We start from the raw sequence: 72,089 nt of genomic DNA on the forward strand, positions 1-72,089 counted from the left end.
TCAATGTGAAAACAGTTAATGATCTTTTTAACACTGTTAATTTTCATTTAATTATTGGCTTTTTAAAAGAAAATGACTTAATGAATGAATTTTGAATAATATGTTCTGTACATATCTGTATTTTAATTATTGGTAGATTTGATTAGTAACTTAGATTGTTAGCGGCTGTACCCTCAAAGGGGATTGAAGTATTGTAAAATTATTGTCCTCCTGAGAGGGTACGTAAGTCCAAAAACATTTCAAGTAAATTTAAGTATACCAGGTGTTTTAATCGTAGTAATTTTGTCATTTTAATGTCTGGCTAATTCTCGGTATAAACGCCAACAGCTGAAGGGATGGTGTAAATCCAGCTAGGGTCCATGCAGGTAGCAAAAGTAATGTAAGTCCCCATGGGCCTTAGTATGGTGATCTACCTTCAGTTGTTGGCGATCTATAGCCCGTATTATATATTGCATTGTTTTCTTTAATTGAAATATTTTAACTTTGCGCTAGTTTTATATTTATAACTGTGATTCTCTAGTCTTTTTACTGTCCATCGTCGACAGGTTTTAATTTTCAAAATGTTTCTACTTTTTATTGTATGGCTTGCTTTCGTCACGATATGGCTGTAATATTGCCGATGTGACGTTAAATATTAACTCACGGACTCACTCTTGTTCACCCCCAGTGATGACGGATGAATAGTACAACCGGAAACGTTGAGACGCTGGGTTGTGCAGTACCATGTTGCACTGTAGATTACGGAGACACATCCACAAGCATGCAGCTTTGTCAGAAACACTGCGTTCAGTGATGAAGGTGTCATTGAACATTTGTCCGTCCAAACTTCTATGATGGTTAAATGTCAGAATGCCGCATGACTGTAAACCTGAGCTGTAAGTCATGGTGATGGTGAGAACAATCTGAACAAATCCCAACACAGCCATGCCCTTGCTTCTCGAGTCTGGGAATACTTCCGCGTAATTAGAGAGCGGGGTGATAGTCTGTATTAATCGATGTTATTACGTAAGAATTGACCACGCGCTGGGTTACGTTTTAAACAAGTTAAATGGCTCTGTTCACAAACCGATCACTGCTTCAGTTATGGCGTGATTATCACTAAGGAGAAACCTCCTTGTCATAACAATGTAACAGATATGTTTTATGTTGTAACAAGTTTCACTTAATGAACGGATGTCTGACAATTAGGCGCACTGCTTGGCATCAATATTGGCAAATCTTAATTATTAAATCTTTTTGTTGCAGTCTTTCAAGCTGCCGGAGTACTTGCTATGGTGCCGCCATTGTGGTCTGCATTAAGTAGATAAGAGGGTTGATGACGATGTACTTCCTGGTAACGTCTTCATCGTGACAAACACATGCACCACAATAAACAAGTAACAAAGTCAGTTTGTGTAATATATAGAGGGTCATTTTCAGCTGTGAAAGCTATCCAGGAAAATACATTCTGAAAATGAACACCCGTAAGAAACTACGAAAAACATGCAGAAGTAATGATTTATTTTAACACGTAAAAATATGCAAATCATTACTCGGAGAAGGAGATGGGCTGAGAAATAGTTCATGCAAGAGTCAGATTGTTACATGGTAACGAAAGAGTGCCCAATCAGTCATTTACCTGAGCTACACCAGTGTAATGGTTACACCAGTGTAATGGTTTACAAGTATGATGTCACAACGCTAAACCCCTGTCACAGTGGCATTAGACCTTGCTTGACTCGAGTAAAGCTGACTCATCACACTGTAGGCAGTTTCTATCTATTTATGTTAGAGAGTTATAAACAGAACCCGCTTCCTTGGGATACCAATTTTCGCTCGTTTGATACCAAATCATTAACTCGTTTGATAAAAATGGTATTCCACGGAAGGTCGTTTAGTATCTTCTATCTATCACATTACACAGTATCTAATTGTGTAAATCTTTTGAGATGGGCTTCTTCACTAAGAATGAAGCACTTACTGCGTTTGTTTACATTAGAATCTTTATTATTACAAGCATTACAGAAATGAACACCTCATTGACAGTGATGCACAAGTCTATATTCTAAGCAGGGAATGTCTTAAATTGATTCACGTAAGGAAACAGAATCAATGAAAGGTGAAAGTGTAATGAAGAAACAAATGAAAATCGACTACACTGGCATATACAAAAATAATAAACTTCTTGTTACTCCGTCGAGACAGTTTGGTTCAGTCAGTAAGTTGTTGGGATATGGCTGTAAATGACAAATGGTTCCATAATTGAATACTCATATAACAAAACATGGCAGCTCAATAATATTGTCTCAGTCGATCAAACGAGCCTTAGGGTCTCATGCATTGAAGTGACAATACATAATCTCTTACGTCAAGTTGTAAGACCAAATAAATCTAGCTGGACGTATAGAAACCCTCGATGATACAGTTCTAACAGTGCTTATGTATGACAATAAATTTCAGTGTCGACTATATGCTGAAAGAAATTCCATTGGATGTTAATGGCAAAATATATATTAACATTGAAGGAATATGAACTGATCGCTGAAACTGAAAAGTATATGTTTCGATTATTATTTCTACAAGAGTTGCTGTAGGTATTGTGTCAATCCAGCGGGGAAAGCTACTGTTTGTTTCCACGTATGTATATCTTCCCTTTGCTTCCTATCACTGTATGGATTTTATAGATGCCGTATTGCTGAAACACAGCCGATATGAGTTTAAGTTTTAACTTTCTCAATTCTTGTTCTGGTGAGGAGATGTTTGCGAAGGGCTAACATTCCCGAACATAACCATCATAATATACCTGTACCATCAATTTGGCCTTTGGTTTACTTCTATGTTTAAGCTCAATTAATGTCGTGAATTTATCAAATATCACAACTTGTCTTGTCGATTAAGGATATTTGATGATTATATTTTTAGCATGTCAGAAATTTGACAAAAAGTGACCAAAATGATTTCCATGGGTGTTCAGTGGTTTTCCAAATTAATTGAAATACTCAATTATTGGTCGCAGTGACCAAATGACCAAGCAATCGATCACATTTTCTTATAATCAAACTCGAACAATTTTGGAGCAACTGTTTTAGTGTTTGAAACACTTGACGATGGAACATATCTTAGAATTTGTCAGGGCCTGAAAACGTGTTTAATTGTCAGAAAAATCAGTTTACTAACTGTAAAGTCAAGACTGAATATTTCTTGACGACTCTGGGAACTTTATGTTTATGTCCTCACTTTAAAATAGCAAGGTGCATTATTTTACATTGCGTGTTAAATTTGCAAATGCAATTTGCGCAGTTTCTACATAAAGCAAAAGACAACAGAGAACTATGTTATACTTATGTGCAATAACAACCTAAACACATACATTGGAAAACTGACCATAAACATACTTCTTTAATTATTGCTCGTTGGTAATGAAATAATTATCAATTGTAAGATTTCGAACACTAATTACCAGCATGTCAGAAATTTGAAATTCATGATGACGAGGTCAATATCTATCGTATCAGGAAATTTGACATTAATTATTTGTATATCCTGATTATGGATATTTGATCTACACTTGTTTGATGATGTCAGTACCAGTCTCTAGGGTATCAGAACATTTCACAAAAATGTTTACCTTCATGAAGGCTTAATGTTATTGCCAAATGTATCAAACTCAAAATAATATTTGTATTGTATATTTTTTTACTTATTTATAGTTTATCTGCACTCGTTTGATGACTGTGAAGTCAATGTAAAGGGAGACGGCCTCTTGCAGAGGTAACCTTCTGGGAACATCGAACAGACTGTCGTCATCGTCGGATATCTGAAAAAGACACAAAAAAAAATTCAATTTCATTAAAGTGACTGGTCAGCTGTAAAATGAGGCCATACTTTCTCATTACACTGACACTACCAGCACAAATGTATACCTTGAGTATACCTTGAGCACATTTACATCTTTAATTGTTTTCTCAGCGTGAAGGTGGGTAGCACAGTGGTTAAAGCGTTCATTCTTCACTCTGAAGACCTAGGTTCGTTTCCCCACACGAGAACATTGTGTGAAGCCCACTTCCAATGTCCCAAGCTGTTGCTTAAAATCGGCGTGAAAGCAGACTAACTCACTCACTCAGCGCAATTACTATAATCAGAAGGCTATTGAACAATCTATATTTTCAAGACTCACACACTACACCACACCCCCAACCCCCAAACACACACACACACACCCAAACTCACTCACTCACTCAACAGTGGTGTAGTAGCATAGTGGTTATGTGTCATGCCATTATAAAGGTTCTGAGGTTCACCACCGTGATTTAGATTCAGTCCTCCTCATTGACTAAGTTCCTAAACAGATGCTGCAGCACACCTCATTTGCATGTTTGTAGTGTCACATATCCTGCCAGAACCTACCAGAAACTGAGTCTCAGTCATCTTGATTGAGAGGACTGACGTCACTTTTGGTGTGAGCACGGGGTTGAAAAACCTCACTTCAGCTCCCCATGTGAAGGACGCCCCTGCAGTATTGTAGATGATGGTATAGGGCGACCACCGAACAGTCAGATAAAACACAGCCTTATCGTCATCCTTGGCCAACAGAAACATTACAGGGCTGAAAAAGATGCATTTACCAGATATGAAACCATAACTCAAACGTTCTCTTCAATTTGTTTTAGTCTTAGATGAGGTATTGGTTTGTTCGGTCAGCATCGGTCTATGCAACTGAGATATAACAGTCATCAACCAAGTCAGCTGGCCTGATCCTGTTTGTCACCTCTCACAACAAGTATGCTTGCTGAAGGACGACTCTGTGGTGGCTGACTTGAAATGGATGACTTTTTCCCATTAAGGTCACACACTCACATGATTAGAAACATCCACAGGCATTAAAAAACACACTTATTAAAATGTTGACTATTGTACACTTCACAAACACATACCTGTTGACTCCATCTGCGGCTGCCTCCACGACAATCTCCGCACCACTAGACAGGGGAGCAGGAAGAGACGTCCTGAATGCTGGCACCTGTTGTAAAGAAAACAGTGAGCAGGTGTGTGTTACATAACAACTAGACAGGGGAGCAGGAAGAGGCGTCCTGAATGCTGGCACCTCTTGTAAAGAAGACAGTGAGCAGGTGTGTGTTACATAACAACTAGACAGGGGAGCAGGAAGAGACGTCCTGAATGCTGGCACCTGTTGTAAAGAAGACAGTGAGCAGGTGTGTGTTACATAACAACTACACAGGGGTGCAGGAAGAGACGTCCTGAATCCTCTCACCTGTTGTAAAGAAGACAGTGAGCAGGTGTGTGTTAAATAACAACTGGACAGGGAAGCAGGGAGAGGCGTCCTGAATACTCGCACCTGTTGTAAAGAAGACAATGAGCAGGTGTGTGTTACATACCAACTAGACAGGGGAGCAGGCAGAGACGCCCTGAATACTCGCACCTGTTGTAAAGAAGACAGTGAGCAGGTGTGTGTTACATAACAAGTAGACAGGGAAGCAGGGGCAGACGTCCTGAATACTTGCACCTGTTGTAAAGAAGACAGTGAGCAGGTGTGTGTTACATACCTACACAGGGGAGCAGGGAGAGAGGTCCTGAATACTCGCACCTCTTGTAAAGAAGACAGTGGGCAGGTGTGTGTTACATAACAACTACACAGGGGTGCAGGAAGAGACGTCCTGAATACTGGCACCTGTTGTAAAGAAGACAGTGAGCAGGTGTGTGTTACATAACAACTACACAGGGGAGCAGGGAGAGAGGTCCTGAATACTCGCACCTGTTGTAAAGAAGACATTGAGCAGGTGTGTGTTACATACCAACTAGACAGGGGAGCAGGCAGAGACGTCCTGAATACTGGCACCTGTTGTAAAGAAGACAGTGAGCAGGTGTGTGTTAAATAACAACTGGACAGGGAAGCAGGGAGAGGCGTCCTGAATACTCGCACCTGTTGTAAAGAAGACAGTGAGCAGGTGTGTGTTACACAACAACTAGACAGAGGAACAGGGAGAGACGTCCTGAATGCTGGCACCTGTTGGAAAGAAGACAGTGAGCAGGTGTGTGTTGCATAACAACTGGACAGGAGAGCAGGAAGAGGCGTCCTGAATACTCGTATCTGTTGTAAAGAAGACAGTGAGCAGGTGTGTGTTACATAACAACTAGGCGGGTTAGCAGGGAGAGACGTCCTGAATACTCGCACCTGTTGTAAAGAAGACAGTGAGCAGGTGTGTGTTACATAACAACTAGACAGAGGAACAGGGAGAGACGTCCTGAATGCTGGCACCTGTTGGAAAGAAGACAGTGAGCAGGTGTGTGTTGCATAACAACTGGACAGGGGAGCAGGAAGAGGCGTCCTGAATACTCGTATCTGTTGTAAAGAAGACAGTGAGCAGGTGTGTGTTACATAACAACTAGGCGGTTTAGCAGGGAGAGACGTCCTGAATACTCGCACCTGTTGTAAAGAAGACAGTGAGCAGGTGTGTGTTACATAACAACTAGACAGGGGAGCAGGGAGAGACGTCCTGAATACTCGCACCTCTTGTAAAGAAGACAGTGAGCAGGTGTGTGTTACATAACAACTAGACAGAGGAACAGGGAGAGACGTCCTGAATACTCGCACCTGTTGTAAAGAAGACAGTGAGCAGGTGTGTGTTACATAACAACTAGACAGGGGAGCAGGGAGAGGCGTCCTGAATACTGGCACCTGTTGCAATTAAGACAGTGGGCAGGTGCGTGTTACATAACAACTAGACAGGGATGAGGTACTGAATTATCACACCTGTTTTAAAGAAGACACGTGTTGAATAGCGACTTGGTAATATCATCACCCGATCCCCTTAGTCGCCTCTAAAGACAAACATGGGTTGCTGAAGACCAAATCTAACTCTGATCTTCACTTGTATTATTAACAGTAAAACGTGAAGTGATGTATGTATGGAAATATGTGTATAGACAACTGGTAGGTTTCCAGACATGTATCACTGTACCGGGTCAATCCAGAGGGTCTGCATGCACCGTCCTATGTCAAATGGTACGTTGTCATGGAAACATTTGCCTGATGTGGTCGGTAGATAGGTGAATCCGTTGGAGCAGCTGACATCCTCGTGGGTCTGGTTCCTCATCACCGAGAGGGCATTCAGGATCCGGAAGTCGCTGCAGGCAACTAAACACAACACAGATTCCACATCAGTCTTGTCATGAATTCTTGTTGGTAATTCTGACCTGTCAATACAGTGCTGAAACAATAGTACTAAATAATATTTTGCTGCACAGTGAGATCTTTTACAGCCTGATTTCACAGTTACCTTATCGTTTCAACTTGGAATCAACCGGTTACACGAGGGATGACATTATTTCTGGTTTGGAATGAAAGCACATTTCTAATGCTGTGTCATTTTACAGGATGACCCACCCCTAAAGCTTGCATGGAAGAAAAGTTCTGGTAAATATTAAATATTCTACACTGGCCTCTCTGTTATTTAAAACTGACGAGCATATGATGCTTACCGACATAGCAACATTTGATACAGTAATCATATTCCTGTTGCGCCCAAGGTACGCAACTCCCAGTGAATTAGAAGACTTGGCCAACCGTGCTTCAGTTATACATAGTGGATTTGTTCGGTCCAATACATATTGACAAAGCAGTTTACGTGATGTGGGGGGTAATTAACGATAAATAAATCCATAATGGTTATAAATAATAAACAATAACAACAGAAATGTGTAGTCTATAACTGTTTTTATTGATAATTAGGTTGGGTCTATTGGGTCTTGAATTAATAAAACTGTAGATGTTGTAGCAAGATATTAATACAGTCAACAACGGCCCTAACGAACTCAAAGGGTTAATTTCGTTATAACCATGGTTCGTTTTACGCCTTTGTTATATCTGTCAGTTCAGAGCGTTCGTATTAAACGTAGTTCACTGAACAAAGAGTTAAAGACGTTGTTGGTTTGAACGTGTGACTGATGACACTATTATGTTGTGAAAGACACACAAACATTTTTGACAGGGGACACAGTTTCAATTGATGGATATGGCCAAGCCACTGTTACTTCCAGTGAAGGCGAGGGGAGGTACATCTGTTTCCATAGACGGAATTGGCGGTATTATTCAATGTGACAACATGTTTTATCATCAAATACTGGTTTCCAGAGGAGATATCGCTTGTAGAAGATCAAGCCACTACAATTAAGACATTAAGAGACTTTGGCATCTGTCGCATCAAGAAAACACGTCGAGGCTACCGTGGCGGACGTTGTCAACAACGGGAGGTTTCACGTCTCTCTTCAATGAAACTAAAACACTTAATTGGATCATGTACATACAAGGTACATACTTTGAAGTTTAGCACTATCAACTCAAGATCAGCTAAAACCTATGATTCCTCGACTGATAAGGCTCAGTCATTGTGTGATCTAATTGTAGACAATAACCTTGATGTTCTGGCAGTCAAGGAAACATGGTTACGTAAGGATGACACAGATAAGATTGCCATTGGCAAAATGACTCCTCCTGGATTCAAGTGCATTCAGGTGCCAAGGAATACCAAGAGAGGAGGAGGCGTGGCCATTGTATATAGAAAAACTCTACAGTGTTCAAGGATAAAACTCACAAATTGGGAGTCGTCCTGTGAAGTTCTAGCAGTGACACTCTCTGTAGATAATCAATCCATAACCCTGATTGTGGTTTACCGTCCACCTGGGCAAGAAGCAACTTTCATTCAATCTTTACCTTTGCTGCTTGACAGCATTGTGACACTTCCTGGAAAGTTACTCATGTGCGGTGACTTCAATCTTCATGTTGATATGCCACAGAGGAGAGACGTTGTAAGGTTCAATAATCTTCTTCAATCTCACGGTTTGCACCAGCATGTAAAAGAGCCCACCCACAGCAAAGGACATATTCTGGATCTAGTTATTACTAGAGACAATGAACTTGACATCACCGATGTCACACTGGACCAGTTAAGTGGGATCACTTTGCCGTTCTGTTCAACACGAACATCATTGCCCCCAGGCGAGAAATACAAGAATTAGTGTTCAGAAGATGGAAAACTATCAATATGCCTAGCTTCAAACAAGATCTCGACAATGCCCTGGTACATCATGGGAACAGATCCGCTGATGAAAGTGTTGATCTGTACAATGAGGCATTGAAGGAAACTTTGGATAAGCATGCACCACAGGTATCAAAGAAAGTTACAATACACCAAAATGCCGCTTGGTACAATGACAACATACGCAATGAAAAACAGAAACGCAGAAAACTAGAACGACAAATGAGACGGACTGGACTTTCCATTCACAAACAGCTTTTCAATATCCAAAGGAATATGGTTACCTGTTTGATAGAGAAAACCAAGAGATGCTATTTTGTTGAGCAGTTAAATGGAGCTTCTAATGTTAAAGAGGTTTATCGACTTTCAAACAAGCTCTTGTTCAAGAAAAAAAGATAAAGTTCTACCAACCTTTGATGCACTGGATGAACTCGCAAACAAGTTTGCAAAGTACTTCAAAGAGAAAATTCAAGTTATAAGGACATGTTTGGAAAATCTCCAGTCTGATACCTCGCCTGCATACAGCGAAGATATAGACTGTTGTGATTTTTCCCCACTGGCCTTTTTCGGTGATACAACTGAAAAAAGAAGTGGGTGAGATAATTAAGATGAGTCCGGGTAAATCATGTTCCCTAGACCCCGTGCCAACATGGTTCCTTAAGGAGTGCCTTGACTCTGTTGCTCCTATCCTGATGCACACAATAAACACATCTTTCTCAGAAGGATCAATGCCACTGTCAATGAAGGAAGCTCTTGTCAGTCCTCTCATAAAGAAGAGCCAGCTTGACTCTGAGATAATGAAGAACTACAGGCCAGTATCTAACCTGTCGTATTTCTCAAAACTCATGTAGCGTGTTGTTGCATCAAGACTCAAAGAGCACATGGAATCAAACTGCTTGTTTGAAGTTATGCAATCTGCATATCGGCAAGGGCACAGCACCGAGACGGCGCTAGTTCGTGTGAAAATGACTTATTGTGTGCTGTTGATTCTACAGGAGGAGCCATCCTAGTCTTACTGGACCTATCCGCTGCGTTTGACACGGTAGACCACGGCATCTTAATCTCCATTCTTGAACGTAGGATCAGGGTCACTGGTCTAGCGTTAAAGTGGATCAGATCGTACTTATCAAACCGACATCAGTCAGTGTGTATTAATGGAACAATCTCGGAGAAGGAAGAACTTCAATTTGGAGTGCCTCAAGGGTCAGTCCTCGGTCCGATTTTGTTTGTCATTTATACATCACCACTTGGAGACATAGCCCGATCACACAACCTTGCTTTCCACTTGTACGCAGACGATACCCAACTCTACCTAGGTTTCAAGCCTCTGCAGTCGTCATGCGATGCAGCATGTTCGGCAATTCAAAGTTGTATTGCTGATATCCAAAAAATGGATGACCAGACATTTCCTGAAGCTGAATCAAGACAAAACAGAACTGCTCATTCTCTGTTCAAGTTCAGCACGACAAAGGTTGTCTTCAATAAGACTCGAAATTAATGAGTGTATCATTGAACCCACTGATCATGCTCGCAATCTTGGGGTGATATTTGACAGCACTATTAGCCTTGAAAAGCACGTCAATAAAATGTGCAAGAATGCCTACTATTTCATCCGCAACATAGGCTTAATCAGGAAGTACATCAACCAGCAAACTGCTGCAACATTGATGCAAGCGTATGTAGTATCTCGGTTGGACTATTGCAATGCTCTGCTGCATGGGGTTCCAGAATATCTTCTGAGCAAGTTACAGAGAGTCCAGAACTCAGCTGCCCGAGTTGTGACACGCACAAAGAAGACAGAACATATAACACCTGTTCTGATCACATTGCACCGGTTACCCATCCGACGACAACGTATCCATTACAAAATCTCCTAGGAGATATCGTTTCGGTAAGGTTTGAGCTAATTACTGATTGGTTAATATTTTTTGACTACTTTCATCTACCTCAGCTGTAAACAAAGTCATTGCTGCAATTAAGTCATTTTGACAGGGGACACAGTTTCAATTGATGATATGGCCAAGCCACTGTTACTTCTAATGAAGGCGAGGGGAGGTACATCTGTTTCATAGACGGAATTGATTGGACAGTGGAAGTGATGGAAACTCGGTTAGCATTAATTGTCCCAGCCACCTTGACAACATTAGGTGAGCTGACGTCATCATCTACAACATCAACATATACCTATACCACAACATCGTCTACAAGTACAACGTCTCATGCTAACATCAATATAAACTCAAGATGTTGACAAGTATATACAGATGCAAGCAAACAAAAACACCGCTCGAAAAACTCTCCGTGACACGGATCTGGTGGCCCAGTTTCTCGTCACGCTTGGCGAAACACGCCCTATTCACGGCCTTCCCCCCATGGAACTCATGCAACAACTATCTCTGCAAATTTATCATTTCTACCAAAAGGCTCGGTGGTAATGAATTGACTTGAAAGTGAACAGTGATGGCCGGGAATTCCTAGAACTTACTGAGAGGGTCTCCAAAACACGCCTGGGGGATCAAGCCGATCCGGGTTGTCAGTCCAAAAATGTGGACTCGGTCAAGTTGTTTAAGCCTAACAAGCGCTTGCGTCTGGTTGGCTATAGATACCCCGAGTCTCCATTTTATGTGTCCTGCACCACTGTAAAAAACCCAACTGTTGACTCGGTGTGGTTCAAACGACAACCAGTTGGCATCCATAAACTGGAGTCGTTCATGAAGCGTATGTCAACAGCAGCTGGTCTGTCAAATAACAGAAATCTTACGAATCACAGTGCCCGAAAGCACAACAATGTTCCGCCATAACTATTCTCACATCAGTGATGCACAGCACAGCGAGATATCCTCCATTCTCTCAAACTCAAATTCTTCAGTTTCAGGCCAGCTGGCCTCATGTTGTAGCGAAGCAAGGAGGGATGTAAACAAAGCCCCGGCACCCCGACTGTTGCTTGTCCATGACATATGCCTCCAACACTACTTGTGTTTCTAGCAAGAGAAACCACCTCCAGTCAGTATTTGGCTCCAGGTACATGCAGGGGGGTCTTTCACCGTAAATATCAACAACTTTTCCTCTGACAAGCGTCGTAGACCTGTCATTGAAAGTGACACTGACTCCGAGTGAAGTGTTGCTACCGACATGCTTGGTTTCGGACTGACTTGTGGGGGAGATTTGAAATGTTTGGAAGTTTCTTCTTTGAGAAGTGATAGATAGACCACTAGCACCCCAAGCAGGACCACCTTCCTGGGGATCAAGGGGACTTACGATGCTTCTGCTTCCTGCAAGATTCCCACGAGGATTTACGCCATCAGTTTGGCCACTCGTGGTTGTATGCAAGACTAACCAGTTTAAAAATATTAAACTTCAATCAAGCAATTAAATCACTAGTCGATGTTATATATTTCCATTACATGATGTCACTGTCACTGGGACACAGAGCATTTAAATATTCTACAACTCTCCACTGACGCAGAGAACATTATAGACATGTTTGGTGCCTTTTCCTAGGTATATAAGAGGAGCTCACTCTTGAATCTCATCTCACATTACGTCTCAAATAATACTATGATTTCTTGGACAATTTTAATAATACTATGTCCGTCTCTATTGACATAATCACCGTTTTTGTATTATACCAAGGCCATGGGTTCTGTCTTGGAACTTTAAGGACCTCTCCAGTAGACAGCCTGTAAGTGGGGGTGAATGAATCTCCCTTGAACAAAGCCATATTACACTTTCACTACTGTATATCACTAAATTACGTTCAAATCAGATAAATCCGGCATACAGTTGTGTTTATAAAAAACTATTTCCTAATCTGCCAAGCTCGGTTCCACCACATGCAATCAGAATTCACAACTCTGCGCTTTCATATGACCTTACCAACTTTTGTCTTCCCCACCCTGGCAGATGGTGACACCAGAGGTTGACCTTACCAACTTCTGTCTTCCCCACCCTGGCAGATGGTGACACCAGAGGTTGACCTTACCGACTTTTGTCTTCCCCACCCTGGCAGATGGTGACACCAGAGGTTGACCTCACCGACTTTTGTCTTCCCCAACTGGCAGATGGTGACACCACAGGTTGACCTCACCGACTTTTGTCTTCCCCACCTGGTAGATGGTGACAACAGAGGTTGACCTCACCGACTTTTGTCTTCCCCACCCTTGCAGATGGTGACACCAGAGGTTGACCTCACCGACTTTTGTCTTCCCCACCCTGGCAGATGGTGACAACAGAGGTTGACCTCACCGACTTCTGTCTTCCCCACCCTGGTAAATGGTGACACCAGAGGTTGACCTTACCGACTTCTGTCTTCTCCACTCTGGTTGATGGTGACACCAGAGGTTGACCTCACCGACTTCTGTCTTCCCCACCCTTGCAGATGGTGACACCAGAGGTTGACCTTACCAACTTCTGTCTTCCCCACCCTGGCAGATGGAGACACAAGAGGTTGACCTTACCGACTTCTGTCTTCCCCACCTGGCAGATGGTGACACCAGAGGTTGACCTTACCGACTTTTGTCTTCCCCACCCTTGCAGATGGTGACACCAGAGGTTGACCTTACCAACTTTTGTCTTCCCCACCTGGCAGATGGTGACACCAGAGGTTGACCTTACCAACCTTTGTCTTCCCCACCCTGGCAGATGGTGACACCAGAGGCTGACCTTACCGACTTTTGTCTTCCCCACCCGGCAGATAGTGACACCAGTGGATGACCTTACCAACTTTTGTCTTCCCCACCTGGCAGATGGTGACACCAGAGGTTGACCTTACCGACTTTTGTCTTCCCCACCTGGCAGATGGTGACACCAGAGGTTGATCTTACCGACTTTTGTCTTCCCCACCCGGCAGATAGTGACACCAGAGGTTGACCTCACCGACTTTTGTCTTCCCCACCTGGCAGATGGTGACACCAGAGGTTGACCTCACCGACTTTTGTCTTCCCGACCTGGCAGATGGTGACACCACAGGTTGACCTTACCGACTTTTGTCTTCCCCACCCTGGCAGATGGTGACACCAGAGGTTGATCTTACCGACTTTTGTCTTCCCCACCTGGCAGATAGTGACACCAGAGGTTGACCTCACCGACTTTTGTCTTCCCCACCTGGCAGATGGTGACACCAGAGGTTGACCTCACCGACTTTTGTCTTCCCCACCTGGCAGATGGTGACACCACAGGTTGACCTCACCGACTTCTGTCTTCCCCACCCTGGTAGATGGTGACACCAGAGGTTGACCTTACCGACTTTTGTCTTCCCCACCCTGGTAGATGGTGACACCAGAGGTTGACCTCACCGACTTCTGTCTTCCCCACCCTGGTAGATGGTGACACCAGAGGTTGACCTTACCGACTTCTGTCTTCCCCACCCTGGTAGATGGTGACACCAGAGGTTGACCTCACCGACTTCTGTCTTCCCCACCCTTGCAGATGGTGACACCAGAGGTTGACCTTACCAACTTCTGTCTTCCTCACCCTGGCAGATGGTGACACCAGAGGTTGACCTTACCGACTTCTGTCTTCCCCACCCTGGTAGATGGTGAGACCACATGTCGATCTTACCCTCACCATACTCAAAAAGTCTTAAACAAATCCTTTGGCATTCCACCAGGAATACAACCAGTTGCGTTCCAAGTATATAACACCTGAGAGGGACTCACATTATGAAACAACAAATCTGAAAACCTTTTTCCCATTGCATCTGCATCTCAATGAGAGAAAATGATGTATATCATAAATTGTAGCTGTGTAATGGGTAAGATAAATTGCTTATTTTAAAGTATTTTCTGTTTGTCAATAATAGTGTAATGAATAAATATATATTTCAAGAAACTCATTTAAACATTGTGTTTAAAATGTGTAAGTGTGCAGACTATATGGGTGGAATAACGTTCATACGACGTAACATTTTGACTCACAAACACACTCATTTTTGCTGCCATTGTTATACCTTTGCAGTAGTTTGTATTAAATTATAAACTTTCAATACAATGGTTGATTGTATTTCATTCTTTTGTTGTTTGTTGGTATGAAACTGGGTTCTTTTACTAACAGATTTAACTACTGCATTAGTTTCAACTTGGGAATCAATATAATACGTGAAGCATTGAAATAATTAATTCGATTTGACGACTATAGTGTTTCAGGTTGGATGATCAACATCATTATTTCTACCGTAATCGATGCAGATACTTACTCTTTTATGAAGCGAAAAAGTTACGGGAACATCCTAATGGATAGAGATATGTCTTAATTGACGAATTTTCGAGATAAGATACTTAAATTTTGCTCTTCAACAATCTGATCTTCAGGCACTCTACGACCAGTTCCTAAACTCCTGCATGACTGTTTTGATTTTTCCATCACAAGGGATCAATATTTCCTATCATTATCAATGAAGGTTCTTTGTAATAGTATTGGTTCACATTTAATCATTGCTTATTTAAAGGAAATTGAAATAAATCGAGAGATTGTGATCAACCCAAATTGTTCTTGACTATGCCCTTGATGGGGGCTGAAGTACCATACCATTATCGCCCTACCTAGTGGGTATGTAAGTCCATGTCTCTTAAGATATGTTTGTGTCTACCTTTTTTTTTATCGAAGTATTTTTGTTCTTTTAAGTGACAGCTTAATTCGAGTACAATCGCTGATGTGAGTTAATATCGTAACTCACTCACCCCCTCGCTTTGTAATTACAATGTGTTATTTAACGCAGTCGACAAGTCAATGAGTTAAAATGTTACATTGCAGTGGCAAAATTACAGTAATGTAGGAATGAAATCAGAAAGATATGTTTTCCCGCGTGGGCGGGTATCTCAGTGTTAACTAATTGAGGGAAGTTGACCAGTATCCTAAATTGTAACAATATAATGTGAATGACGAATTGCAAGTATTAACTTTTGTGATATGACTTTTTTCTGTTTGTAAATAAAAAGCATTGAATAAATATGTTTTTTTATTTTTGAAAAACCCTGATCAGTTAAACTTTGTACTTAAAATGTTCATTTATGCAGACCTGGTCTCGTCGCTACATACGAAGGGGCAAGAACCAGCACGGAAAGGTCGTTATCGATAGATTTGTCTTGTATTATTACACCAACTTCTAAATGCCCTTGAAGAATGTCGTCGATGTATGGCTGAAATAATGCCGATGCGACGTAAAACGCAACAACTCAACTCATTTCATATAGCAATGAAAACAATATATTCATATTTAAAGGTGTGTCGACCAAGGACAACTAGACTGTGGTGTATGTCATAGTTTAGAATAACTCAAAACAAATGACAGTTATATAACCCCCCTTAATTAATACCTATGAAAGACCAGTAACCAAACTGAGACCACCTTACTGGGGATCATGAGGACTTACAGAGCCCTTCCTTCCTGTGTCACTTCCCAGCAGCATTTAGACCGACCCTCACGTTGATCAATGATGGACTTACTTGAGTTGTACTACAGTTGTAGCTCCCAGAATCGAACCTCCATCAATAACCACAGATCATACATAATATTTTAGTTACTTTACAACACACGCAAGCTAATCAAAATTTATCTAGTGGTTCTCTTTCTTTGACGAAGCAAACATTTTAGGAACTTTGATTAAACATTCCCACTTTTAAAATCAACAACAAAATGGACCCATCTATTGATTCATTTAGAACCCTGAACATTTATCAATATCTATTCCAAAGAAAGAGATTACAAAAAGCTGTCTTGCACTCACTGGACATCACATAATTCGTTGTAGTAAAAAATGTAAGTAATAAAAATCGGTCATTCACAGGTCTCAAATTTAACTGGTTCTCGAGGAACCATAAGATAAAGGGACAAACTCTGTTCCTTCGTGCCATGGAATGATTAAACTTCCATGAAGCCATAGTTCCCGTCTACCTTTCTCTGACTTTAATTTTGAAGGTTGAACTGACATATTAGTGAGTTAAAAAGTAAAATTGTCAGCCATATAGCGACATTGGCATATAAGACCTTCACTGATTGAATACTCTTTTCTGAATGTTTTTGTTTTCAAAGAACAACCTTTCAAATAATAAATGGACAAACACATATGTAACGAAACTGCACCAAGAGAAAAACTTGTACTGTCGTCATGCATTGTTGAATTCATTGTGAACTTCTGTTATTATGCTCGATGACAGATGCTCATGGTGTTATCACTGGATTGTCTGGTCCAGATTCAAATATTTACAGGCTACCATCATATAGCTGGAATACTGGAGTACGAATCAGCACGGTGTTAATCACCGGATTGTCTGGTCCACACTCAAATATTTACAGGCTGTCGTCATATAGCTGGAATACTGGAGTATGAAGGAGCACGGTCTTATAACAAGCCAAGATTATCTGTCACGAAGCGAATATCAGTGACTGGCATAAGGCAATAGATACTTACCTGTATAATACTGCCAGCCTGCCTCTTGTTCACCCCCAGTGATGACGGATGAATAGTACAACCGGCAACGTTGAGACGCTGGATTGTGCAGTACCATGTTGCACTGCAGATCATGGAAACACCACCACAAGCATGCAGGTTTGTCAGAAACACTGCGTTCAGTGATGAAGGTGTCATTGAACATTTGTCCGTCCAAACTTCTATGATGGTTAAATGTCAAAATGTGACATGACTGTAAACCTGAGCTGTAAGTCATGGTGATGGCAAGAGCTACCTGAACAAATTCCCACACAACCATCCTCATGTTGCAAGTTTCTAGAATAGTTCTCTGTAGTTAGTGAACGGGAGAATATTAACAGCTCAATGTGTTAATTGGTGGTATGACACCAGTATTGCCTACACGCTCGGTTGCGTTGTAAACATATTAATTGGCTGAGTGCACCAACCAATCACTGACAAAGTGATCCTGTGACTATCTTTAAGGAGCGGCTGTTTGAGATATGAATTATATATCATAACACAATGCCATTTATATAGTGGTAACATATACTCTCCCAAAAAAGAAACGCATATAGGAAATTCAACTGTATTTTTATGTTTATTTTGAAACATCTTGTAGGCTTTATGAGTCAATGAAATATAGCGAAATTGCACACTGAGAATGCAGACTTATCCGTCTTTGGCACCAACTCGAGGAAAGTCAGTTTGAGTGTCACATGGAGATGTGTGGTGGCGCTGAAGTCAACACCTCGTGTTACCATCGGGGGCATCCAGAACTGCACGTCATTGCCTCGGCATTGAACGAATAAGTCTCAGAATCTCGTGTTGCCCAATCGCAGCCCACTCTGTCTGTAGTGCCTGTGCGAGTTGCTGAAGTGTCTGGGGCTGAGGGTTACGGCGTCGCACCCGTCTGTCCTGGGCATCCCACAGATGCTCGATCGGGTTTAAGTCCGGTGATATTGAGGGCCGGCACATTGATGTTGTGGTTCTGGAAGAAGTCTCTAGTGTGACGTGCTGTGTGTGGCCTGGCATTGTCCTGTTGAAACACCTCCCTCTGTCGATCATTGATTGGAAGGAGGTGTGGGAGTAGGTTTTCGTTACAGTACCGTTGAGCTGTCAGGTTGCCCTGGATCATCACCAAATCACTTCTCCTACGGCAGGTGATCTCTCCCCACATCATAACACTTCCCTGGCCGAATCTGTCCACCTGGGGAACGCAAGCATCGGCGAAACGTTCACGTCGACGTCTGTACACCCACCATTCTGCCATCGCTTCATTCCAATAGAAATCGTGATTCATCACTGAACCAGATTCTACGCCATTTGCAGAGCGTCTGTTTCTGTGACTCTTTTCACCCGCTTTTCCATAGCTTAAGATTTTAACTTCTGCCGGGGCCGTCACTTCTCAACAACCCACTAACAACCCCTCCTCTAAAAAGCCAACTCGCCACTTCAAATTCACTTCCTTGAGCGATGGACTGGTTGCGTTTGCAAAAATGTTTTTGTAATTGTCATGGAACCAAAATCGTGTATATCCGAAATGCCATCTTAAATAACAGATAATTGCGGATTAATTCATAACAGAATGTTTACGCAAAAGCATCACTTATACATATCGGTACAATTATTTACTTCCATACTTCCACACTTACTTTCTGTGTTCTTCGTAACACATCGCACACTCCCCACACCTTTCCTTGCAAAGGTGGTCACGTGATCACGTTTCACTCACAAATTCCAAGAAAGCAATCGGAACGTTTGACGTTGTTCATAGATTCCTCGTGATATAGTAGCGCTGTTTATTGTTTTTGCATTCTGAACCAATCCTCCCTTTCCGTAAACTGTTGAGGCAACACACTGTCACCAACAATGCTGGTCTGCCCGCCTCTTCACCTCAGTGCTTCTGACACACATATACTGAGAGAAACAAATATGGGATAGCATAAAATTTCAGATGTTAATCACGTCAAACATAACAGAGTTGATTCATTGTTTTCAGTTTAAATAAAGAAAAGTTGTATCGAATATGTCCCGGATGTCTTCTCGGAACTGTCTGGCAACGCCTGGGCATACTTCCAATCAGTGCTTATTGTATATATTATAGGTCAGGGTATAGACCCGATCCTTTATTTTTGTCCGATGGTGCAAGTTTTAGTACAAATAATCAAGCAGATTGAAACATAGACACTGCTAAGTATTTTCCGACATTAATGTTAGTCGGTCCTGCTGTTACAATTGTAAAGGAAGCCAAATTCATGGATAATATTTTCCTTCATCATTTTGCTTTTCGGCCTCATATGGCATACTCAAAGAACAAATTCCAGAAGGCTCTCTATATCTTACAAATTGTTTCAAAATTAAAATATATAGAGAGGATCGGAAAACCAACCTCCAACATAACAGAGCGTTTCTAAACAGAGGTACATAATATGTATAATAATGGTCCTTTAAATTTCCCCAAAATTGAATGCTATCTTATCCCAATTGAACAGACCGACGCTCATGCAGTAGATCACTTGATTGCCTGGTCCATTATGAATATTGATGAGTATTGTATAAGCTATTTGGTCATAGAGCATCCAGCAGCTCGGTAATTGAATCATGTGTCGTGTCAAAAATGCGCACAATAAATGTCCACGTACATTATTGTTTAACCAACTATCATTAAAGTAATCAGGATGGTTGAAAAGACATCGCATGAGTCTGTATTAGTGTGGATTTCACTAAATATACTGCCTTAAAGCAACGTTATTCATATGTGTATGTTACATATATATGTATTAGAACACAAGCTGATACTCAGATGAACACACATATTGATTAGTATTCACCTGAAGCAGTTGGGCTACACAATCATAGATATCTATTTTAAACCTTGTAGACTGACTGACTGAGTTTAGTTTCACACCGCTTTTAGCAATATTCCAGAAATATCACGGCGGGGGACACCAGACATGGGCTTCACACATTGTGCCGGTGTGAGAAATCGAACCCGGGTCTTCGGCGTGACGAGCCAACGCTTAACCACTAGGCTACCCCACTGCCCCAAACCTTGTAGAAAACTTGGTACATTACAGTGCAGTGTATGAGAAGGAATTTACCTGACCTTCTTATAAGATGACCCCCACATATGTAGGCTTATGTGGAATATACATCATAATATTATTAATACGGGTTTTAGTATCGAAAACGTGCACAAACAATCCAACGCCGAGTTAGTGAATGAGTGTTGTTAACAACCTGGTCAGCCATGTTATTGGTAGCGCTCTGTAACAGAAGCTTAACTCCAGTCTTCAATAGAGTGAGTGAGTGCTTTCCCGCCTTATACCATATACAAACAATCTAGTGGTCGAGTGCGTGAGTGAGTGAGTGTATCTGCCAGAGTCAGCAATGATATATGCGATGCTCTGCAACAGAACCTTGTTCAAATAATCTAGTGGTCGAGTGCGTGAGTGAGTGAGTGTTTCTGCCAGTCAGCAATGATATAGGCGATACTCTGCAACAGAACCTTGTTCAATCAATCCAGTGGTTGATATAATGAGTGAGTGAGTGTTTCTGCCAGAGTCAGCAATGATATGGGCGTAGCTCTGCAACAGAACCTTGTTCAAACAATCCAGTGGTTGATATAATGAGTGAGTGTTTTTCACCATAACCAACAAGATTGTGTGTACTGAAAGAGTTTATGGATCAGACCAGTTATCAATCGCTACTTTTCTTCTTTCATGCAAAGACCATCCGTGGTCTAGTGGTTAGCGCGTCCGCCCGGTGCGTGGAAGGTCCCGGGTTCGATCCTCGGCCGCGTCAAACCAAAAAACGTTGAACTATGGTACTTGTTCTTCCCTGCCTGTTGAGCACTATTTTTCCACAGTGTCAAAGTAAAATCGTTTATAGAAACATTCAAAATGTGATATGAACATGGATGTAAGTACAAACAAAATAATTGAAATCACATTTCTACTTGGATATCCTAATCAAAACATTGATCTTAAAAAGTATGTGTCCAACATGTATATATATTTACCACTGTACATGTATGACAAAAAAATACATTTAGAACTATATTTAGAACATCTATAAAAAGTGTTTAGACAAAACTATGCTATTTTATGAACTACATTTATGGCCAAGTCAATCCATACGTTCTACGAAAATGGACTAATTGCTGAATGTTCTGGTGTCATTTATGTGTTTGTATGGCATCAGATGATAACATAAATCACCTGATCATTTCCATCACCTTAAATCGCTTGCCCGGTGGCCGTGGCAAGTACATTTCATGTTGTATTTCCCTTGATAAGCCGTGGTCCTGTTGTTGTATTTTAATTGAGTTCTTGGAGAGTTAAGTCAGGGCCAGCAGCTTCTAAAGTCTGTAGGTCCTCGTGGCTCAATTGTATTCTAAATAGTGCCGCTTCCTTTTGATACACTGGTTTTGGGGGGTCTGTCTATATAGGTCGTCCGATGGGATAGCCGTGTGGGATATACACTGCGAAAGTAATATTATAATTGGTAGTATATAAAACGTTTCAAAATAATATGTTACGAACACATTCCCGTTACACATAAAAAGAAATCCACGCGAACATGAACTCACACACTTTCCGCAATGCCTTTGAGATTCGTGATAAGTCTGTCATACACACCCTGAAACAGACATACCCATTGCAGCCCAGGAAAGTCTACAAGATGTGGCAAGTCTAGATCATCACAGCCTATGAAAAGGAAAAACATATCTTTTTATTTTATTTTATTGATATGGTTGAGAAACTGTTATTATTTTCTGTAAATAAGATCATTTCAAAGATCAGATGTTAGGTGTCTGGTTTTGAAAGTCCTATGTTTTGCCACTAGGTACTGCCAGGTCGGTGTATTGTATCCGTAAACACATGTAAGCTACAGGTTGTTTGAAGGAACAATTGCTCTCTAAATAGATATGTATAAAAATATATATCCTGTATACAAGCTGCATATCTTTACATAAGTTGATAAGACTGCAATTGTTCCCCTTCTTATTCACACGAACAATTTCAACCAGCTTTGTTAATGTTCCTGTCTTGTATGTTCTGTATAATTTTCCTTCCCCCTACAAGTCCTCCTCCCCCCCCCTCCCACACACACATCCTTACCCCAACGCCCCTCCTCCCCCTGAATACCACAGGACAAGTACGCACATGTCCATCGGTCCTCACTTTATCACTGAATGAACAAATTTCGTGTGCGTTTGTCTTTACACTAGAACATAGACTAGAGCTTGCAATATTTCCCAAGCAAGACAGATTAATTAGACATACAGGTGAATGCATTGATATGGTCCGTCTGAATTGAAGTCTCAGATAGGGTAATCTATTAAATTTTATTACTTATCTTAACAGTGTTACCGCCACACATACATGGCTCAGTTTGAAGGATGGCGGAGTTATACCCCTTTCTTTCTGCGTGTTTTACACCTCTCTGTCGTGTTTTCATTGGAGAAAATGATGAAAAGTCAGTTTTTTTGTTTGTTTTCATTTCGAGTATGTGAGAAATACTTGACCTTGAAATCCGTTTGATATATCATCAGTCTGTTTAGAAATCTGGTCAGTATCTACAGTTTATATTAACCTTTCAAATGAACATTTAGATGTTCACCTTCCAGAAATATTTTTTTTTTACATAAGTGACTTTGATCTCTTTGACTACTGGACAAAAAGTGGAGTATACAGTCAATATAGCCTATCAACGCCAGAGAACAACCAGTCTCCACTATCCGTCGTTAAACTGGAGTATACAGTCAATATAGCCTATCAACGCCAGAGAACAACCAGTCTCCACTATCCGTCGTTAAACTGGAGTATACAGTCAATATAGCCTATCAACGCCAGAGAACAACCAGGCTCCACTATCCGTCGTTAAACTGGAGTATACAGTCAATATAGCCTATCAACGCCAGAGAACAACCAGTCTCCACTATCCGTCGTTAAACTATAGTCAATATAGCCTATCAACGCCAGAGAACAACCGGTCTCCACTATCCGTCGTTAAACTGGAGTATACAGTCAATATAGCCTATCAACGCTAGAGAACAACCAGGCTCCACTATCCGTCGTTAAACTGGAGTATACAGTCAATATAGCCTATCAACGCCAGAGAGAACAACCAGGCTCCACTATCCGTCGTTAAACTGGAGTATACAGTCAATATAGCCTATCAACGCCAGAGAACAACCAGGCTCCACTATCCGTCGTTAAACTGGAGTATACAGTCAATATAGCCTATCAACGCCAGAGAACAACCAGTCTCCACTATCCGTCGTTAAACTGGAGTATACAGTCAATATAGCCTATCAACGCTAGAGAACAACCAGTCTCCACTATCCGTCGTTAAACTGGAGTATACAGTCAATATAGCCTATCAACGCCAGAGAACAACCAGGCTCCACTATCCGTCGTTAAACTGGAGTATACAGGTCAATCCGTCGTTACTAGCCAATATATCAACGCTAGAGAACAACCAGTCTCCACCTATCAACGCCAGAGAACAACCAGTCTCCACTATCCGTCGTTAAACTGGAGTATACAGTCAATATAGCCTATCAACGCCAGAGAACAACCAGGCTCCACTATCCGTCGTTAAACTGGAGTATACAGTCAATATAGCCTATCAACGCCAGAGAACAACCAGTCTCCACTATCCGTCGTTAAACTGGAGTATACAGTCAATATAGCCTATCAACGCCAGAGAACAACCAGGCTCCACTATCCGTCGTTAAACTGGAGTATACAGTCAATATAGCCTATCAACGCTAGAGAACAACCAGGCTCCACTATCCGTCGTTAAACTGGAGTATACAGTCAATATAGCCTATCAACGCCAGAGAACAACCAGGCTCCACTATCCGTCGTTAAACTGGAGTATACAGTCAATATAGCCTATCAACGCCAGAGAACAACCAGTCTCCACTATCCGTCGTTAAACTGGAGTATACAGTCAATATAGCCTATCAACGCTAGAGAACAACCAGTCTCCACTCTCCGTCGTTAAACTGGAGTATACAGTCAATATAGCCTATCAACGCCAGAGAACAACCAGGCTCCACTATCCGTCGTTAAACTGGAGTATACAGTCAATATAGCCTATCAACGCTAGAGAACAACCAGTCTCCACTCCGTCGTTAAACTGGAGTATACAGTCAATATAGCCTATCAACGCCAGAGAACAACCAGGCTCCACTATCCGTCGTTAAACTGGAGTATACAGTCAATATAGCCTATCAACGCCAGAGAACAACCAGTCTCCACTATCCGTCGTTAAACTGGAGTATACAGTCAATATAGCCTATCAACGCCAGAGAACAACCAGGCTCCACTATCCGTCGTTAAACTGGAGTATACAGTCAATATAGCCTATCAACGCCAGAGAACAACCAGTCTCCACTATCCGTCGTTAAACTGGAGTATACAGTCAATATAGCCTATCAACGCCAGAGAACAACCAGGCTCCACTATCCGTCGTTAAACTGGAGTATACAGTCAATATAGCCTATCAACGCCAGAGAACAACCAGGCTCCACTATCCGTCGTTAAACTGGAGTATACAGTCAATATAGCCTATCAACGCCAGAGAACAACAAGGCTCCACTATCCGTCGTTAAACTGGAGTATACAGTCAATATAGCCTATCAACGCTAGAGAACAACCAGGCTCCACTATCCGTCGTTAAACTGGAGTATACAGTCAATATAGTCTATCATCGCTAGAGAACAACCAGTCTCCACTATCCGTCGTTAAACTGGAGTATACAGTCAATATAGCCTATCAACGCCAGAGAACAACCAGGCTCCACTATCCGTCGTTAAACTGGAGTATACAGTCAATATAGCCTTTCAACGCTAGAGAACAACCAGTCTCCACTATCCGTCGTTAAACTGGAGTATACAGTCAATATAGCCTATCAACGCCAGAGAACAACCAGGCTCCACTATCCGTCGTTAAACTGGAGTATACAGTCAATATAGCCCATCAACGCCAGAGAACAACCAGGCTCCACTATCCGTCGTTAAACTGGAGTATACAGTCAATATAGCCTATCAACGCTAGAGAACAACCAGTCTCCACTATCCGTCGTTAAACTTACTTCAAGGTTGTACAGAGCATGTGGCCTTTTAACAGGCAAATCCGGATAAACGGAAACTACATTTGTGGATTCCAGTTTTTAATAGTGACAACATGTTCTGATTATTGATAGTATTCACAAAGACTATTCCCAATGCGAAAGCTAATTACCATTGTATTAGAGACTTGTGCATGTCTAATCTCTGGTATAAGGCGATACAAAGACAAGGCGATAAAAGTCGCCCCGGTAAATTATGTCCCCGCTGAAGCAGTGATTTTGTTATCGTTTCACTGCTTAAACATTTCTCATTATGTTCTGCTATTGGTCAAGTCCCCATATCATGGAAATATGGTATAAGGGCCGCATTACTAAAGTCTGTGAGTTATGAAGTTGGGTATCATTTTGGCATAATTTGGTAACTGCTGCCGTATTTACACACTGTAAAAAAATCTACCAGTGTTTAATTTCTTTTCAAATACATTATTTCGCCAAGTAACACATTAAAGAACGCATTAAACGTCTTCCATATTCATATAAAGCAATGTACTACAAACAACAATGTACGAGAACATGACAACTGATTGTAAACGTATTAAAAACAAATTGTCAGACACAGCATGATAGATAGATAGCTGCATAGATAGATAGATAGATACATAGATAGATAGATACATAGATAGATACATAGATACATAGATAGATACATACATAGATAGGAGACATATAGCCGAGGTTACAAGATGGCACTCACGGCTCAGAACACTGTGTAGGGGCGAAATGACCTTTTACCTACATAAAAGGTAACAATATCACGGTGCTCTCTAACATAACTATAACCTAACTTCAGTAAGACTGTTTTATCTTTGACACCCTGTGGACAGGAAGTGGCCTTGTATCCTCATCAAACAGGAACAATATCAGCGCTGCAGTTTAATCTAGCTTCGACAAACCAGTGGTTGATAGAGTGAGTGAGTTGATAAGGGCTCTATCTTCACTAAGACTATGTGTTATCTTTGACACCCTGTCGGCAGGAAGTGGCCTTCTATTTTCATCAAACAGGAACAATATCAGCAGTTTAATCTAGCTTCGACAAACCAGTGGTTGATAGAGTGAGTGAGTTGATAAGGGCTCTATCTTCACTAAGACTATGTGTTATCTTTGACACTCTGTTTTCAGATGTCAAATACCAGATGTATTCATGCATTACAGCAAGCAATAAAACACCCACAACAAGGGGGCCTGTTTGGGGTTCAAACACAGAATGGACGAAAGGTCGACAAAATGAACGAAAATGTCTTTTTACAGATGGTTTCGAGACTGCGGATCCGTTGATATAGAGCATACGAACTTGAGAAACATGTGCTGGTACCATCCAACCAGGTGTGGCACAAATATCACGTGTATTCATGCATTGCAGCAAACACTTCAATCTCAACTTTAAAGTTAAATAAATATTTTTCGTTTTGTTTTAAAATCGTAATATGGAATATTTATTTATTCTTAACACTAGAGTATAAGATTAGAACTCACCCAATTTCCCAATGCAAGCACAATTACACATACAAGTAAATGCAGTGAAATGCACCCACTGAATTTACGTTTCAGATAGGGTCATCTATTTATTGCTGAATGTTTTCATTTGTAAGAATAACAAAACGTGTTAGACCCGTGAAGGTCCGGGTTGGAATATTGGCCTTCAGTAACCCATGCTTGTCGTAATAGGCGACTAACGGGATCGGGTGGTCAGGCTCACTGACTTGGTTGTTACATGTCATCGGTTCCCAATTGCTCAGATCGATGCTCATGCTGTTGGTCACTGGATTGTCTGGTCCAGACTCGATTATTTGCAGATCGCCGCCATATAGCTAGCATATTGGTGAACGCAGCGTAAAACTAAAATCGCTCACACTCACAAAACGTGTTACCGCCCCACACAAATGACTCAGTGTGAAGCCAAGCAGAGTTATGCCCTCTTGTATGTGCTTTCGCATACACCTCGCTGTCCTCTTTTGAGAACTTGGTGAAAACTCGGTGTCTGTCACCTAGTTAAGGTATTTTCATTTCGAATACCAAACCAGTGGTTGATAGTGCGAGTGAATGAGTGAGTGATTTGTTCGTTGAATAGTCTTTGATACAGAGCCTTGGCGCGTCGGTTCAAAGAAGTGAAATGTCGGGCTCATACACTGTCTGAAAGTGTGCCAATTTTCTGGAACCTGTTAAATGTTCAGCTTGAAGTTGTGAAGTGGAGTCATGCACGTTTATTATTTAGTGTCAAACTGTTGTGTAGACCATCTGTGGCATTAGGATGCAACATCTGTCATTAATATGTTATTGATTAAATGCTCAAACATTTCTCATTATGTTCTGCTAATGGTGAAGTCCCCATATCATGGAAATATGGTATAATTGCCGCAATACCAAAGTCTGTGACTTATGAACTTAGGTATCATTTTGGCATAAACTGGGACTTGATGACGTATTAGGATTATAAGACCAAATATAAAGACGTACATTGACTAGAATCTACATACTGGTGAGTACACGTTAACCACGTGAATGTAGCCTACAAGATGTCTACCTTGGCTGTGGAGGGAGACTTGGTGTTCAGGGTGCAAGGCTGGATGCATAATTACTGGAACTGATTACTGGTGTGGATCTCAGGTGTGGCTGTGTTGCTTTGTGCTCAACATTAGGAAGCTCAACTGGGCCTGTTGTGTTGGTGTAAACGGCATTGAAACAGATCCGGTTGACACACGTCATCATATCCCAGTTGTGTAGACCGATGCTATGCTTTTGATCTTTCCTCTCCCATATAACTGGAATATTGCGAGTGCGGCGTAAAACTAAACTCGCTCACTCCACGTGCTGGTGGAGAGTTAAACAACAAACCAAACAAACATATTATGAATTATACAGAGGCATTCTCATCGGTGTAAAAATACTTGAAATTCACAATGGAAAACATATTTAATGCCCAAAGAACACCATTAATTAATTTAAATATGAGGTGAATAAATGCTTGATGTTTCCCTGCTTCCTTGATCTGGCTCTGATTTCTCGAAACAAACTTATGTGTTTACTCAAATTTCAAACTTTGACAATTTGAAACGGCTGTATTTTTACTCAACTGCATTGTTTAACTAAAACATGTTAAATATTGATTTCAGTTTATGCCTTCCATATTCATATAAAGCAATGTACTACAAACAACAATGTACGAGAACATGACAACTGATTGTAAACGTATTAAAAACAAATTGTCAGACACAGCATGATAGATAGATAGCTGCATAGATAGATAGATAGATACATAGATAGATAGATACATAGATAGATACATAGATACATAGATAGATACATACATAGATAGGAGACATATAGCCGAGGTTACAAGATGGCACTCACGGCTCAGAACACTGTGTAGGGGCGAAATGACCTTTTACCTACATAAAAGGTAACAATATCACGGTGCTCTCTAACATAACTATAACCTAACTTCAGTAAGACTGTTTTATCTTTGACACCCTGTGGACAGGAAGTGGCCTTGTATCCTCATCAAACAGGAACAATATCAGCGCTGCAGTTTAATCTAGCTTCGACAAACCAGTGGTTGATAGAGTGAGTGAGTTGATAAGGGCTCTATCTTCACTAAGACTATGTGTTATCTTTGACACCCTGTCGGCAGGAAGTGGCCTTCTATTTTCATCAAACAGGAACAATATCAGCAGTTTAATCTAGCTTCGACAAACCAGTGGTTGATAGAGTGAGTGAGTTGATAAGGGCTCTATCTTCACTAAGACTATGTGTTATCTTTGACACTCTGTTTTCAGATGTCAAATACCAGATGTATTCATGCATTACAGCAAGCAATAAAACACCCACAACAAGGGGGCCTGTTTGGGGTTCAAACACAGAATGGACGAAAGGTCGACAAAATGAACGAAAATGTCTTTTTACAGATGGTTTCGAGACTGCGGATCCGTTGATATAGAGCATACGAACTTGAGAAACATGTGCTGGTACCATCCAACCAGATGTGGCACAAATATCACGTGTATCCATGCATTGCAGCAAACACTTCAATCTCAACTTTAAAGTTAAATAAATATTTTTCGTTTTGTTTTAAAATCGTAATTTGGAATATTTATTTATTCTTAACACTAGAGTATAAGATTAGAACTCACCCAATTTCCCAATGCAAGCACAATTACACATACAAGTAAATGCAGTGAAATGCACCCACTGAATTTACGTTTCAGATAGGGTCATCTATTTATTGCTGAATGTTTTCATTTGTAAGAATAACAAAACGTGTTAGACCCGTGAAGGTCCGGGTTGGAATATTGGCCTTCAGTAACCCATGCTTGTCGTAATAGGCGACTAACGGGATCGGGTGGTCAGGCTCACTGACTTGGTTGTTACATGTCATCGGTTCCCAATTGCTCAGATCGATGCTCATGCTGTTGGTCACTGGATTGTCTGGTCCAGACTCGATTATTTGCAGATCGCCGCCATATAGCTAGCATATTGGTGAACGCAGCGTAAAACTAAAATCGCTCACACTCACAAAACGTGTTACCGCCCCACACAAATGACTCAGTGTGAAGCCAAGCAGAGTTATGCCCTCTTGTATGTGCTTTCGCATACACCTCGCTGTCCTCTTTTGAGAACTTGGTGAAAACTCGGTGTCTGTCACCTAGTTAAGGTATTTTTCATTTCGAATACCAAACCAGTGGTTGATAGTGCGAGTGAATGAGTGAGTGATTTGTTCGTTGAATAGTCTTTGATACAGAGCCTTGGCGTCGGTTCAAAGAAGTGAAATGTCGGGCTCATACACTGTCTGAAAGTGTGCCAATTTTCTGGAACCTGTTAAATGTTCAGCTTGAAGTTGTGAAGTGGAGTCATGCACGTTTATTATTTAGTGTCAAACTGTTGTGTAGACCATCTGTGGCATTAGGATGCAACATCTGTCATTAATATGTTATTGATTAAATGCTCAAACATTTCTCATTATGTTCTGCTAATGGTGAAGTCCCCATATCATGGAAATATGGTATAATTGCCGCAATACCAAAGTCTGTGACTTATGAACTTAGGTATCATTTTGGCATAAACTGGGACTTGATGACGTATTAGGATTATAAGACCAAATATAAAGACGTACATTGACTAGAATCTACATACTGGTGAGTACACGTTAACCACGTGAATGTAGCCTACAAGATGTCTACCTTGGCTGTGGAGGGAGACTTGGTGTTCAGGGTGCAAGGCTGGATGCATAATTACTGGAACTGATTACTGGTGTGGATCTCAGTGTGGCTGTGTTGCTTTGTGCTCAACATTAGGAAGCTCAACTGGGCCTGTTGTGTTGGTGTAAACGGCATTGAAACAGATCCGGTTGACACACGTCATCATATCCCAGTTGTGTAGACCGATGCTATGCTTTTGATCTTTCCTCTCCCATATAACTGGAATATTGCGAGTGCGGCGTAAAACTAAACTCGCTCACTCCACGTGCTGGTGGAGAGTTAAACAACAAACCAAACAAACATATTATGAATTATACAGAGGCATTCTCATCGGTGTAAAAATACTTGAAATTCACAATGGAAAAACATATTTAATGCCCAAAGAACACCATTAATTAATTTAAATATGAGGTGAATAAATGCTTGATGTTTCCCTGCTTCCTTGATCTGGCTCTGATTTCTCGAAACAAACTTATGTGTTTACTCAAATTTCAAACTTTGACAATTTGAAACAGCTGTATTTTTTTACTCAACTGCATTGTTTAACTAAAACATGTTAAATATTGATTTCAGTTTATGCCTTCCATATTCATATAAAGCAATGTACTACAAACAACAATGTACGAGAACATGACAACTGATTGTAAACGTATTAAAAACAAATTGTCAGACACAGCATGATAGATAGATAGCTGCATAGATAGATAGATAGATACATAGATAGATAGATACATAGATAGATACATAGATACATAGATACATAGATAGATACATACATAGATAGGAGACATATAGCCGAGGTTACAAGATGGCACTCACGGCTCAGAACACTGTGTAGGGGCGAAATGACCTTTTACCTACATAAAAGGTAACAATATCACGGTGCTCTCTAACATAACTATAACCTAACTTCAGTAAGACTGTTTTATCTTTGACACCCTGTGGACAGGAAGTGGCCTTGTATCCTCATCAAACAGGAACAATATCAGCGCTGCAGTTTAATCTAGCTTCGACAAACCAGTGGTTGATAGAGTGAGTGAGTTGATAAGGGCTCTATCTTCACTAAGACTATGTGTTATCTTTGACACCCTGTCGGCAGGAAGTGGCCTTCTATTTTCATCAAACAGGAACAATATCAGCAGTTTAATCTAGCTTCGACAAACCAGTGGTTGATAGAGTGAGTGAGTTGATAAGGGCTCTATCTTCACTAAGACTATGTGTTATCTTTGACACTCTGTTTTCAGATGTCAAATACCAGATGTATTCATGCATTACAGCAAGCAATAAAACACCCACAACAAGGGGGCCTGTTTGGGGTTCAAACACAGAATGGACGAAAGGTCGACAAAATGAACGAAAATGTCTTTTTACAGATGGTTTCGAGACTGCGGATCCGTTGATATAGAGCATACGAACTTGAGAAACATGTGCTGGTACCATCCAACCAGATGTGGCACAAATATCACGTGTATCCATGCATTGCAGCAAACACTTCAATCTCAACTTTAAAGTTAAATAAATATTTTTCGTTTTGTTTTAAAATCGTAATATGGAATATTTATTTATTCTTAACACTAGAGTATAAGATTAGAACTCACCCAATTTCCCAATGCAAGCACAATTACACATACAAGTAAATGCAGTGAAATGCACCCACTGAATTTACGTTTCAGATAGGGTCATCTATTTATTGCTGAATGTTTTCATTTGTAAGAATAACAAAACGTGTTAGACCCGTGAAGGTCCGGGTTGGAATATTGGCCTTCAGTAACCCATGCTTGTCGTAATAGGCGACTAACGGGATCGGGTGGTCAGGCTCACTGACTTGGTTGTTACATGTCATCGGTTCCCAATTGCTCAGATCGATGCTCATGCTGTTGGTCACTGGATTGTCTGGTCCAGACTCGATTATTTGCAGATCGCCGCCATATAGCTAGCATATTGGTGAACGCAGCGTAAAACTAAAATCGCTCACACTCACAAAACGTGTTACCGCCCCACACAAATGACTCAGTGTGAAGCCAAGCAGAGTTATGCCCTCTTGTATGTGCTTTCGCATACACCTCGCTGTCCTCTTTTGAGAACTTGGTGAAAACTCGGTGTCTGTCACCTAGTTAAGGTATTTTTCATTTCGAATACCAAACCAGTGGTTGATAGTGCGAGTGAATGAGTGAGTGATTTGTTCGTTGAATAGTCTTTGATACAGAGCCTTGGCGCGTCGGTTCAAAGAAGTGAAATGTCGGGCTCATACACTGTCTGAAAGTGTGCCAATTTTCTGGAACCTGTTAAATGTTCAGCTTGAAGTTGTGAAGTGGAGTCATGCACGTTTATTATTTAGTGTCAAACTGTTGTGTAGACCATCTGTGGCATTAGGATGCAACATCTGTCATTAATATGTTATTGATTAAATGCTCAAACATTTCTCATTATGTTCTGCTAATGGTGAAGTCCCCATATCATGGAAATATGGTATAATTGCCGCAATACCAAAGTCTGTGACTTATGAACTTAGGTATCATTTTGGCATAAACTGGGACTTGATGACGTATTAGGATTATAAGACCAAATATAAAGACGTACATTGACTAGAATCTACATACTGGTGAGTACACGTTAACCACGTGAATGTAGCCTACAAGATGTCTACCTTGGCTGTGGAGGGAGACTTGGTGTTCAGGGTGCAAGGCTGGATGCATAATTACTGGAACTGATTACTGGTGTGGATCTCAGTGTGGCTGTGTTGCTTTGTGCTCAACATTAGGAAGCTCAACTGGGCCTGTTGTGTTGGTGTAAACGGCATTGAAACAGATCCGGTTGACACACGTCATCATATCCCAGTTGTGTAGACCGATGCTATGCTTTTGATCTTTCCTCTCCCATATAACTGGAATATTGCGAGTGCGGCGTAAAACTAAACTCGCTCACTCCACGTGCTGGTGGAGAGTTAAACAACAAACCAAACAAACATATTATGAATTATACAGAGGCATTCTCATCGGTGTAAAAATACTTGAAATTCACAATGGAAAAACATATTTAATGCCCAAAGAACACCATTAATTAATTTAAATATGAGGTGAATAAATGCTTGATGTTTCCCTGCTTCCTTGATCTGGCTCTGATTTCTCGAAACAAACTTATGTGTTTACTCAAATTTCAAACTTTGACAATTTGAAACAGCTGTATTTTTTACTCAACTGCATTGTTTAACTAAAACATGTTAAATATTGATTTCAGTTTATGCCTTCCATATTCATATAAAGCAATGTACTACAAACAACAATGTACGAGAACATGACAACTGATTGTAAACGTATTAAAACAAATTGTCAGACACAGCATGATAGATAGATAGCTGCATAGATAGATAGATAGATACATAGATAGATAGATACATAGATAGATACATAGATACATAGATACATAGATAGATACATACATAGATAGGAGACATATAGCCGAGGTTACAAGATGGCACTCACGGCTCAGAACACTGTGTAGGGGCGAAATGACCTTTTACCTACATAAAAGGTAACAATATCACGGTGCTCTCTAACATAACTATAACCTAACTTCAGTAAGACTGTTTTATCTTTGACACCCTGTGGACAGGAAGTGGCCTTGTATCCTCATCAAACAGGAACAATATCAGCGCTGCAGTTTAATCTAGCTTCGACAAACCAGTGGTTGATAGAGTGAGTGAGTTGATAAGGGCTCTATCTTCACTAAGACTATGTGTTATCTTTGACACCCTGTCGGCAGGAAGTGGCCTTCTATTTTCATCAAACAGGAACAATATCAGCAGTTTAATCTAGCTTCGACAAACCAGTGGTTGATAGAGTGAGTGAGTTGATAAGGGCTCTATCTTCACTAAGACTATGTGTTATCTTTGACACTCTGTTTTCAGATGTCAAATACCAGATGTATTCATGCATTACAGCAAGCAATAAAACACCCACAACAAGGGGGCCTGTTTGGGGTTCAAACACAGAATGGACGAAAGGTCGACAAAATGAACGAAAATGTCTTTTACAGATGGTTTCGAGACTGCGGATCCGTTGATATAGAGCATACGAACTTGAGAAACATGTGCTGGTACCATCCAACCAGATGTGGCACAAATATCACGTGTATTCATGCATTGCAGCAAACACTTCAATCTCAACTTTAAAGTTAAATAAATATATTTCGTTTTGTTTTAAAATCGTAATATGGAATATTTATTTATTCTTAACACTAGAGTATAAGATTAGAACTCACCCAATTTCCCAGTGCAAGCACAATTACACATACAAGTAAATGCAGTGAAATGCACCCACTGAATTTACGTTTCAGATAGGGTCATCTATTTATTGCTGAATGTTTTCATTTGTAAGAATAACAAAACGTGTTAGACCCGTGAAGGTCCGGGTTGGAATATTGGCCTTCAGTAACCCATGCTTGTCGTAATAGGCGACTAACGGGATCGGGAATTGGTCAGGCTCACTGACTTGGTTGTTACATGTCATCGGTTCCCAATTGCTCAGATCGATGCTCATGCTGTTGGTCACTGGATTGTCTGGTCCAGACTCGATTATTTGCAGATCGCCGCCATATAGCTAGCATATTGGTGAACGCAGCGTAAAACTAAAATCGCTCACACTCACAAAACGTGTTACCGCCCCACACAAATGACTCAGTGTGAAGCCAAGAAGAGTTATGCCCTCTTGTATGTGCTTTCGCATACACCTCGCTGTCCTCTTTTGAGAACTTGGTGAAAACTCGGTGTCTGTCACCTAGTTAAGGTATTTTTCATTTCGAATACCAAACCAGTGGTTGATAGTGCGAGTGAATGAGTGAGTGATTTGTTCGTTGAATAGTCTTTGATACAGAGCCTTGGCGCGTCGGTTCAAAGAAGTGAAATGTCGGGCTCATACACTGTCTGAAAGTGTGCCAATTTTCTGGAACCTGTTAAATGTTCAGCTTGAAGTTGTGAAGTGGAGTCATGCACGTTTATTATTTAGTGTCAAACTGTTGTGTAGACCATCTGTGGCATTAGGATGCAACATCTGTCATTAATATGTTATTGATTAAATGCTCAAACATTTCTCATTATGTTCTGCTAATGGTGAAGTCCCCATATCATGGAAATATGGTATAATTGCCGCAATACCAAAGTCTGTGACTTATGAACTTAGGTATCATTTTGGCATAAACTGGGACTTGATGACGTATTAGGATTATAAGACCAAATATAAAGACGTACATTGACTAGAATCTACATACTGGTGAGTACACGTTAACCACGTGAATGTAGCCTACAAGATGTCTACCTTGGCTGTGGAGGAGACTTGGTGTTCAGGGTGCAAGGCTGGATGCATAATTACTGGAACTGATTACTGGTGTGGATCTCAGTGTGGCTGTGTTGCTTTGTGCTCAACATTAGGAAGCTCAACTGGGCCTGTTGTGTTGGTGTAAACGGCATTGAAACAGATCCGGTTGACACACGTCATCATATCCCAGTTGTGTAGACCGATGCTATGCTTTTGATCTTTCCTCTCCCATATAACTGGAATATTGCGAGTGCGGCGTAAAACTAAACTCGCTCACTCCACGTGCTGGTGGAGAGTTAAACAACAAACCAAACAAACATATTATGAATTATACAGAGGCATTCTCATCGGTGTAAAAATACTTGAAATTCACAATGGAAAAACATATTTAATGCCCAAAGAACACCATTAATTAATTTAAATATGAGGTGAATAAATGCTTGATGTTTCCCTGCTTCCTTGATCTGGCTCTGATTTCTCGAAACAAACTTATGTGTTTACTCAAATTTCAAACTTTGACAATTTGAAACAGCTGTATTTTTTACTCAACTGCATTGTTTAACTAAAACATGTTAAATATTGATTTCAGTTTATGCCTTCCATATTCATATAAAGCAATGTACTACAAACAACAATGTACGAGAACATGACAACTGATTGTAAACGTATTAAAAACAAATTGTCAGACACAGCATGATAGATAGATAGCTGCATAGATAGATAGATAGATACATAGATAGATAGATACATAGATAGATACATAGATACATAGATAGATACATACATAGATAGGAGACATATAGCCGAGGTTACAAGATGGCACTCACGGCTCAGAACACTGTGTAGGGGCGAAATGACCTTTTACCTACATAAAAGGTAACAATATCACGGTGCTCTCTAACATAACTATAACCTAACTTCAGTAAGACTGTTTTATCTTTGACACCCTGTGGACAGGAAGTGGCCTTGTATCCTCATCAAACAGGAACAATATCAGCGCTGCAGTTTAATCTAGCTTCGACAAACCAGTGGTTGATAGAGTGAGTGAGTTGATAAGGGCTCTATCTTCACTAAGACTATGTTATTTTTGACACCCTGTCGGCAGGAAGTGGCCTTCTATTTTCATCAAACAGGAACAATATCAGCAGTTTAATCTAGCTTCGACAAACCAGTGGTTGATAGAGTGAGTGAGTTGATAAGGGCTCTATCTTCATTAAGACTATGTGTTATCTTTGACACTCTGTTTTCAGATGTCAAATACCAGATGTATTCATGCATTACAGCAAGCAATAAAACACCCACAACAAGGGGGCCTGTTTGGGGTTCAAACACAGAATGGACGAAAGGTCGACAAAATGAACGAAAATGTCTTTTTACAGATGGTTTCGAGACTGCGGATCCGTTGATATAGAGCATACGAACTTGAGAAACATGTGCTGGTACCATCCAACCAGATGTGGCACAAATATCACGTGTATTCATGCATTGCAGCAAACACTTCAATCTCAACTTTAAAGTTAAATAAATATATTTCGTTTTGTTTTAAAATCGTAATATGGAATATTTATTTATTCTTAACACTAGAGTATAAGATTAGAACTCACCCAATTTCCCAGTGCAAGCACAATTACACATACAAGTAAATGCAGTGAAATGCACCCACTGAATTTACGTTTCAGATAGGGTCATCTATTTATTGCTGAATGTTTTCATTTGTAAGAATAACAAAACGTGTTAGACCCGTGAAGGTCCGGGTTGGAATATTGGCCTTCAGTAACCCATGCTTGTCGTAATAGGCGACTAACGGGATCGGGTGGTCAGGCTCACTGACTTGGTTGTTACATGTCATCGGTTCCCAATTGCTCAGATCGATGCTCATGCTGTTGGTCACTGGATTGTCTGGTCCAGACTCGATTATTTGCAGATCGCCGCCATATAGCTAGCATATTGGTGAACGCAGCGTAAAACTAAAATCGCTCACACTCACAAAACGTGTTACCGCCCCACACAAATGACTCAGTGTGAAGCCAAGAAGAGTTATGCCCTCTTGTATGTGCTTTCGCATACACCTCGCTGTCCTCTTTTGAGAACTTGGTGAAAACTCGGTGTCTGTCACCTAGTTAAGGTATTTTTCATTTCGAATACCAAACCAGTGGTTGATAGTGCGAGTGAATGAGTGAGTGATTTGTTCGTTGAATAGTCTTTGATACAGAGCCTTGGCGCGTCGGTTCAAAGAAGTGAAATGTCGGGCTCATACACTGTCTGAAAGTGTGCCAATTTTCTGGAACCTGTTAAATGTTCAGCTTGAAGTTGTGAAGTGGAGTCATGCACGTTTATTATTTAGTGTCAAACTGTTGTGTAGACCATCTGTGGCATTAGGATGCAACATCTGTCATTAATATGTTATTGATTAAATGCTCAAACATTTCTCATTATGTTCTGCTAATGGTGAAGTCCCCATATCATGGAAATATGGTATAATTGCCGCAATACCAAAGTCTGTGACTTATGAACTTAGGTATCATTTTGGCATAAACTGGGACTTGATGACGTATTAGGATTATAAGACCAAATATAAAGACGTACATTGACTAGAATCTACATACTGGTGAGTACACGTTAACCACGTGAATGTAGCCTACAAGATGTCTACCTTGGCTGTGGAGGGAGACTTGGTGTTCAGGGTGCAAGGCTGGATGCATAATTACTGGAACTGATTACTGGTGTGGATCTCAGTGTGGCTGTGTTGCTTTGTGCTCAACATTAGGAAGCTCAACTGGGCCTGTTGTGTTGGTGTAAACGGCATTGAAACAGATCCGGTTGACACACGTCATCATATCCCAGTTGTGTAGACCGATGCTATGCTTTTGATCTTTCCTCTCCCATATAACTGGAATATTGCGAGTGCGGCGTAAAACTAAACTCGCTCACTCCACGTGCTGGTGGAGAGTTAAACAACAAACCAAACAAACATATTATGAATTATACAGAGGCATTCTCATCGGTGTAAAAATACTTGAAATTCACAATGGAAAAACATATTTAATGCCCAAAGAACACCATTAATTAATTTAAATATGAGGTGAATAAATGCTTGATGTTTCCCTGCTTCCTTGATCTGGCTCTGATTTCTCGAAACAAACTTATGTGTTTACTCAAATTTCAAACTTTGACAATTTGAAACAGCTGTATTTTTACTCAACTGCATTGTTTAACTAAAACATGTTAAATATTGATTTCAGTTTATGCCTTCCATATTCATATAAAGCAATGTACTACAAACAACAATGTACGAGAACATGACAACTGATTGTAAACGTATTAAAACAAATTGTCAGACACAGCATGATAGATAGATAGCTGCATAGATAGATAGATAGATACATAGATAGATAGATACATAGATAGATACATAGATACATAGATACATAGATAGATACATACATAGATAGGAGACATATAGCCGAGGTTACAAGATGGCACTCACGGCTCAGAACACTGTGTAGGGGCGAAATGACCTTTACCTACATAAAGGTAACAATATCACGGTGCTCTCTAACATAACTATAACCTAACTTCAGTAAGACTGTTTTATCTTTGACACCCTGTGGACAGGAAGTGGCCTTGTATCCTCATCAAACAGGAACAATATCAGCGCTGCAGTTTAATCTAGCTTCGACAAACCAGTGGTTGATAGAGTGAGTGAGTTGATAAGGGCTCTATCTTCACTAAGACTATGTTATTTTTGACACCCTGTCGGCAGGAAGTGGCCTTCTATTTTCATCAAACAGGAACAATATCAGCAGTTTAATCTAGCTTCGACAAACCAGTGGTTGATAGAGTGAGTGAGTTGATAAGGGCTCTATCTTCACTAAGACTATGTGTTATCTTTGACACTCTGTTTTCAGATGTCAAATACCAGATGTATTCATGCATTACAGCAAGCAATAAAACACCCACAACAAGAGGGCCTGTTTGGGGTTCAAACACAGAATGGACGAAAGGTCGACAAAATGAACGAAAATGTCTTTTTACAGATGGTTTCGAGACTGCGGATCCGTTGATATAGAGCATACGAACTTGAGAAACATGTGCTGGTACCATCCAACCAGATGTGGCACAAATATCACGTGTATTCATGCATTGCAGCAAACACTTCAATCTCAACTTTAAAGTTAAATAAATATATTTCGTTTTGTTTTAAAATCGTAATATGGAATATTTATTTATTCTTAACACTAGAGTATAAGATTAGAACTCACCCAATTTCCCAGTGCAAGCACAATTACACATACAAGTAAATGCAGTGAAATGCACCCACTGAATTTACGTTTCAGATAGGGTCATCTATTTATTGCTGAATGTTTTCATTTGTAAGAATAACAAAACGTGTTAGACCCGTGAAGGTCCGGGTTGGAATATTGGCCTTCAGTAACCCATGCTTGTCGTAATAGGCGACTAACGGGATCGGGTGGTCAGGCTCACTGACTTGGTTGTTACATGTCATCGGTTCCCAATTGCTCAGATCGATGCTCATGCTGTTGGTCACTGGATTGTCTGGTCCAGACTCGATTATTTGCAGATCGCCGCCATATAGCTAGCATATTGGTGAACGCAGCGTAAAACTAAAATCGCTCACACTCACAAAACGTGTTACCGCCCCACACAAATGACTCAGTGTGAAGCCAAGCAGAGTTATGCCCTCTTGTATGTGCTTTCGCATACACCTCGCTGTCCTCTTTGAGAACTTGGTGAAAACTCGGTGTCTGTCACCTAGTTAAGGTATTTTTCATTTCGAATACCAAACCAGTGGCTGATAGTGCGAGTGAATGAGTGAGTGATTTGTTCGTTGAATAGTCTTTGATACAGAGCCTTGGCGCGTCGGTTCAAAGAAGTGAAATGTCGGGCTCATACACTGTCTGAAAGTGTGCCAATTTTCTGGAACCTGTTAAATGTTCAGCTTGAAGTTGTGAAGTGGAGTCATGCACGTTTATTATTTAGTGTCAAACTGTTGTGTAGACCATCTGTGGCATTAGGATGCAACATCTGTCATTAATATGTTATTGATTAAATGCTCAAACATTTCTCATTATGTTCTGCTAATGGTGAAGTCCCCATATCATGGAAATATGGTATAATTGCCGCAATACCAAAGTCTGTGACTTATGAACTTAGGTATCATTTTGGCATAAACTGGGACTTGATGACGTATTAGGATTATAAGACCAAATATAAAGACGTACATTGACTAGAATCTACATACTGGTGAGTACACGTTAACCACGTGAATGTAGCCTACAAGATGTCTACCTTGGCTGTGGACGGAGACTTGGTGTTCAGGGTGCAAGACTGGATGCATAATTACTGGAACTGATTACTGGTGTGGATCTCAGTGTGGCTGTGTTGCTTTGTGCTCAACATTAGGAAGCTCAACTGGGCCTGTTGTGTTGGTGTAAACGGCATTGAAACAGATCCGGTTGACACACGTCATCATATCCCAGTTGTGTAGACCGATGCTATGCTTTTGATCTTTCCTCTCCCATATAACTGGAATATTGCGAGTGCGGCGTAAAACTAAACTCGCTCACTCCACGTGCTGGTGGAGAGTTAAACAACAAACCAAACAAACATATTATGAATTATACAGAGGCATTCTCATCGGTGTAAAAATACTTGAAATTCACAATGGAAAAACATATTTAATGCCCAAAGAACACCATTAATTAATTTAAATATGAGGTGAATAAATGCTTGATGTTTCCCTGCTTCCTTGATCTGGCTCTGATTTCTCGAAACAAACTTATGTGTTTACTCAAATTTCAAACTTTGACAATTTGAAACAGCTGTATTTTTTACTCAACTGCATTGTTTAACTAAAACATGTTAAATATTGATTTCAGTTTATGCTGGGAAATGCATTTTCCTGCACTTTCTCAAATTTGAGTAAATCTAAGTCAAAATCCGACTTAAGTTTGTTTCAAGAAATCGGGGCCTGGACTTGTGTGTAGTTGCACAAAGTGATCGTAGAGCAAAAGTGACCGTACCTCCCTACCTCAGCTGAGACTTATGTCAACCATAGCTCTAAGCTTGTCTACAACAGCACTCTGATTGTTCGTTCAGGCCTCTCTGAAATAATATTCCCAAACAACTCATCCCTGATGTACTGCCAAAATGAATTGAAATCTGCTCTCACCCATTCACTCACTCACTGTGGAAGTATAACTGTCACAGGAGTTAGGTCACAGTGATGACAATTTTAATCCCAGCTCGCTTAGAGTCTAAGGAGGTTGAAGAGAGAAAACCCCGAGTGACCTTTCACAGTGTTAAAGCTATGATAGCCTTTATCACAGAGTAAAACTGAAATCTAACATGTTGTTGGGGGTGATGGGCGCTTGAACGCTTTGAGGATAGCACCCCTGATCTAGTCTGTCAGGGGCGGTGGGGTAGCCCAGTGGTTAAAACGTTCGCTCGTCACGCTGAACACCCAGGTTTAATTGCCCGCATGGGTACTACGTGTGAAGCCCATTTCTGGTGTCTTCCGCCTTGATGTTGCTGAAATATTGCTAAAAGCGGTGTAAAACTAAACTCACTCACTCAATGGTCTGTTGTGTTTTCAGTGTCGGAAGTACAAGGGCAGCGATCGCATCAAGTCCAAGGCGGAAGTGATATACAACAAGTTCAAGGCACTATTTGTCATGGGAGATGGAGAAGATCCTCCACAGGTGAGTGATCAGGCTTGAGTAGGATGGCGTAGTAATACACCATCTCACTTCTGTGAGGCTGAGGGGTGTAGCCCAGTGGTAACAGTGTCCATTTATCATGCTAAAGAACCGGGTTCGATTCCCCACATGAGTGCAATGTGTGAAGCCCATTTCTAGTGTCCCCCTGCCGTGATATTGCTGGAATATGGCCGTGTCTCAATGTGTGTGTGTTTGTGTGTGTCTGTGTGTGTATGTGTGCCAGTATGCATATAAATGTGTGTATCTGTATTTGTGTGTGTCAATGTGTGTATGTTACTGCGTTCATATGTGTGCTTGTGTGTTTATGTGTGTGGGCTGGTGGTGATGAATGTCTGGAGGAAATATACGACTGGACGTATAAAGGGGGATATACAGTGCTGTACTGAGCCTGTGCTCAATGACGCTTCTGTTAGATCCTGTTCGCCATCGAAATCATTTGCTGGAATAGTTTCTCACATGCGCGCGTGTGTACTCATGAATATGAATGTGTGCGTGTGTGTGCGTGCGCGCGTGGGGGCGGGCGGGGGGCGATGTGGAGAATGTATGTGTGTGTGAGAGAGAGAGAGAGAGAGAGAGAGAGAGAGAGAGAGAGAGAGAGAGAGAGAGAGTACAGCTGCTCTTTCAATCCCCGTTATGAAGATACGTACAATAAGAAGTCTTATCCCGCTTCTAGGCAGAAGGACTGAACATGCGATTTCTGCTGCTAATATCGACCTTGAAATATATCTCATTTCCGCCTGCTTTCTTCATCTCCACCTAGGCAATTAATGAAACCACTTGTGGAACTTAAATTAACCAAACTTGAAATTTGAAAACAAACGGCTAATCGGCATATAACAATACCATCAATTAAGAAACACTTACGAAATCTATGAAGCATGCAACTTCTTGTTTATTGCATAGAGCGACGTATCGATATAGTTACTTACACCGTTATCAAGCTAAGAGTTACGTTGTATGCTTCATTTTTCACTCAACCACTTCTCAAATGCCATTGAACACTTACAAAACATTTATAGGTGATCCACGGACGGGTGCGCCGGTCATTGGATCCAAAACAATATTGTTTACAGTTCCGTATAAAAGCTCTATTTTCACAGCTGCTCTTAAATATATCAATAGACTGTCTAAATACAAACAATACATACTAATTTCAGACTCTCCTTTGTGCTTTGGGTCATACAGTCCCAATAGACATCCAATGTAAGCCGAAATTCTCGAATTGCAAATGATCTTGCCACTGGCCAATATAACATTGTCTTTTGTTGGTTGCCCGGTCATGTTGGAATCACTCGTTACACAGTGACAGCTTCTGCCACTACAGCAGCACTCAACAAATGTTGGACACTAGATCCGACACCTCACAATGATAATAATAATAAGCTTGCCATAAGAAGTTACAGCAGGGATCTAATGCAAAACAAGACACCTAAATTTGGTGTAAAATATTACATACAACACACTTACTTCTCTGTCAGCCCAGATTTAAAGAGGTCAAGTCAAGACAATTACACTCAAGAATATTATTCAAAAGATGAGGATCCTCCTTTTTGTATGACTTTTGATGAAAGAATCGCTGTCAAGTAGAATTGATAATTCCTTCACTAGGAATCAATGTCTAACATTATTATTTGTGGTCAGGCTCACTGACTTAGTTGACACATGTCATCGTATCCAAACTGCTTAAATCGATGCTCATCCTATTGATCACTGGATTGTATAGTGCAGACTCGATTATTTATAGATCGCAGACATAGAGCTGGAATATTGCTGATAATATTAAACATTAAACCAACCAACAAATGTCATCAGTTCCCTTACCTTGTCGGTAGTATATTTGCAAATCATGACATAGATGTTGTTCTTTGTTTCTAAGATGCTTCTTATTGTTTAAACAGTAACTTCTTGGGCTTCTTTGGTCGTTATGACCTTCTATTTGTTATTTGTTTTTGTGTCTATGGAGACGTTTAATTCGATCGGAAGAATTCCAGTTTTTGAAGACAGACAAAGCGATTTTATAATCGAAACTATCCACCTTGATTGCCACGAGTCCATTAATTATAACATAATAACATATGCTTATAGTTCCGCATAGACGAGCTTCATCGGAAAGACTGTTCATCAATAATCCATTGATCAATATGTTACCCGTTTAAATACTGTCAATATGTCAATATGAAACATCAAACCAGATATTAACCAGCGTAGTTTGTTTCCGGCAGTGGTGCGAACCGATCTTATCCATCGATCGTCACGCTAAGTGATCGATACTTGAGTTATAGTGAAGTGCTCTTTGAATATTCTCCTCTAACTACCAGAAACTATTGCCAGAAACGTGCAGCATGAGGATGGTTGTGTGGGAATTTGTTCAGCTTGTTCTCACCATCACCATGACTTACAGCTCAGCTTCACAGTCATGTGGCATTCTGACATTTAACCATCATGGAAGTTTGGATGGACAAATGTTCAATGACACCTTCATCACTGAACGCAGTGTTTCTGACAAAGCCGCATGTGTTTGGAGGTGTTTTGGTGATCCGCAGTGCAACATGGTACTGCACAATCCAGTGTCTCAACGTTGCCGGTTGTATTATTCATCCGTCATCACTGGGGGTGAACAAGAGGCAGGCTGGCAGTATTATACAGGTAACGAATGCTGTATGTCGTTCTGGTGGTATTCTTTTATATATAGTAATACATGATCTGTGTTTGCTTGTTAATCCTGAGCAATGCATATCTGCGTTTTGAAGTGACTTGTTGAAATACACATTCTGAATTGTTGTTTGTTAGTACAATCCAGGTTTACGTCTTTGAATGAGGCATGAACAACGGTACAAGAACATTATCAAACGTCTCACTCACAAAATAAAGAAGTTGTTATCCATAATGTTTGTCTACAATGGGTACAGGTTTCTTCAGGGATCACAATTTGAACCAAAACCAACACAAAGTACCCATCTTTGATCTCTTCTGCTAAAACAATTAAACAGCTTGAACTTTGGAGTGTAATGGATGAATTGACGAACAACATTTGAGTTTTCAGCTTCAGATTTGGCGATTCATGAAATTCCCAAATTCTTTGTTGCTAATAACTTAATCCAAATAGTACACGTGGTTAATTTTGAGAGAATATGTTGGCAAATATTCTCTTATCTCATATCGAGACATTAGCTCAGTTTCCCCTGTACGATATCAAAAGTATCATGGATGAGTGCAACTTCAAATATTTCCCCCACCACTTCACGATGCTTCAAAAAAGCTTTGCAAAATAATGAGTGAGTGTGTTGGCGTTTTGCTGCTTTTAAGAATATTCCAACAATATCAAGGCAGGGGGCACCAGGAAAGAACTTCACTTATTGTGTCCATGTGGGGAATCGAACCCGAGCTGATGCAGTACAATAATGCTGACGTGACTAAACTTTTAACTGATATTTACTCACTTTAGCCGGGACCCCATCGCCCCTGCAAACAACGTGAAGTGCGGGATTAATGATCACTGAGTGTAAAATAATCCCTCCATCCTTATCCATACTCCTGAGGATACTATACTCAATTCCAAGAGAAACGCGAATCACGTAAAGCTGTGATACACTGCTGAATAAATAGATCGATGCTTGCCTTTGAAAACATGCAAAGTAAACAACGTTAGTCCTTAAAGTGAACACACAAGTTACATTTATACATAACCCTGTCTTAAGAGTATGGTGGCATCCTCAAATCTGGACTGGCAACCCAAGTAAGCGTAACCGATGGTTGGTTTTATAGCATGTAGCTCATTTATACTTACTTGAGTGTCTCACTTAATTAGATGAATCCTTGATGTAACATCTGATTGCAGGCTTATAGTCACTGTACGGAATTAGAAGTGGTGTCACCGATTTGGTGAGTGCTGCACTGGCTGCAGCATCGGTCATTGTGTTTCCAGTAATACCAACGCGACTAGGTAGCCAACAGAAGACGATGCCATATTGGCTAGTAGCAAACGGATTATATAATTCTATGATTTGAAGTAAACCTGGATTTTTTATACGAAACATTCATTAGGCTTGAAGACAGGAAAGGGTATCATACAATGTTATGAACTGCTTACAATCACAGTTAGTTTGAGCCTTGATATAATTAAGAGCTGTTAACATAGCTTTTGATTCTGTAGTGAAAATTGAACTGTTTTTAGAATATGAACGAATATTTCATGTTCATACATATAAATATTTGCTATATACTAAAGTAAATAATTGTACAAACACGTTTACCTTACAGGACTTGTTTGATTGTAATTGGATCCAATATATCAGTAGGTTTCAGACGTTGCTTTCTCAGCTTGTTTAGATCGATAAAACTAATTATCAGACGCCCATTGGTATATTTAAAACGAAACATGTTTTTCGTTTTCTTATCCTATAACTATTGATGTCACATATTATACTGAACCGCAAAAGAAACGCCACATCGATAGAGGTTTCTAAACCACACACTTTAATTCAATCTAATTAACAATCAAAAAGGGGCATTGAGTTAAAACCTGACAGTTATGGTTATCACATTTTCGGGAATCACATTTAGAGTTCACACAAACAAAATCACCAAATGGTACCATTAGGATATCTCAAAGTCAGTATCGCGCGTGGTCTCCATGGGCATCGATGACGGCGTTGCATCTTCTCAACATGGAATGAATGAGCCGGTTAATCGGCACTTGGGACCATATTCAACGAAATGCCTGATCGAGTCCAGCTTCGGTTGCCGGCCTTAGTTGGAGGTCATTCAGTCTTCTTTGAATCTCGTCCAATAACTGTTTTATTGGACTTGTGATCAACAGTATGGGTATCGATCTACGCTAATGGGATACGATGACATATGTCAACCAAGTCAACGAGACTGACCACCCGATCCCTCTTATGACAATCATAGGTTGCTGAAGACTAATTCTAATCCAGATCTTTGCTGTATTGAGCATGATAAGTAGAACTGATGGCGTTGCTACAAGAATTATACTATACTCAACAACATGTTAAGGGCGCTGTTGTCGCTTAATGGTTAAAGCGTCCGCTCGTCACGCAGAAGATCCGGGTTCGATTCCTAACATGGGTACAATGTGGAAACCCATTTCTTGAGATATTGCTGCAATATTGCTAAAAACGGCGTAAACTCACTCACAACATTTACGACTATAGATGTTATTACTATCTAAACACATTGTGATATTTGTTCATAGTTTCCCAAATGTTCTTCATGATCTGCGAAAGAAATGCAAGTGATGAGTGCAGTGTTCTATTATTTCAATACCCTTAAACGTGTGCAAATCTCACTGTTTATATGGCCGTCGGATGAAACGTTAATTTCTAGGGTAAGTAAATGTGTGACACACTCTTCCATCATGTGGTGTAAGGCTTTCAAAAATGTTTTATCAAACGGTTATTTCTTGGTCATCAGCTCTGATTGTGCCTTTGTTTTACAAAGGTTGATATTAGAGATCCTACTAATTATCACCGTGTCAGTCCTGTGAGCAGCTTTGGAAAATTACTTCTGTTCTTAATCAGAGACTTAATGTAATGCTATATGCCAAGTTTGGTTTTCAGCCTTATCCCAGAACAGCGTTGTGTTTTGGTTGTTTTCATTCAAAGGGTTACTGGGTTTGACAATAATCAACATCTAGTGCTACACTACTCTTGATCGTTATCCTTTGAAGTACAAAAGAATGTTTAACTTAAATAGATATTGCTCTAAATTATTAATGACTAACAACTGTATTTTATGAGTATGTTGATAACGAGGTGGATACGCTTTGTGACTAAACGTGATTGAAACTCTACTGATTATTGTTGGTTTGGTATGTCAAGAATTTCAGGCCAGGTTTTTCTTACGTAAAATACACAAAAAAGTGTTGACTTAGTTCTGATAAAATGTCATTCGTGAAATATTTAACTAAATACTAACTAAATACGTTCTTTATAAACCCGGCAGTGTGATCTAATAAAATCAGTCCCAGTAAATACCAGTATGTAAATAAACTAGTTAGTACCATATAATCCAGACATCAACATCAGTAGGTCAAGACGTGATGAGGTAGTTTTACGACGATGTCGTATTGCCACAGACGGTTTACTCATGACTATCTGATTACAACAGATGAAGTTAGACCTCTTAAGTGCATCTCTTGTGATATAGTGTTCACCATCAGGCATATTCTGTTTGACTGTTGTTGGGTTTTCAAATGCATTGAATTCACACTATCACTCAGTAAATCTGAAAGATCTGTTTTCCAATGTGAGCTGGCATCTCATTGTAAACTCATTGAGAAATTGTCTGTACAATTTGAAGAAAAATGTATTTTTTTGAAACTCCTTTGAAATTTGTGTTGAGACTGGTCTTCTGTGTGTGCACTGATTTGGTCTTGTACTATATGTCAGAAACAATGACGATGCGACAAGGTCATTTTAACTCACTCAAACAAGGAACCATTCATAACATTGTTAACAAAGTCACCTACTTGATCTTGGTATGTGAAAATAATGTTTTTATCAGTAAATCAATACTGTCAAGAATTCAGATTTCTTTTCATTCTGGCATAGAAAATAGTGATCAATAGACCGCGCCTGTACAATATTTTTGATTGTCGATAACGCGTTATATTTGCGGATGTTTGATATTGGAATATTATCAGATGTATTGTCACTCACTGGTACATTGCACATGCTCGCTGTCACTGAAGCCTGACATGATGACATATGTTTTAATCCAAGTTAAACATCCATTCAGAACAAATCACCAGAAGGTGTTACCTTATGTCAAAGGAGCAGGGAGGTAGGACAGCCAAGTGGTTAAAGCATTTGCTCCTCACGGATTCGTTACCACACAATGTGTGAAGCCCATTTATGATGTCCCTATATTGATATTGTTGGAAAATGTCTGGAAGTGGCGCTGTGACTCACTCACTCACAGGAGCGAAACAAAACCTATTACACAAATAACTGTTTCAGCATGGTATGTTGTATTTTGAGGTCGGAATTGTCAGCAAGTAGTTCATGATGAGACTGATGTGGAATCTGTGTTGTGTTTAGTTGCCTGCAGCGACTTCCGGATCCTGAATGGACTCTCGGTGATGAGGAACCAGACCCACGAGGATGTCACCTGCTCCAACGGATTCTCCTATCTACCGACCCCGTCAGGCAAATGTTTCCAAGACAACGTACCGTTGGACATAGGACGGTGCATGCAGACCCTCTGGATTGACCCTGTACGGTGATGCATATTTTGAAACAATTATGTGCACGTCCTTCAATACATACATCACTTCATGATTATAATGTTACTCTGATAAGCAAACTAACGGTAGGAGGAGACTTTGCCATAGTTTTCATTAAACCTAAAACACATTTAAATCACAATGAATGATGTAAAATTCCTTAACTAGATCAAGATCTCATCGAAACCAACATTGACAGCCATACATGAACGACAGTGTCCTGACAGTTACCCGTATTTAGACGGGGAAGCAAAAGCTGGGGAGGGGTTGGTTGGTTGGTTGTTTAACGCCGCACTCGGCAATATTCCAGCTATATGGAGGTGGTATGAAATAATCGAGTCTGGACCAGACAATCCAGTGATCAACAGAATGAGCATCGATCTACGCATCTAAGATACGATGACATGTGTCAACAAAGTCAGCAAGCCTGACCACCCGATGCCGTTAGTTGCTTCTTATGAAAGCATGGGTTGTTGAAGACGAATTCTAACCCGGATCTGTAGGATAGGTGGCAAAAGCGTAATAGGCAATGGACACGCATATCTCAAATCCTATGCCTAGTTGTTACGTAACGCACACCTGCTCACTGTCTTCTTTACAACAGGTGCGAGTATTCAGGACACCTCTTCCTGCTCCCCTGTCTACTTGTTATGTAACACACACCTGCTCACTGTCTTCTTTACAACAGGTGCGAGTATTCAGGACACCTCTTCCTGCTCCTCTGTCTAGTTGTTATGTAACACACACCTGTTCACTGTCTTCTTTACAATAGGTGCGAGTATTCAGGACGCCTCTTCCTGCTCCCCTGTCTCGTTGTTATGTAACACACACCTGCTCACTGTCTTCTTTACAACAGGTGCGAGTATTCAGGACACCTCTTCCTGCTCCTCTGTCTAGTTGTTATGTAACACACACCTGTTCACTGTCTTCTTTACAATAGGTGCGAGTATTCAGGACGCCTCTTCCTGCTCCCCTGTCTACTTGTTATGTAACACACACCTGCTCACTGTCTTCTTTACAACAGGTGCGAGTATTCAGGACACCTCTTCCTGCTCCTCTGTCTAGTTGTTATGTAACACACACCTGTTCACTGTCTTCTTTACAATAGGTGCGAGTATTCAGGACGCCTCTTCCTGCTCCCCTGTCTCGTTGTTATGTAACACACACCTGCTCACTGTCTTCTTTACAACAGGTGCGAGTATTCAGGACACCTCTTCCTGCTCCTCTGTCTAGTTGTTATGTAACACACACCTGTTCACTGTCTTCTTTACAATAGGTGCGAGTATTCAGGACGCCTCTTCCTGCTCCCCTGTCTAGTTGTTATGTAACACACACCTGCTCACTGTCTTCTTTACAACAGGTGCGAGTATTCAGGACGCCTCTTCCTGCTCTCCTGTCTACTTGTTATGTAACACACACCTGCTCACTGTCTTCTTTACAACAGGTGCGAGTATTCAGGACGCCTCTTCCTGCTCCTCTGTCCAGTGGAACGGAGATTATCGTGGAGGCAGCCGCAGATGGAGTCAACATGTAGGTGTTTGTAAAGTATCAACATTTTGTATTACATGTCGTTATGACGATTTTGTATACTGCTTCAGTATACTCTATAGAAAATGTAGAGCAACTTCATTTTTGATTTACGATTAAAAACACTGGGAGACATATTGGAGTAAATGTTGATATGATAATGACTGTTTTTAGAGTGCATCGCCTCTTGCACTTCCTTACGACCATAGTTTGTACTGTAAATGCTCTTGAAAGATGACTTTTGTATGACGTGATGCAAGATGATTGTCAACATTAATGGTCTATAATGATTTACCGACCTTCTTGATATTTAAGTCAAAATCCAGAATGACACCCCATGCACGTGTATTGGTTTACTGCGTTGTACACGTGCATCCCATGCGTTGTATTTAGGGGTGGTGATACAGAGAAATGGTTGTGCGTTCATAAGATGTCTGTCTTTGATAAGTATGTTCTTCCTATCCAAATTCAAAGTTAAGGTTCCCCTTCTTTTTTGAAGAGTGTATAACTAAGACAAAAGAGAATTACATATTGATGTAATACATGCTGTACCGTTGGAACTAGCCTTCGATATGCTGTCAGTGAACATGACCAGAGCAATTGTAATGGTCAGACGTAATCAGGGGAAGGTTCATGTTGTACATGTTATGTCTCCCTATCACCACAGCTTCTCGACTACAGGTCGGACAAGACATAATCAGGGGAAGGTTCATGTTGTACATGTTATGTCTCCTTATGACCACAGCTTCTCGCCTACAGATCAGACAAGACATAAACAGGGGAAGGTTCATGTTGTACATAGTATGTCTCCTTATGACAACAGCGTATCGACTACACATAATAACTATAGTTATGATTTCTTTTGTCAACTGACGTTGTATGAAATATGCTTCCGTTCATACAGCAATAAATGGACGGGGGAGAGTGGCTGGTGATACTCCCCGCTAAAATATAAATGCAATCCGAAAGCAGTCTGTTTCATGGACTACTTTAGACATGTGTCTGTGGGGATACAATGAGATGACTACTTTAGACATGCGTGTGTGGGGATACAATGAGATGACTACTTTAGACATGTGTGTGGGGGGATACAATGAGAAGACTACTGTAGACATGCGTGTGTGGGGATACAATGAGATGACTACTTTAGACATGCGTGTGTGGGAATACAGTGAGATGACTACTTTAGACATGCGTGTGTGGGGATACAATTAGATGACTACTGTAGACATGTGTGTGTGGGGATACAATGAGATGACTACTTTAGACATGCGTCTGTGGGGATACAATGAGGTGACTACTGTAGACATGCGTGTGTGGGGATACAATGAGATGACTACTTTAGACATGCGTGTGTGGGGATACAATGAGATGACTACTTTAGACATGCGTCTGTGGGGATACAATGAGATGACTACTTTAGACATGTGTGTGTGGGGATACAATGAGATGACAACTTTAGACATGCGTCTGTGGGGATACAATGAGATGACTACTTTAGACATGCGTCTGTGGGGATACAATGAGATGACTACTGTAGACATGCGTCTGTGGGGATACAATGAGATGACTACTGTAGACATGCGTCTGTGGGGATACAATGAGATGGTTACTGTAGACATGCGTGTGTGGGGATACAATGAGATGACTACTGTAGACATGCGTCTGTGGGGATACAATGAGATGACTACTTTAGACATGCGTGTGTGGGGATACAATGAGATGACTACTTTAGACATGCGTCTGTGGGGATACAATGAGATGACTACTTTAGACATGCGTCTGTGGGGATACAATGAGATGACTACTTTAGACATGCGTGTGTGGGGATACAATGAGATGACTACTTTAGACATGCGTGTGTGTGGGGATACAATGAGATGACTACTTTAGACATGCGTGTGTGGGGATACAATGAGATGACTACTGTAGACACATGCGTGTGTGTGGATACAATGAGATGACTACTTTAGACATGCGTGTGTGGGGATACAATGAGATGACTTCACTTTAGACATGCGTCTGTGGGGATACAATGAGATGACTACTTTAGACATGCGTGTGTGGGGATACAATGAGATGACTACTTTAGACATGCGTGTGTGGGGATACAATGAGATGACTACTTTAGACATGCGTGTGTGGGGATACAATGAGATGACTACTTTAGACATGTGTGTGGGGGGATACAATGAGATGACTACTTTAGACATGCGTGTGTGGGGATACAATGAGATGACTACTTTAGACATGCGTGTGTGGGAATACAATGAGATGACTACTGTAGACATGCGTGTGGGGGGATACAATGAGATGACTACTTTAGACATGCGTGTGTGGGGATACAATGAGATGACTACTTTAGACATGCGTGTGTGGGAATACAATGAGATGACTACTTTAGACATGTGTGTGGGGGGATACAATGAGATGACTACTTTAGACATGCGTGTGTGGGGATACAATGAGATGACTACTTTAGACATGCGTGTGTGGGGATACAATGAGATGACTACTTTAGACATGCGTGTGGGGGGATACAATGAGATGACTACTTTAGACATGTGTGTGGGGGATACAATGAGATGACTACTTTAGACATGTGTGTGGGGATACAATGAGATGACTACTTTAGACATGCGTGTGTGGGAATACAATGAGATGACTACTTTAGACATGTGTGTGGGGGGATACAATGAGATGACTACTTTAGACATGCGTGTGTGGGGATACAATGAGATGACTACTTTAGACATGCGTCTGTGGGGATACAATGAGATGACTACTGTAGACATGCGTGTGTGTGGATACAATGAGATGACTACTTTAGACATGCGTGTGTGGGGATACAATGAGATGACTACTTTAGACATGCGTCTGTGGGGATACAATGAGATGACTACTTTAGACATGCGTGTGTGGGGATACAATGAGATGACTACTTTAGACATGCGTCTGTGGGGATACAATGAGATGACTACTTTAGACATGTGTGTGTGGGGATACAATGAGATGACTACTTTAGACATGCGTGTGTGGGGATACAATGAGATGACTACTTTAGACATGCGTGTGTGGGAATACAGTGAGATGACTACTTTAGACATGCGTGTGTGGGGATACAATGGGATGACTACTGTAGACATGTGTGTGTGGGGATACAATTAGATGACTACTTTAGACATGCGTGTGTGGGGATACAATGAGATGACTACTTTAGACATGCGTGTGTGGGGATACAATTAGATGACTACTTTAGACATGCGTGTGTGGGGATACAATGAGATGACTACTTTAGACATGTGTGTGTGGGGATACAATTAGATGACAACTTTAGACATGCGTGTGTGGGGATACAATTAGATGACTACTGTAGACATGTGTGTGTGGGGATACAATGAGATGACTACTTTAGACATGCGTCTGTGGGGATACAATGAGATGACTACTTTAGACATGCGTGTGTGGGGATACAATGAGATGACTACTTTAGACATGCGTGTGTGGGGATACAATGAGATGACTACTGTAGACATGCGTGTGTGGGGATACAATGAGATGACTACTTTAGACATGCGTCTGTGGGGATACAATGAGATGACTACTGTAGACATTCGTGTGTGGGGATACAATGATATGACTACTTTAGACGGCTGTAGGGGAATACAATGAGATGACTACTTTAGACATGCGTCTGTGGGGATACAATGGGATGACTACTTTAGACATGTGTCTGTGGGGATACAATGAGATGACTACTGTAGACATGTCTCCGTGGGGATACAATGAGATGAGCACTGGAAAGGAGTCAGTGTGGTTACATGTCGCTTTCAGCAATATTCCACATTAGAAAAAGGCTCCATACAGTGTACCTGTGTGGGGAATGGAGTCCGGTATTGGAGTTGTTATATTCAATGACCTTGAAAGAGAGGCTTGCACTAAGTCTAACTGACAGTGTGAGAGTTGTGGTATATATAAATGGGTGACATCTCTGTTTTCAGTCGAAACTGGGTGCGTCTTCAAGTAAATGGTGACAGCACGTTTGCTCTGTATTTGGTTGTACGATGGGACACAATGGACATAGGCTTCAATACACGGTCATCTGGCGTGTGGTCAACGGAACTGAGCCATCCAGATGTAGTCTTCACGCCCAACGTCATCTCGAATCTCTCCATCAAGATCACAGACACCGAGTTCCTGGTACGTGGGCTGTATTTGTCATGTAGGCAGTGTAATAATATATGAATGAACGACGTCTCTATTACAGTGAGAGCTACGTTTCGGAGTAGGTTCCAACACCGTTATCAAGAAAGTGATGAATAGAATGACGATAGAGGGACATATATACAAGTAGGGTGAGATATAAGCCTCTGAATCGCCATCTTGTTTATCACTTTCTTGATAACGGTGTTAGACCGGTTGGATGGTTGGATTGTCGTTGTTTAACGCCGCACTCAGCTATATTCCAGCTATATGGTGGCGTCTCTCAATAGCTGAGTCTGGACCAGAGAGTCCAGTGATCAAAAGCATGAACATCAATCTACGCAATTGGGATACGATGACATGTGTCAATCAAGTCAGTGAGCCTAACCATCCGACCCCGTTAGCTTCCTCTTACGACAAGCATCGGTTACTGAAGACCAACGAGGGAAGGAGGGAGGGTGTGCTTGCGTGTGTGTGTGTTTGTGAGAGAGCGTGCGTGTGTGTTACGATCGGTCAGCCTGTGTAATAAACATATTGGTTCATAATCATTTCAGATATCTGTTGATGACAACAATCTGTTCACTGGTCCAGTACGGGTTCCAGTGCAGCAGGCCGACGCCATTGAAGTGGACTTCACCCTCATCAAACGATTGCAGCTCAAATATCCATAATTATATTTATGCCTAGTCTCGTTCAACAATTTTCTCTATGACGACACCTGTAGTTAATAAATAATAATAATCATGTGACTGACATCATGAGCATCGATCATCATACCTGACACGATAGCCGGCAGCAGCCGTGAGGCCCCAATCAAGGTATTCGCCTCTTACGGCAAGTATGATCCTCACTGATGCTCACGACCTTGTGTACATACTATCTAACTTATACATTGTCTTTTTACTCTAGTTCTTGTATATTCAGAACATTGTTGAGTTGCCCACAATCTTTGTAGAGACTTATACTGTGACACATAAAAATATGCTACAGGGCCGTTAAAATCCCTTTGTGCCAAATACATTGTGAAAGGAAAGGCATGTCGTGATCTGCTTATCCTGGTAATATTCTGCGATATAAATGTACTGCATGTGATATTAGAGTTAGGATTTTACCACACTCTCAGTATTTCGTTAAAAGTAGCATAATTTATGCTACTTTGACAGATGAAGCCTTAACACAATCATCACTGTCATGTTTGTATTATTTATTATGGGACACTTTGTTGAATTAGCGGTATCAGATATCATATTGAATATCTTATTTTGCTTCCCCATTTAAATGTGAAACATGCAATTTTGCCTGATATATTTGGTGGATTCGGGGGCATTGTGGGCGAGCTGTCTGAGGCGCCGCGCTAGGAAGCGAAAGGTGCCTGGATCGATCCCCACTTGTGATCGGGTGTAAAAACCTTGGAGCTAACATTACTAGCAGGCTCTTTCAGTGTTGTCACAACCCTGCCCACTTAAAAGAACCCACTCATCCGATGGTAGGTGACCAGATGTGCAGATACCTAGTTACGGGTATAGTAACGTGCAGTATCATTGGACAAAGTACTGTGACTATGTGTCCCAGTTCACCCAGCTGCAAATGTGTACCGTGTGAGGCTGTGTGATAACAGGCTGCACGAGTTGAATACTCCCCTGGGAGTTGAGCTGGTTAAAAGACTGCCAGAAGAAAAGACATCCGTTGATGAAGAGAACCCTCCAGCGCCTTGGGCATGTACTGCTTGCGTGGATATGTACGTTATATAAATATCCAATAATGAAAATAATTAGTTTATTCCCTGTTAGTAAATGAATTTAGTTCTCAAGGAAGAAACCTGTAGGAGAGCAATTCGCGAAATTGTTATTTACACTAACCATTTCCTCGCCATGTATAGCAATCCTTTTGTATCTAGTAGCTTATTCATGCCAAATTAATTAAGTCTGAATTCAATGTTATTCACATATGTTTATTGTTGCGCTTCCAACTCCAACCCTGAATACTAAGCTGAAAGTACTGTATTTGCGATGCGACCACCCATCTCTGATCGAAGTAACTCTCTAACAGACGGAGATATGGTCATCGTGATTCTCTTGCAACCCGCTTCACTATTATTGATGTTTGTTGTGTGTTTGTCTGTTGTTAAACGCCGCACTCAGCAATATTTCAACTATATAACAGCGGTCTGTATATAATCGCATCTGCACCAGACAATCCAGTGATCGACATAATTATACTCGATCTACACAACTGAAATACGATGACGTGTGTTAACCAAGACAGCGAGCCTGGCCACGCCATTCCTTTAGTCGCCTCTTACGACAAGCATGGGTTGGTGAAGATCACTTCTAACCCGGATCTTCACGAACCATGCATTCTCAGTGCGTAGACAAACGGAATCCATCTAATTCACCAGACAATCTAGACATCATGTTAATTGATCTATACAATTAGGATACGACCACATGCATCAACCAAATCAGTGAGCCTGACGATTTGGCTGAAATCCTGCCGATCTAACTTATCTCGCTCACTCACAAGCCACCCGGTCCTGTTTCTCGCCTCTAAGGACAAGCATTGGTTCCTGAAGACAAATTTCACTCCGTATCATCACAAGTATCAATATGACATGATCAGTACTCATGCATGCCTTGTAATTCCCCCGGGAAAGTGATATCAGCATCTGTGTTGTCTGTGAAAATTAAAAGTGATGCGTCGTAAAATCTGCCCGTTTCGCCATTTAATAAGATGTCACAGCCTTTGGGTGAGCGCTTTTGTACATCACTGTCTTCGACTATTCTGCTCTTACAGTGAGACCGCTTGTTTAGGCTCAGAATGTGTGAAGATGTTGTCTCTGGACCACGTTCAGATCATCAAGAATATCATACACTCTTGCCTTGTCTCAGTACCATGTGTATACCAAGTCCACACTGTTGTTTCCTGATGTTGTGCTTATTCTAAATGTATGCACTTTATCCACCAATTCTTTGTTGGGAACGTAGATTTTTTATTTTTAAACAAAGTCCTATACTGGGAACTTTGCTTAAAAAACATTCTCTGCATGCACGCGCGGACGCACGCACATACAAACACACACAATGTTATCCTCGAACACTCTTGCATTACATTTACAAATGCTACAACAGAAATATTTAGCATTTACAACATGGGCTACAACAATATCATTTGCAATAAAACACAAGCTGTAGCACAAATTTGATAATTCTGACAACTGTTATGAGACGTCAGAAACGTCTTGTCCAGGCTGATTTGACGTGTAAAAGTTTTTCAGTCTCTCAGAACACGGATGGTCAGTTCCAGATGCCCATGAAATATTTATAGTGATCCACATTTCTCATCCTATACTCATCCATGAGAGTATATCATAACGAAGATTGCAACTGAAGCCGCATATGCTACCATCCACAACTGAATACTCTTGACATTCACTCCTGCCATTTTCAGAGATTCATTTTGTCAGATTAAAATTCAACACATGTACATTACAAACTGTTTACAGTGGCTAGATACAGATATATGACGACAGCACTTACGTTTACACCTTGTTAGTTTCCCTGCATTCCCCAGAGACAATCACAGGAAAAGGACATATTTCCACAGGACAAGGAAGCCTCAAATCGTGGAAACAGATCAAACCTTTATACCAGGCAACAAGCTGGCATTTCAGTTGAATTTCCATAACATTGTCACCACTGCCAGTAGACATATCAAACGGTTTCATTACGACTGAGCTGTTGGTGGTCATGAAAACATGACTCCAATTATCAGAATCAATAATTACATCATGAGTGCCTCGGGGAACATTGAGCTGAATTGAGGTTTTCTCAGCAAGAGCAAGTGCCTCAAAAATCTTAAGTTTGTAGATCCAGTTGTGCGTCAAGCAATAGACTGAATCATCCTTCATGGAAAAGCAGGAGACTGGCGGTCCAGGGAATCTGAAAGTTTTATAATGTCCATTAGCCTGTGAGAAAATAATCATTCAGAAAAAAATAAGGAAGAAGTTCCTTAACATAATAATCTTTATAACGATGGATGTGGTCAGTGATCACAATGGGGACCAGAATCCATGATGACTAGCTTCAAATTGTCAATCTAAACATAGAGATTATAACACGAGCAAGTGGAACATAGACTTTTTCGAAACGAGTGTGAAATTTTGTACTGTGAGATCGAGAGCGAGTCGTGTGGCCCACTTGCGAGTGTAATAATTTCTTTATTACCCATTTTACTCATGTACATTTGTGCAGTAAAACTGTAAGCAGGTGTGACTGTCCTGTTCATTGACGTCACGTTCAAGTGTTTTATAACGTCACAGACGATGAAATACAGAAACAATGGTTACTTGGCAAAAGTGATATGTGCACATATGATATATATGACACTGGGTATGTTTCACCATATGGATAATATTAAATTATGTGCAACAAGCTATAAGGAGTACAGAGACACAAGTGCTTTGGTTGCAACATGGATAAAACACTTGACATAGACGCCATGTAGATGGGATTAAGTGGGTGGGACGTATATGTTGAATGTGTGTCACTGTATCTCTTTAACCACTCGTTAATTATACCATTACTCCATGATTTATCTGGAACTCTGCAGATTGTTGAATAATATAACAAACAAGAAATATTTTTGTCAAAGGATGACATGACTTTTACCAAAACTTCAGACTTGTGTAATGTACAAATCCGCATTTGTCTCGACTACCGTTCTTTCTTATGTTTCTTAAAGACACGCACCTGAAAACTTCCATCGAGATTTCAAAACGTAGTGCAGGTAGACTCCAGTCTTCCATCAACGTCGTAATATATATGTGTGACCCAACATATAACACATGTACACAGCTTCTCCTCTTGTTTCGTGCACAGTTCCCAGTGTACAGACGGGATGGTGAGGCCAGATTCTTGTCAGGTAATGTATGTTGACGTTCCAATAGTTTACAGCTTGTGAGATTCAAAACCTTAGTGAAATTAAAGTGATCATGAGTCCCTTCCTTCCTCATCAGTAGGTGCATCATGTTATAATGGATTGTACTTGTTGTCATGGAGATGAACTTGTGGGGTTCTTCTTTGTCCTTCCCTTTTCCTGTTCCTTTTGTCTCAGGATCTGCTTCAACAGACCAGCAGAGGGGTTGATCATGAAGACATTATATATTTGAAGATATGAAATGTCAAGGCCAAAGAATATCCAGTCTGGAAAATCTATGGAAATGATTTGGGCATCTAAGTTAAATTGCTGTGATATATACTGTATTTTATAAACGTTTACACAACTGAAGAAGAAACAAATGAATGCAAAGGTAAGTAAATTGTTCATCTGGATAAAATAAAAACATACAGGTGAAATTTGGACACTTTTGTCTTTAAAGCGTCAAATTTGGAAGCATACAACTTTACTTGATCACGTTATTTTGTATCCTCAACTTTTAAATAAGACGACATGACAGTATTTGAAATCGTCGAAGAAAGTGCATTTATTGATTGCACTTGCAAAGTTGTGAAATACACGCTACGAACAATTTTAAGTATTTTGCTGCCAATAACTGGAAGAACAGTTTCTCATTACCAGTTGGATGGGTTTGTTTCTTCAGTCCAAGTGTCACAAGCACTCGGAGGTGCCTCCTCGAAATGATTACACGCTGTCTCAAGTTTAAAGACTCATCTCCGATCTTACCGTTTCCCTGGATCTGAAAAGGACAAAATACAAACTCATTGATAAGTGATTATTCGTCATTATAGTATGTTGTAGGGAGATGTCATAATTATTTCACCTTGTTACATGCTAAGGTCAAGGTCATCATCAGGGCTACATCAAATTAAGGGTGCAGACATTTTCAATTCTGACGTATTGGTGTCGTGTCCCGTCAGGTTTTGAATTGTACCATGTGTCCATGTTTCGCATGTGTGTGTGTGTGCCAGTTGCACACCATGTTGCGAACGCTTGTCATCACTATGACATCATCACTAGCTGACGGTGATTCACAAACACATACTTTTACAGTTGTACAATGGTTTAAGAAGAGATTTGTTGTGATTGCAGAAAGGGGGTTGGCATGGTATCTTGTTTTTTAGAGTGTTGGCTCCAGGTTATATTCAACACCTGGAAACGATTCATGTAACCTATTTATATTTAAAGTTAAATTCGACGGACGCACAAAAAAACTCAAACTGGTATATATACTCATGGAAACGAATAAGGGAACACATGGAACTACAAGTGCTCCTATACTCTTTTCAAGTTTTCTTCACAAGGTATGTATTGCACTGTGGGTGAAATTTTGGAAATATATCAAGGAACGCTTGTACCTTCATGTGTTCCCTTATTCGTTTTCATGAGTATATTTGTTCTAGCGGGGACGGTGGGACAGCTTACGATCAGAGTGCTGACTCCATAAATGACTGACATTACTGAAACAGTTTGTGAAGTCCATTTCTGAAGTTGACCTCTTCAGCGTGACTCGGACATTGCTATAAGCGGTGGAATACCCTCCCAACTCACTAGCCAAACACCATTGTAGACGGAGACCAATACATAAATAAAGCAAACATTCAAGAGGAACACAGGATGCTTACCTTGTGTGGATGCGGAAGATGAGCTCCACTGGTATCAACTGACACCTGCTTACTTGTCTCACATGTCAGGTCACACAGCAAATATCTCTCAACATAAGCTGGTCTCACGCAAGACATCAGACTGGCGCAGAACTCTTCACACATCTTCACACCGTAGGGCTGCCTAGAGTCAGTGTTGAGAGTACCGCTGTTTGCCATGACAAGTACAGCGAGGGCAACTATACACTTATCCGCCATTTTAAATATTTTGCCGTTTGAAGAAGGTTCGGTACTGGCAGACGAACTGCTCAGTCAAAGCTCCCATTTAACCCGTAATATAACTTCTCATTTTAAATCAGGTAGATCTTAAAGAGTATTATGAATTAACAGTAATTGCAATTCAGAACTATCAATCCATTCCAAGGATAAATGTCTAAGAGCCATCTGTCATTAGGCTGCATTAGGCACTTCTTTAGGGTCTGTAACTTTGCAAAGTGGGCACTGAATGTTGAAATAATAATAGGAGGAATGGTTGTAGAATTATTCCACTGGCATTCAGAAGGGAGAGAATGTTTATCCCCAAACGTTATAACCTGAAGGTTTAACATCTTATTCCTGATTATAGCAGTCGTCAGTTTCAATAGGTAGACCAATACAACGATTTCATGTCATTTGAATCTTATCATCAAACAATCTATTTGAAATGTATTAAGCACTTTGAAGGGTATGCACAAGTATGTAAAAGAAATAGGAGTCGACTGTACGACTCGGACTATATAATTATCGTGTGTTGATGACATGATCAAATAGTTATGATAAAATTCCCAATTTCGACTTTCACTAGGCGTTCCTCATTCTCTTCAGGTGAACAATTGACTAGAGTTTGTATGTGTGACGACCAGTGCACCACCACAGGTAGGGCAGGACACGCACTTATTCCGCTAACACCGGGTGTCATCATAAACACATCCACACGATATGTTTGTAATTATACACGGGTTTTCGTAACAGTTTTTTTCTCCGCTTTTACTGTGTATTCCAAATATAACAACCATTGCAACATATATTACTGACTGTTTGAGAACTGTTACTGTCCACCGTCTGTGTGTTTTCCCTGGTACTGTGATGTCTCATTATTTTGCGTTGGTTTCACTATTCTATTTTTGAAAATTTAGAATCTAGCCCTTTAACGTAAATAACTCATTGACTGTTTTTGTCACTCATTCACAAGTCTATTTGCTACCCCTACGCGGGGACGCCTTCACTTCATGTAATAGAAAGAAAGGAAAAACAGCGCCATGGATAAACACACGAATTATGGTCCGGAAACTCGTGTTCTTCTTATGTTATTTTGTATGTATAAATAAAGCTAAACAGTGCTGATGTACAACAATGAATTTCAGTGTCGATTATCTGCTGAAACAGATTCTATTGCGTTAATGACTAAATAACGGTGTACAATGATTGAACATGTGATGAAAGTATGTGTTTGAATTATTATTTCTACTAGTGTTGCTATCATCTTTATTTCTATATTTGAGCTGCACTCGTTTAATGTGACAGAATGTTGGCTTTTATCAGTCCAGATTAATGCAGATTTTATTGTGCTTATCCCGCAGAGATACCATGCCACAGCTTCACCTGCAGTCCACACACAGACAAAGTATATTGACTCTGAGTCACACATTTATTGCCCGTAATGCTGAGGACAGAGATACCATGCCACAGCTTCACCAGCAGACCACACACATATATAGTATACGGATTCTGAGCCACAGATTTATTCCCCGTAATGCTGAGGGCAGAGATACCATGCCACAGCTTCACCTGCAGACCACACACAGATATAGTATATTGACTCTGAGTCACACATTTATTGCCCGTAATGCTGAGGACAGAGATACCATGCCACAGCTTCACCTGCAGACCACACACAGACAAAGTATATTGACTCTGAGTCACACATTTATTGCCCGTAATGCTGAGGACAGAGAAACCATGCCAGGGCTTCACCTGCAGACCACACACAGATATAGTATATTGACTCTGAGTCAAACATTTATTGCCCGTAATGCTGAGGACAGAGATACCATGCCACAGCTTCACCTGCAGACCACACACAGACAAAGTATATTGACTCTGAGTCACACATTTATTGCCCGTAATGCTGAGGACAGAGATACCATGCCAGGGCTTCACCTGCAGACCACACACAGACAAAGTATATTGACTCTGAGTCACACATTTATTGCCCGTAATGCTGAGGACAGAGATACCATGCCACAGCTTCACCTGCAGACCACACACAGATATATAGTATATTGACTCTGAATCACACATGTATTCCCCGTAATGCTGAGGACAGAGATACCATGCCACAGCTTCACCTGCAGACCACACACAGACAAAGTATATTGACTCTGAGTCACACATTTATTGCCCGTAATGCTGAGGACAGAGATACCATGCCACAGCTTCACCTGCAGACCACACACAGATATAGTATATTGACTCTGAGTCACACATTTATTGCCCGTAATGCTGAGGACAGAGATACCATGCAACAGCTTCACCTGCAGACCACACACAGATATATAGTATATTGACTCTGAATCACACATGTATTCCCCGTAATGCTGAGGACAGAGATACCATGCCACAGCTTCACCTGCAGACCACACACAGACAAAGTATATTGACTCTGAGTCACACATTTATTGCCCGTAATGCTGAGGACAGAGATACCATGCCACAGCTTTACCTGCAGACCACACAAAGACACAGTATATTGACTCTGAGCCACACATGTATTCCCCGTAATGCTGAGGACAGGCAGGGAAACAAGTACCATATATTTTTGTCTGTATATATCATGCGGCAATGGGGTCCATTGGACGACTTTCCTATCGCCGTGGAGACGCTCTGCCAATTTGACCACAGAAGCTGGTCGAAGAACTTGAAAATATTTTTTACCTGAGTGGAGGCAAAATGACCACAAACAGAATGACTGTTAAGAACACAAATATGTCGGTGATCTTTTAATGAACAATCAGTTGCTGACAAGGTGATTCCCAATGGAGAAACTACTCTGCTTTCAGATTATGTATTTTCACCCATGCATCACTACCATATTCAAATCTGCTATTAACATCTTAAATAAGCAATTCAAGGAACAACAATGTTTGGAGGGAACAAACATGTGATTATTTAGGTTCATCTGTCGAAGGTCTTTACATCCTACAGGAGAAAGTGCAAACGAGTGGAAAGGTCAAACCAAGGCAAAGAATGAACATGGCAAAAAGAACCATATATGTCGAGAACAACATCAGCATCTGTGTTGAGATGAGTTGCAGTTTTACGTCTCATCAGCATCGTACCAAATAACACATAAGTCACAAAAAGGTAGTTTCTGTATACTCACTCCAACACCACAATAATGTTTACAATTTGAATGAATGGCCTACAACAATACCATTTACAATCCAGAAAATCCCAAGTTTTAAGAATGAACAGCTGGTGAAACACATACATACCTACACGATGCAGATACATTGACCTCAAGTCATTAATTATCCGAAGACATCTTACATGAATAAACTGATCATTCAGGTTTTCTGCTTGATAATGCGAATCCCGCGTGATTGCCCATGTGAGTCCACACAGTCAAGCTAAATATGCTTGACAGTGATCCTTCCATCACAAAGGAGGTTTGTGCTCATCTGTTTTGAGCCATAGTCACGAGTAAACCCAGTGTGGTCAGTACGACATAGTCACAAAATGATCTCGACGTGTCTGACAACCCAAGCAGGTACAACTGATTTTTGTTGGTTTCACTTCATGAAGAGTATATTTCTTTCTCTACCTATGTGTCCCAAGTTGTACCAAATGTCCTGAGTTCAAAGTTTGAAAGATGGTTTGTGATCACTGTATGTGATAAGCAGTGGATAACGGTTGTCAAGAGCTGCCTTCACTGCAGCATCATGGCTTGATAACCAACAAAAGACGACGTGAGGCAGGAGAACGGTCGTTGTAAAGTTCTAAAATTTCGAGAATGATAGGGAGACTCAAGTGACATTTGAAACAAGACAATGAAACTGAAAAAAATGATGAAATGTTTTAAATTGTATTTGTTCTTATATTGATATATCGGAATAACATATTCATGGACTGTGTGAAACAAGTGTTCATTGCCGTTGTAGTTTACATCCATTTCAACAATACTGACATATCAGGGACAAGCTTCACTGCACACATTTCCTGTATGCTATTAAACATTACATGTCTTGCAGTATGATAAAGTAGTTGATAAAATTATAAAGTGAAAAGTGCAAAAAAAATGTCAGAGTGCATACAAAGAGAATAATAATGTTACAGTATTACTGAAATATGTACACAATACAGATTATACACAAAGAGAGGGACAAACTTCATTTTACAAATTTCCTTTCCTTTATGCTATTAAACATTACATTTCTTGCAGTATAATAAAATTGTAATTTTACCAAGAAGTAATATACGTCGTTATGTGGAAAATTTGATTCAGCAAAAATCCCGTAACTCACGTCAAATTTCTGACGTATGTGTTGAGAGTATGTTTATCTGAGCGCAAAACACCACCAAACGTCACATCATAAATCAATCTAGTAACTTCTGTTTCCCTTTAATAAAGCCTTTTTTTACTTCATTTATATACTTGGCAAAACTCTTAAATCTATTGGCTATTGCTGCTAAACCACCTATTGCTTTATAGGAAATGTTGTCTCCAGTTTTTAAGGATTCTTTTGAGCTTATTTTCTTTAGTGATACACGCTTTAAGACCAAGTTGCCTTTATTATATCTGTAGTTTAGTGATTTCAGCAGACTTAGCCCAGATCTTTCTAGAAGAATTTTCAAAATTCCGTAGTAAGGTCATCGGGGCCAGGACTTTTTTTTCATTTTTCATTGTTCGTCATGCCACAGTTCGGACAATGTTAGTTCTCTTTCAAGACTCTCAGATTCTGCTTTTGTTAGTCTAGGTACATCAACATCCTTAAAGTAGTCAATCAAGATAATCTATCTGACTATTGTTTTGAGATTATTGATATCATCCAAATCGTTTTTAATTGTATTATTATTTCAAAATAGTTTGTTTTTCAGCATGTCTATTTGAGAAATTTAAATTTTCCTCAAGGTTTTCTAACTCATGATCAAGCGATTTCTCTTTTGTTGTGCGTATTTTCTTTTGGGTGCAAGAATAGTTAATTGTTTTCCCTCGAAACATCAGAAGTAAAGTCTCTCATAATAATTGATCATTAATGGAGTATTTGGATGGACTGTTTTCATCTGCAACTTCATAATCATTAAGCGTTGTTTTAATAGTTTCCTTTATAGCATCGACATATTTTCTACGAAAGCCTAATGCTGCCACTTTTGTAGCATAAATATTTGTTTCTGCTACAATTGTCGTTGCTTCGAATATTTACTCGTTACTTCGAGAATTTTCTCGTTACTTCAATAATTTTCTCGTTGCTTCGAGTTATTTTCTCATTACTTCAAGTTTCGGTCAAAAACTTGAAATTTCAAATATTTTCTCGTTACTTCAAGTTTCTGTCAAAAACTTGAAATTTCAAATATTTACTTGTTGCTTCGAGTATTTTCTCGTTTCTTCAATTATTTTTTCGTTGCTTCGATTAATTTCTCGTTGCTTCGAGTATTTTCTCGTTATTTCAATTATTTTTTCGTTGCTTCGATTAATTTCTCGTTTCTTCAAGTTTCGGTCAAAAACTTGAAATTTCGAATATTTTCTCGTTACTTCAAGTTTCTTTCAAAAATTTGAAATTTCGAGTATTTACTCGTTATTTCAAGTTTCTTACAAAAAAAACTTGAAATTTCGAGTATTTTCTCGTTACTTCGAGTATTTTCTCGTTATTTCAATTATTTTTTCGTTGCTTTGATTAATTTCTCGTTATTTCAAGTTTCGGTCAAAAACTTGAAATTTCGAATATTTTCTCGTTACTTCAATTTTCTTTCAAAAACTTGAAATTTCGAGTATTTTCTCGTTACTTCAAGTTTCTTTCAAAAATTTGAAATTTCGAGTATTTACTCGTTATTTCAAGTTTCTTACAAAAAAAACTTGAAATTTCCAGTATTTTCTCGTTATTTCAATTATTTTTTCGTTGCTTCGATTAATTTCTCGTTTCTTCAAGTTTCGGTCAAAAACTTGAAATTTCGAATATTTTCTCGTTACTTCAAGTTTCTTTCAAAAATTTGAAATTTCGAGTATTTACTCGTTATTTCAAGTTTCTTACAAAAAAAACTTGAAATTTCGAGTATTTTCTCGTTACTTCGAGTATTTTCTCGTTATTTCAATTATTTTTTCGTTGCTTTGATTAATTTCTCGTTCCTTCAAGTTTCGGTCAAAAACTTGAAATTTCGAATATTTTCTCGTTACTTCAAGTTTCTTTCAAAAACTTGAAATTTCGAGTATTTACTCGTTATTTCAATTATTTTTTTCATTGCTTCGATTAATTTCTTGTTGCTTCAAGTTTCTTACAAAAAAAATTGAAATTTCGAGTATTTACTCGTCGCTTCGATTATATTTTTCGTAATTTCGATTAATTTCGCCATATTTTCTATTTTATATCGTTTTTCGCTTTTTATTTCACAATTCTGACTTTGTACTGAGAAAATGACGGTGGACATAGGAACGGTCACATGTAAACTACAGGCATATCTGAGAGAAAGTACTGGAGACGACGAGTTGTTCCTAACCCTTCAGCGTGAGAAGGAACGCTCTTTATTTATCTTATTTTTCATTATCCAACAGTGCTTTTCTACCAGATTTTGTAGGTCGTTATAACCTAATTGCCCCTGAAAATTCTGTCATTACTTTGTTCCAGACATTCGTCTCATTTGTATGCAAATTATTGTCTCGTTCGTATGCAAATGAGAACACGAAGGTAACCTTCAACAAGTGCTGTATATGAAGGAAAACTATGAAAGGCAAACAGAAACCAATAAGGTGAAATACACGATTGACATTATTCCCATCATGTATGTATAAACTACGTTTGTAGGATACATCTCACCTTCCCCCATATGATCACTTAGAGTATACCTTCAGTTTCGTCGGTTCGGATGAACCCTAGTAAGTACCATTTCCAATTAACATTACGGAGAATGACTCAACAGAAGATTTGGATTCATTTAAACATTAACTGTTATATATATATATATATATCATATGCACCAAATGATACCGATCTGTTTAAAATTCTCTCACAAATACAGAGTTTTAATACATGTATCTGCATCGATGTCCATGATGTTGCAAGTGTTTTCCGCCTCCCGACGCGCTTTCATTATGACAACATTGACAGGTTTCGCCATTTTCCTGTATGACTGATCACTTCCATTGAGTAAACCGTCTATGATTTATAACGCATACTAATAAAGAATTAATATAGCATCCCCATTAACACATATATTCCTTGGGGCACCTCTACAGGTGAAGAGTGAGTTTGTGTTCGTGCTATAAACAGGGCACAAGGGAGGTATAAAGTGTAAAACATTACTGGCTAGCGACCAGTTATCGCCAACACCTGGCTGTAGCGCTTGTACAGACGTCTTGACTTGTGCTTCCATAGTATTTCACACATTGACACATCACACAAGCGATAGGCTACGACAGTTAAAATCAAGCTGTCTGTACAAGCGCTACAGCCAGGTGTTGGCGATATCTGGTCGCTAGCCAGTATCTGGAGAGAAAACGTTTTAAAAGCATTGTAACCAACAATCAAGGTCACTTTTCGCTTAATTTGTTCAAGCCTGTAAGCCACATTTATTTCTATGATTACTGGGCGATAATAAAAATTACAAGTTTCGAGAGGAACATAAAAACTTTTATATCGCTCAGACGCGGAGGTGCAAATACTAGTATACAGCGAAGTTATCGCAATACCGTGTGTGATTATTGCACACTTCTGGTGATTTGAATGACAGTGTGAGCGCTGTATACTTCTCCGGATGAGCCGGTTATTACAGTAGTGGATAAACTAATGTAACGCTGAAAGTCCATGAAAAATACTATGATTTTAACTGTACAGTAGAGAAGCGAAAACAAAACTGGGCTGAAAACTGCATGATCACAATTGATATTATTTTGCTTGTGATGCAGTGTCTGTCTAAGGGTTTTGTGCCAACAAAGTACTAACATGACGTGCCAGGGCCAACAAACATAATTGTGTTTAGGGTATAAGACCAATCATTTCACATGCTTCTCGCGCAACACAGGGCACATGTGACCCTATACCCTTCATGATACGGCAACGTCATGGTTACCGGTTGTGGTCTGCATGCTTGCAATTGGCTACCCCATGTTTAGGGGAAATAAACCCTATGTAATATTTTATATAATAACTACAGTTAGGCAATATATTTGAAAATGTTTTAAATGTTTCACAACAGTAACTCGTTGAACCAACAGTTTGTACCTTGCAATTGTGACCTCTGAAACAGCTGATCGAACAGCTGATGAAGTCAAGGAATGTGCCTAACTCATGTCATGAGCAGACATTGGCGGAATGTAATCTACTTAAAATATATTTTTGTCACCCTTATGTCAGTCTGTAATCAAGAAAACATGTCTATAACCCTTTCCCCATGATAATATACAAATCTTATCTCACACACGGTCGTGTTTGTGATGATTTTCGCAAGGCAACACTGTACATAATTGGAAAATGTTGCCAACTCACGGCTGACTTGATAACCAAGAGACGCGATGTGGTCATGGTCATGACTGTCATGTGTTGACTAGTGTCATGTGTTGACTGTAGGAACCTATCGCGGCTCTCGGTTAAACTTCCAGTGACACGTAGACTTTTCCGACTGCAGCACATGCCAAGCACGCCGGGTTCTACGTGGAAAATGCCCTTATGGTAGCTAATAGGAGTGAATCTTGAACTGTCTAATGAACATTTGATTAACTTTAATGAATCACTACTACTAGGTGAGGTGATGTGAAAATGGGTTTAACGTCGTGCTTGAGAATATTTCGCTCATAAGACTACGTGCATTCGTGTGTATGTGTATGGGCGGCTGTTTGTACTAGCCCAGACTGAAGCTGGTTTCAGAGTGCTAGCCCACTGAGATACCATGCCGCAGTGAAGCATGAATACCCCACTCAGACACATTATACTGACTCCGTGCCGACCAGTGCTTGTTGTACCCATTAATGCCGAGCGCCAGGCAGGGACCAACAAGTACCATATTTTAACATCTTTTGGTATGACGCGGTCGGGGATCGAACCTGCGACCTTCCGCTCTCCGGGCGGACGCTCTAACCATTACACCACGGAGGCGGTCCACTTCTACTAACTGGTGGGAAATTCAACATCATTTCAGTCGTTACGGTACACTTTACTGATAGAAAAACCGTGTTTTTTACTGTCTGGAGAGGTAGGGGGAATGAGCAATTTTGTACATGACATAGGGGTCTCTCTCTCTCTCTCTCTCTCTCTCTCTCTCTCTCTCTCTCTCTGTCTCTCTCTCTCTCTCTCTCTCTCTCTCTCTCTCTCTCTCTCTCTCTCTCTCTCTCTCTCTCTCTCTCTCTCTCTCTCTCTCTCTCTCAGTTCTGGCTCTATCACTTCGTAAATAAAAATGGTTTTACATGTTCACACACATTCACACACAATCATGATAAATTGCGATGTGACGCTCCTTATCACTTTTACAAGAATCA

General features: G+C 40.3%; 2 protein-coding genes across 2 annotated transcripts; one reads left to right on the forward strand and one right to left on the reverse strand.

Annotated features, from left to right (window-relative positions):
* Positions 1 to 3,678: 3,678 nt before the first annotated feature.
* On the reverse strand, positions 3,679 to 18,015 carry LOC124265128. Its single transcript, XM_046699921.1, has 5 exons — positions 17,444 to 18,015; positions 6,960 to 7,135; positions 4,914 to 4,999; positions 4,387 to 4,585; positions 3,679 to 3,796 (listed from the first exon to the last, which is right to left on the reverse strand). Exons 1-5 carry the CDS (start codon positions 17,745 to 17,747, stop codon positions 3,680 to 3,682), a joined length of 882 nt encoding a protein of 293 aa, XP_046555877.1. The 5' UTR covers positions 17,748 to 18,015; the 3' UTR covers position 3,679.
* A 27,069-nt stretch (positions 18,016 to 45,084) lies between these two features.
* Positions 45,085 to 56,479, forward strand: LOC124265122. Its single transcript, XM_046699915.1, has 5 exons — positions 45,085 to 45,478; positions 49,894 to 50,069; positions 51,523 to 51,608; positions 55,607 to 55,805; positions 56,363 to 56,479. Exons 1-5 carry the CDS (start codon positions 45,175 to 45,177, stop codon positions 56,477 to 56,479), a joined length of 882 nt encoding a protein of 293 aa, XP_046555871.1. The 5' UTR covers positions 45,085 to 45,174.
* The last annotated feature ends 15,610 nt before the right edge of the window (positions 56,480 to 72,089 follow it).

The sequence above is a fragment of the Haliotis rubra genome, unplaced genomic scaffold (genome assembly GCF_003918875.1).
Source record: "Haliotis rubra isolate DU_JTF1 unplaced genomic scaffold, ASM391887v1 Scf961, whole genome shotgun sequence".
In the NCBI taxonomy this organism is placed as follows: domain Eukaryota; kingdom Metazoa; phylum Mollusca; class Gastropoda; order Lepetellida; family Haliotidae; genus Haliotis; species Haliotis rubra.

What these genes read in the sequence shown, in the direction of transcription:
- LOC124265128 (XM_046699921.1), bottom strand. Translation starts at nt 17,747, where the DNA reads ATGAGGATGGTTGTGTGGGAATTTGTTCAGGTAGCTCTTGCCATCACC. An exon ending in AGACCCTCTGGATTGACCCG is followed by an intron (nt 5,000 to 6,959) that starts GTACAGTGATAC and finishes TCTTTACAACAG; the next exon opens with GTGCCAGCATTCAGGACGTC. An exon ending in GCCGCAGATGGAGTCAACAG is followed by an intron (nt 4,586 to 4,913) that starts GTATGTGTTTGT and finishes CATCTTTTTCAG; the next exon opens with CCCTGTAATGTTTCTGTTGG.
- LOC124265122 (XM_046699915.1), top strand. Translation starts at nt 45,175, where the DNA reads ATGAGGATGGTTGTGTGGGAATTTGTTCAGCTTGTTCTCACCATCACC. An exon ending in AGACCCTCTGGATTGACCCT is followed by an intron (nt 50,070 to 51,522) that starts GTACGGTGATGC and finishes TCTTTACAACAG; the next exon opens with GTGCGAGTATTCAGGACGCC. An exon ending in GCCGCAGATGGAGTCAACAT is followed by an intron (nt 51,609 to 55,606) that starts GTAGGTGTTTGT and finishes CTCTGTTTTCAG; the next exon opens with TCGAAACTGGGTGCGTCTTC.